Source organism: Lissotriton helveticus, chromosome 1_1, assembly GCF_964261635.1.
Source record: "Lissotriton helveticus chromosome 1_1, aLisHel1.1, whole genome shotgun sequence".
NCBI classification, from domain to species: Eukaryota; Metazoa; Chordata; class Amphibia; order Caudata; family Salamandridae; genus Lissotriton; species Lissotriton helveticus.
Window position 1 is genome coordinate 1,140,645,812 of NC_136057.1, and position 72,089 is coordinate 1,140,717,900.

The window sequence follows — 72,089 nt, forward strand, 5'->3', positions numbered from 1 at the left end:
ACCCATTTCTTGGAGTCTGCAGTGTGGGTCATTTCCATGTAATGTTCCACCAGGGGCGCCCCTATAGTCTGGCATCGAATTCTGCTGCAGTGTTGAAAGATCCTGTTTTTGATCTTTTGTCTCGTTTGACCTATATACATAAGGTCACAAGGGCAGATGATGGCATATATAACTCCACTTGAGTTACAGTTGGTAAAGGATTTGAGGTCTACCGTTAAGTTGTTGCTAATAACTTGATTGGTCTCCCAGCATGTCGGACAAGCCTTGCATGTTGTACACCGAAAGTGGCCTAACACTGCCGGTAAATTCCAGAGTCCTTGGATTGTTGGTGTCTGTGGTGAGTCCAGCAAGGAACACATGACGTGGTCTCTTATGCTTTTGGCCTTTTTAAAGGCATGCATCGGTAATTCTGGGCTCCGGTGATTAGATCGCCCATAAAAAGATCATTTTCTGGGTTACTCATTCCGAGAAACTCAATAATGTTGTCAATGTTAATAAAAACATCATCATCCCCTTTTCACACAAACTTGCCTTTAAAGCAATCTTCTGAAAACCAGCGGATAAAGTGCATTTCTTTCAATGTTAAATTGAAAAAATTGTCCACAAATTCCCACTGGATGAGATCTCCAAATTCTCTGCTTTCGTAGGCTATCAGTTTGTACAAAGAATGGGCCTGAACTCGGACATCTGTCTGTCCTAATGAAAACACTAGTTTTATGTGCTGGCCATTGATTTTTCTGTACTTTCCCCATGTGTTCCTTATGGTGATGGACGGTCAATCTTAACTGGTGAGGATTTAATAGCCAATAACAAAAGTGTGTCTTCTTCACATTTTTGGGGCTTCCAGAGAACTGAAAAGTTTCTGCAGTGGCTGTAAGTAAGGAAGAGGCAGTGGGGCTCTGGTAGGCCCAAAGAGGAATTTGAGGCTGTTGTATTTGGAAAGCATCTTAGTTTTTTTTTGGGTGAGTTCCTCAAAATGTTACAGTGTGTCTTTGCCTTGCTTGTGACCGTGAGACTAAGGGTGTAATGGCTTAGCTTCTTTTCTTACAAATACAACGCAGGCGAAGAGAGAAATAAACAAAACATACAGCAACCGTCCTCTTCTCCAAGGAATAATTTCTGCTGCAGATAGAAGGAGGGTTTTCAGACCTTGCCGTGCGCGGGGCTCAGGTGTGGAAAACATTTCTAATTGGAAAGAACAAGGCTTACTAGAAGAAGACGGATTAAAATATCTAAAATGTGACTTTACAGGTATCTCAGTTATTTACCACTTACCTAAAGTACTAAAAGACACCTATGATCTGCCCGGCAGACCGAGTGTATCATCGATTGGGAGACTCCTTGAGAACAGCTATAAATGTGTATTTCATTGCATCAGACACTTTTTGACAGGTTTACCATCTTACATAAGAGACATGTAAGATTTCTTAATGTAAATAATTGATATAACTTGGGAACATTGTTACCCACTCCTGACACCGCCGCCCGCAACCTCAGACAGTGGATCAACGACTGCGCCAACACCCTCATCCTGATCAAGAAACCCTCCAACAATCATACCAACAAGAAAGCCAGCTTGTTCACTGAAGACCTCTGGGCCTCCAAGCAAACCTGCCGAAAGCTGGAGAAGATCAGGCTCCGTGAATGAACACCGGACAGCCACGACGCCCACAAGAATGTCACCCGCAGGCAATATCCCCTCATCAGATCCGCCAAAAGGGCCTCCTTCAAAGACCGCCTAGACAACAACGCGCACAAAAGCAAAGAGCTCTTCAACATCGTGAAGGAACTCTCCAACCCCAGCTCCAGCACCAACGACGTCCCACCCTCGCAAGACCTGTGCGACTCGCTGGCCACCTTCTTCCACCGCAAGATCACAGACATCCACAACAGTTTCAATGTCATGACCGCCCCGACAACTACTGAGACCTCCACCACCACGACCACCATCCGCTCCAACCACCTGCTCTACTGGACCAACATCAACGATGATGACACCATCAAGATCATGAACACCATCCACTCCGAATCTCCATCAGATCCATGCCCACACCACATCTTCACCAAAGCCAGCACATCCGTCGCACCCCATCTCCAGAAAGTCATCAACACCTCCTTCGAGACAGTAACCTTCCCGGAGAGCTGGAAGCACGCTGAGATCAACGCCTTACTCAAGAAACCCAAGGCGGATCCCAAGGACCTCAAGAACTTCCGGCCCATCTCCCTGCTCCCGTTCACGGCAAAGGTCATCGAGAAGACCGTCAACTAACAACTGACCCGGTACCTCGAGGAGGACAACATCCTGGACCCTTCCCTGTCCGGGTTTCGCAGCAGCCACAGCACAGAGACTGCCCTCATCGCCGCCACCGATGACATCAAGTCCCTGCTGGACAACGGAGAAATGGTGGCCCTCATCGTCCTGGACCTGTCAAACGCCTTCGACGCGGTCTGTCACCACACACTATGAACACGCCTCCACAACGCTGAGATCCAAGAGAAGGCCCTGGACTGGACCACCTCCTTTCTCTCTGGCAGAACACAGAGCGTCTGCCTTCCCCCCTTCCGCTCTGAAGCCACCGGGATCATGTGCGGCGTACCCCAGGGCTCATCCCTCAGCCCAACTCTGTTTAACATCTACATGGCACAGCTCGCTCAAGTCGCCCATCGTCACGACCTCAACATACTCTCCTATGCCGATGACACCCAGCTGATACGCTCCCTCCCCAAGGACCCTCACACCGCCAAAACCAACCTTCACGAAGGAATGAAGGCCGTTGCTGAATGGATGAGGAACAGCCGACTGAAGCTGAACTCGGACAAGACGGAGGTCCTCAGCCTCAGATTCAACCCTTCGGCCTGGGGCGACTCCTGGTGGCCGACCGCGATGGGAACCGCTCCAACACCCACCGACCACGCACGCAACCTAGGGGTCATCTTCGACTCCACACTCTCCATGACTAAACAGGTCAATGCCGTCTCCTCCTCCTGCTTCAACACCCTCCGCATGCTCCGTACGATCTACAAGTGGATCCCCACTGAATAGAGAAGAACAGTCACCAAGGCCCTTGTCAGCAGCAGGTTGGACTATTGAAATGCCCTCTATGCAGCAGCCTCGGCCAAACTCCTGAGACGGCTCCAACGCATCCAGAACGCCTCTGCATGCCTGATCCTCTGTAGTGTGTTTATCTAGGAACCTGAATCAATATTCCTATTTTATGCCCTTGTCCGGCTATAATCAATAATATCCATACAACGGCATGATAATCATATCCAGAATTCAGTCGTAGCACATGCTGTCACATTAAGCAAGCCTACTCCTCCAGTCCCTAGAGAGCACACCGAGTTCTCTAAACAAAACCAAGCCTCCAGCAACCTGGGAAATCCCCCTTGCCTTTGTTTTGATTTCGTCCGAGAACTCCTGTAAAGCACTGTAAGAACGATCAGTTCTTAGTGACATCTTTATTGACGTCTTATGTCCAGCCTTACGTCAAACCCGGCACCTTTCAGGTATAAATATACCAACGCTGCCTTAAGCAAACACACGGTGGTGGTGAATCTGGAGCAGCTATCTACTTGCCCGAGAGCCCAGCTGATGCGAGAGCCCACGGACGCTGCCCCTCCCTTTTGACGCGCTGAGAAAGACGCTGTCTTTTCTCCTGCAGAGAAAATCCAGCTCCGGCGTTTCCAGCCCACCCTTGCGGGTGACTGGGATATCGAGTCCTGAGAGAGAGATACCAGCCCTCCTGCCTTCTAATACCCAGGTACTGAACTGACTAAACCCTTACAGAGAATTCTTGAATTCAATAAATTACACCTTTTATTGAAAACGCCCGTCTCTCTTTTCTCTGCAATCTGGTGAAACTAAGTACGCACCTTTGACTGAGTGAAATAGCTGTCTTTTGTTTTCACATGACTCTAGAGATATACTCTTAATCAGGGAGAGCAAAGTTGTCATGTTTTATGGTTGTCAGAAACTAAATCCCTTCTTGTCTATCCAGGGAGGTTAAACTCCTCCTCGCTTATTCGAGAAAGTTTCTAGTGACCTCTGAGCTAGCTGGCAAAAACTTAAGTCTAATATAGTCAGTAGAGACCTAGTTAACCTCAGTCCTACGTCTATACTGCTGAATATATTATTCCAATGCGCAGAGCCTATTGGGACTATAGGAACTACACTACATGGCGCCCAACGTTTGGTAAGGCGATAAATCTAACGCAAGACGTTAGAGTAACTCAGTCGTGCTTTTTCACACAGACCCTTTTTTCCCGTAAATACTCCAAAAGACGTCTAGAGTGGGTAAAAGGTTAAAAATCCGCCGGAACTTAGTAGGAAGAGATTTCTATGTATAGTTTTTGGTTTATTCAACGTTGAAGGATACAGTGTTACAAAAATATTGTGCACCTAATCTTTGTTTCCTTGAAAACCTGATCTGCAACAAAAACCTTTCTGTCAGTAAAAATGTCAGAAACTGAAGAAGAAAGGGAGACAACTAGAATAGCAGCTCGTCTCCTAGAGGATGACAATAGTCTCCTACAGACCGACCCGGATGCAATACTCATTCCGGTCAACATAAGAAAAACTATAACCCTTAAACTTATAGAAAATGGACTGACATCGAGAGGTGGTACAGTCATATTCGTAATTGAGGCACATGAATATCGGCAGACAGAGGTATTCTATTCATGGATAAACTTTCCAGCAGCAAACGCTGTCACACATGAATTCCACTATTACAAAATAGAGGAACCTCCGGATGAATACACTCCTTTCGAGGAGGTGGAAATCCCATTAAAATACCAAGAGCACCTGCTCTGGTTTAAAGGCGCCCTAAAACATAATAATCACATCACCAGGCTCGGTCCACTAGGTAGACAAGGAGCAACGTGGCCGGTTCTAGCCAGCTACACACCACATCCAGACATTGAAAAAATGTCAATACCAGAACGTTTAGCACAGCTAAAACAACTGATTAAAATACATAGGCAATTAGTCCAATATGTAATGCGGACTTCAACAGTCCAACCAGCTATTAACATTCCACAGCTGACCCCTCATCAGGGGAACACAAATAAAATTACACCCCAGAACATACAGTAATGTCTGGGTAAAGTACCCATAAAACGGGAACAAATTCCATTTTGGTTAGCACAAAAAATCACTCAAATAGAGGCAGTATTTCCGGATACTACCCCTACGGAGAAACACAGAATTCTGACTATCTGCCTTCCAATGGGGATCGCACCACATGTGGAGGACTGTGACACTTGGGGCACAGTCTTTGCCTCCATTTACACAAAAACACATGGTGTTCCGTCCATGGCGGTAATACCTGATGTGCTAAGACAGATTCAAAATGAATACGGTCCAGAACCTGCTTTAACTCTGGGTATGAAGTTACTAAAAGACTTCAAACAGGTCTCGACTATATTATTAGCCAACATAAAAGGGGAAGCAGCATCTGTGGCGATCCTCCAGAAATTGAAAGAAACAGATATAGCAGAACAACCATTTGAACTTGCCAGAATCATAGAAAAATCCTATGAAGAACTAGGAAGAGATAGTTTGGGTGGGAAACCAGTAAAACCCCAACTAACTGAAAATCCTGAAAAGATATTTATTAAAAATATCTAAACACTCCAAAAAAGAGCTGGGATGGAAATAAACAATCCACTCCCAAAGAAATAAAGATTCCAGTCCAGAGGAAGGTCTCCTCGGCGGAGAGAAAAATCTCTGGATCAAGGACACAAGTCTCCCCAGAGGGAGCCCTCTGAGAAAAGATACAACTTTAGAAATAGGGATAATCTAAAGAAACCTGATAGATATCAAGATATTGATACACGCCCCTCTCAATCTTTTCAGACTTCCTCGCAGAAATCGGAAAGAAGAGGACGGTCAGAACAAAGGGAAGAGCACGTCAAGTCCAAAGACAGAGAACCTGCTCATCAAAGTAAAAAATTACAATTTCCAAGAAAGAAGGTAGCCAGTATAAAAGTAATCAAACATGCCGAGGATCCTGAGGACACAGCTGAAAAACGGAGAGTGGGCTCAGACAATGCTAGACAGCGCAGCAGAAGTGAGCATAGCTCGCAAGATCCTGATGAAACATCTGGAGACAGTGGACACGAATGAATATATTCAGGTGGAAACTGCAGATACCAGAGTTAGCAAACCTCATAAAATATACGAAATAACATTACGTATAGAGGGAGATAAGACTAGGAAAATAAGGGGTCTATTTTGGGATAACCTCTCCAAAGGCTATGACATCCTTTTAGCTGAGAAAGACTGGCCACCAGAGTTTGTCAGGGAGTGCCCTCATGGCGAAGAAATGATTATGCCTGCCTTCTCAAATCATATTCCAATTCATAAAAAATATACACTTGCAAGAAGCTCCTGCATTATATAAAAACCATGTAGGATGGGATGAGGACTCTCCTCCTCACAAAATCCAGTTAAAATGTCAACCAACTGCACAGAGGCAGTACCCAATTCAGCAAGAAGCTAAAAAACAGGTCAGGGAGATCTTAGATCAACTTGAATACCAGGGGGTGTTTGAAACTTGCACCTCACAAATGAACAATCCTTTGTTTCCTGTCTCCAAGCCAGACGATTCATATCGACTAATTTTGGACTACAGACACCTAAACTCATGTTGTAAAACTTTTGCAGTACAAAACTCACACAGTGCAGCACTAATGAATAACATTGTGCGCAAAAAATACAAAACAACATTAGACATCTCTAATGGATTCTTTTGTCAAAACATTGCACCTGAAAGTAGGTATTTGACCGCTTTCTCAATAATGGGCTCGCAGAAAAAAATTCTGTCGACTCCCACAGGGGTTCAAGAACAGCCCAGGATTATTCTCAGCAAGAGTAACAGAGTTACTACAAATATATGATGATGAGGCATTATCTTATGTCGATGACATCTATCTAACAGATGATGACTTGGATACTCACTTGAAAAGAGTGAACACCATAATACTTGGGTTCGCAGCAGAGGGTTACAAATTCAACTTTAAAAAATCACGAATTGCCCATCTAACTGTCCTGTTTTTAGGATATGAATTATCAAGTGAAGGCAAAAGTCTGGCGGACAATTTCTTAGAGAAATGCGCTGTGATCCAAGCACCAAAAACGCTGAAAAACTTACAATCGATACTAGCTTTCCTGAATTTCGGAAGAACTTACATTCTAAATTATGCAGAGAGGGTTAAACCTCTCTATGAATTAATAAAACCAGATTTTAAACCAATCAATTGGACTCAAAAACACACAGAAATTTTGAGATCATTGCAAACAGACATGTTAGCAAAAACAAAATTGCAAGCTCGCGATAATACACGCAACCTTGTAATCCGAGTCATCCCAGGAAGATGCGGATTCACGTACCTGACCTCTAATGAGGGAGAAACGGTACCAATAGCATACAAATCACATTTGTACACAAAAGCTGAAATGAAATTTAGTTCAACTGAAGAAATTCTAACCGCGGTTCAGACTGCTGTAGCAAAAGAAAGAGCCCTAGCGCAAGGTAAACGAATAATAATCGTTACACCAGTACCGGCTCTAGAAGCGGTAACAAAGGCAAGCATTCCGAATGCTAAAGCACTGCATCCGAGATGGATACAATGGGTTAATTCTCTTGCTGCAACAGACGTGGTATACGAATTTGATCCTAATTTGAAAACACAGGAATTCCTACAATATGAATATGAATGTCCTCTGCCGACTGAGATCCTGCCTCTGGAACATTACGGCTGTATAATATATACAGATGGACCAGAACAAACCCGCAGTTGGGGGTAAACAAGCTTACAGTGCTGCGTGCGCGATTGTTAAAGGTCGTTGGCACGAAGGGAAATTTAGACCACTGGTCTCTAAAACGCAATCTCTAGGAGATTGTACAGCTCAGCGAGCTGAACTACTAGCATTTAAGATGGCGCTTGAAAATACCGATCGCGAATTCCCCACACTCATAGTGTGCGATTCATATTACTGGGTACAGTCCTATAATGAATACTTGCAGAACTGGGTTGAAAACGGTTTCAAAGACGCAAAAGGTGGCACAATCAAACATAAAACGCTTTGGGAACAAGTAGTTATTTTACAGAAAGAACTACAAAAAACTCACATGATACATACACTGAGTCATGAACGTGATGGCGTTCACGTTGCGGGGAATTCATTGGCCGATGAAGCCGCGAAGGCAGCTGTGCAAACGGCTTCCGTAGCTGCTATCACCCGGTCAAAAACAAAAATAGACAGCGAGATATTGCAAGCTGTCAGTGCTACAGTGTAGAATGAGATAAAATCACTCCCGAAAGGCTTTCCAGTAAAGTATTCATACATAACTGATGCGAATAACGTTCCATTTGCTCGAATCCCTGGAGTGGGGGATAGGGCAATTCCAAACATGGAACATAGGTTAGGACTAATTACAGCGGCACACGAAGGGCTAGCTTCTGCACATGCTGGTGTTTCCGCAACAGTATCATTATTAAAGCAGAGATACTGGTGGCCGCGCATGAGAAAACAAACCAGGAACTATGTTCTAGAATGCGCGATATGTCAAAGGATGAAAGTTTCAACAGTGAAACAACCAGCACAGACGCCCCTTCTAATCTCGCATAAACCATTAGCGTGTATTTACCTGGACCACTGTGGTCCCTTACAAAGGGACGGTAACTATAAATACATCATGGTCGCAGTGGATTCATGCACGAGATTCATTTGGATGTGGCCCCAGCGCTGGGCTGACGCCAGAACTGTTATAAAAGATTTGCGAGTCTATATCGGCACATACGCAATTGGCATGCTACATTCTGACCAGGGTCCTGCTTTTAGCTCTCGAGCTTATAAGGAGGCCATGACCAGCATGGGCATTGCATTGCGGTATTCTTGTCCCTTCCATCCTGAGGAAAACGGGATTGTGGAAAGAAAAAAACGAGACATAAAGCAATCTATAACGGCAAAGGTATTAGGTTCGGGTGATGGGTGGGTCAAACATTTAACAAGTGTCCAACATAGTCTTAACAATCTGCCAAGAAATTCTTTAAAAGGTTTCAGTCCGTATGAACTATTGTTCGGGACTAGAATGCATATTCAGGACCTTGATAGTCAAACTTCAGTGGTAGAAGGAAAATGCTTTGATATCAAAGATCGTTTGGATATTTTACAGGACTTAAATGAAACAAGAAAAGACCTGAGCAACATAAAGTTAAAACAGCAGCCAACAGCCACTGAAGAGAAACCACCTGTCCCAGCAAGGCCTGTCTGGATTCCTAAGATTGGGGATCTGGTCAGAGAGAAGATCGCGGTGAAGAAGGAATTTGGGCCTTCTTACAGAAAAGCAGTACCTGTCTTAGCTGTCAACGGAACAAGATCAGTTGTACTACCGCCCTTTGCTGGTAAAAAGGAGAACCAAGTTGTATCCATCGACCTGGTTAAACCACAATCATGTGGCCAATAATAAGTAGTAGGCCAAGTGGACTCCCAAGAAATAGCAGAACACCAAAGTTTGCTACAATACAAGAGGTTCAAACTGAGAGACTAATCACATTTGATAAATCTACAGTGAATCAACAAGGACTATGCAACAAAGCCATGGAACTTATGCCTCTAAAACCCAAATTACAACAGTTCATCAAGAAACACCTGTCTACAACGATGTAGCCACAGACTATGCTAATGAAACAAAGAAAATTCCAAAAGCAAATAAAAATCCGGAAGCGATTCCAACAATTGACAGAACTGCATCAGGCTACTTCATCAATTTCGATGACTTTACTGAGGATCCAAGCGAACCTGAGGAACAGCCAACAGAAATAAAGACTTTTAAAGACAAAGCAAAAGAACTCTTTCATCAACTCAAAGAAACCTATCTGATCTCTCCATGGATTGAATTTTGGTTTGTGCTAGGTGTACTTTTCATTCTGCTTTGGCTCATCATGGTACTGTGCATGGGACATTTCATTGAGGGAAAATATAGTACAATGGACACAGCAAGTCAGAACATCAACTTGGTCCTAAAGCCACACAAGTCATCCCACATTGAGAAAAGAGAACTATCATCAGTAAATTTCACAGCCAATCCAATACCCGGTGGGGTAGCTTGGGACAAAACAGATTATGAAATTTATGGCCCGGTCGAGCTTTTGAAGTATCCACATCAATTCAAGGTTTCATTAAGTGACTTTGTAAAACCGAGCACATTCTCTGATGATTGGGACTTTGACAGTATTAATGATATGATGTCAGATTTGGTTATGTCAGCAAAATTTACAGAACATGATTATTTACAGGGTTCATCAAATTATGAACAGATGTACTGCTACAATCACTATGCTAACCATTTTTTACATAAATCTGCTCAACCTAGAAATGTTTTTAATTATAATCAATGGGAACATTGTGCAACTCCACCAAAAGGCAGTTCAAAAACATTTTATGATAAATTGCCATACTTCTCAGGGTTTAACACAAGTGATGCAGAAACGTTTTATTTCAAACTATTAAATAAGACAGGAATGAAAACCATGCTGACAAACACTAAATTAATCTATTCAGAAACATTTTTTGAAAAAATGACTACATTTGGTTTTGATTTCTGGAAAAATAACATTGAAACAAAAACAGTGTGGGGTACCAAAGATTGGCAGGTCCAAGGTATAGAATCATTTTTTAGAGCCTGCATGATCCCAGAACAAATTATATTCTTGAATGATACCATTCAACAGACAACCTGTCTTGGCCTAGCCAAAATTAAAGACTTAAACAAACCGTCTATTCCAAAGCCAACACCTGACAGTAATAGCACTACAGATGTTGAGATAGACGTATCCCATATTTTTGACCAAAACAGAACACATCCTGATTGGAAGAAATGGTTGATCTGGCCCACAGACACAAATAACTGTCAAGATAGATTCCTGAACAAAATACAGGGTTCAAATTGACCAGGTCAGACCCTAGATACTCCCAGAGACAACATCCAGGGATAGTTACAACATACAGTGTAGGAAAACTCTGCCTCGAATGGCTACAGACATCCACACTGGCAGAAATTAAGCAACAATTGACTTTACTTAAAGACGGTGCGTGATTTCATAATGGGACCACGCAACCAGCGTCAAAAACGTTTCATAGCGGCCAGTATATGTGCGGCATACAACGAAGCTTGGAAAGAAACACAAATTCAAACAGCAGAAAAAAAACGAGAAATAGAACGTATTAATTTGGAAAAATCACTTTCTGTTGTGGACAATGGGTTAATGACTCTGTCTTCCAGAATATATTCACTGGACAGTATTGTATCATCTGCAATTGATATAATAGAGCAGAACTTACTAATGTTACAACACGGTCAGTCCCAACTACGTTCTATTGTACAGCTTGGCTGGACGTCACAAAATCTGCGTTCAGGCTACGTGCCTTGGCATTTAATCAACACAACGTCATTATTCTCTATCTTTAACCTTACTGATACACAAATCAGCTTGGCACAAAAAGGAGCGGAATATACAATTCTGAGCATTGAAACACTTGAGAGATTACCATTGACAATGTCAGAACGACCTGTCATTGAATGGATAATACAAGGATAATACACGGAATCATAACTATTCCAATAACTACTTTCCAATTTAAATACTGCCAAGAGTATATACAAGCAGGCCAGTATGAAAGGTTGGGTAAAGAATACATTAAGTCATCATGGAAATTACCTTACACACACACATGTTATAGTGAAAAAGGACAGAATGTATTTCTTAGTGGTGATAATTGTAAAAGGTCACTAAGTGGTATACTTCTGTGTGAGGGTATAAACCTACATGGGGCCTGTGAGGGGACTTCAAATAACCTTTCATGCCACCAGCAAGGCACACCTGCAACTCGAATAGAGCCATTTTTTAGACGGCTTTCTAATGGGAGCTACATTCTAATAGTGGACCACAGATGTTGTGGCTTGGTGCCAGGAAAAGCTTATCTAGTAAGCGTTTCTTCCATGGTCACTTGCTGTATGCAAGTATTGTTTCCAAACAGCACTCCAGATAGGGAGGAAAACATTTGGCCATTTTTGAATATCTCTTCTATTCGAATTGATACTTTAAGCAGAATAAAGTCTGTCCTTTTGCAGACGACTGTGCACTTGACGTCATCAAAAGAAACGTATGATCTTCAAGTCGCAAGGACAACGGCAGAGATACATAGCCTTTTATCAGCAAATTGCCCCCTACATTTCGCAGAAATGTTAAGCCAAATCCTAAACATGTCCGATACAAATGGTATCCCGCATGTATTTAAGACAATTTTTTCGGGACTGTTAACACCCTTCAAAGCAGTCCTGGGCATCTTTCCTAATTTTGTCCATTCGGTCTTTGCGGCCTACCCCTCCTGTTGGGACTCGTAGGCATTTTATTTTTGATTCTCCTGCTTCGTTATGGCAAGCCATGTCACAGACAAGACTCCAGCAACAATGGAAGAAACGATCCTAGCTATACGCTATCGGGACCGCATAACTAAAGTCCTTGGATTAGCCCGGCTAAGAGATCTGAATATGACCTGGTTTCTTTCATTCAGACCCATCTGGCAGAATTGTATCTTACCTGTGTTAAGATGTATGCTTTGCGGAGAAGAATGCGTGTTAGACGTCTGTCTTACACTACAATCAGAAGTACCATTGGATACAGATACTTTGCTAAGTCCTGTAACGACTCATGCATCGTGTTGTCCCCAGCGGTTACCTATCCTGATGACGGCATTCGTGGAGACTTCACCACTGCGATTAAACGGTAGTGAAGTGCAAGTTGAGAGCAGCATCAACCAGGTACGACCTTCTGTGAGCAATGCTGATCAATACATCGATGATAGCAATCGTTCTCACGACTGCACAGTTGCGGCATTTTCCAACCTGGTCGAACTTTCACCTGAAGCGGTAAACTGCTTTTTTGAAAGTCTGTCTGAAATGATGTTCTCCCCTGAACAGAAAGAATAACTTTAAAGCAAACAAGCACACAGCGTTCCCTGAACTCTGAATTCGGTCTTCAGCTTTGAAAAACAAAAGCTACTGAAAATATTTGGAACTATTTTTTTTTCACTTCTGCTGAAAAACGAAATTATTATTTTTCCCGATTCCAAAATATTTACTTTTTATGGCACTTGTACTCTGCTTAAAGTAGAACTATTCTTAGAGAACAGAGCTTCTATTTTTAGGAGCTGTGGAGACAATATATTTCCTCAGCAACTAGCATATTTACAAAAACGGTATTTATATGTGATGGGATGGTCTCGCACCTCTTTTCTGTATTATGAGCCATTTCATGTGTAATTTTCGCAAAATCATTCAGCTGAACTATATATGCATTCCTTTTTAATGAATGATTACACTGCTTGAAGAGCGTACAGTACCTATAATCATTTTCATGTATTTCGCTTACACCATTTCAAATGCAAAAATGTATTTTGGGGTGGATCGGTATACACGTGCACCTTTAGATATGTTTACTATTGCTTAGTTTTTAGTAATGATGGACATTAATTCGTGGAGTCTGTGTAGTGTGTTTATCTAGGAACCTGAATCAATATTCCTATTTTATGCCCTTGTCCGGCTATAATCAATAATATCCATACAACGGCATAATAATCATATCCAGAATTCAGTCGTAGCACATGCTGTCACATTAAGCAAGCCTAATCCTCCAGCCCCCTAGAGAGCACACCGAGTTCTCTAAACAAAACCAAGCCTCCAGCAACCTGGGAAATCCCCCTTGCCTTTGTTTTGATTTCGTCCGAGAACTCCTGTAAAGCACTGTAAGAACGACCAGTTCTTAGTGACATCTTTATTGACGTCTTATGTCCAGCCTTACGTCAAACCCGGCACCTTTCAGGTATAAATATACCAACGCTGCCTTAAGCAAACACACAGTGGTGGTGAATCTGGAGCAGCTATCTACTTGCCCGAGAGCCCAGCTGATGCGAGAGCCCACGGACGCTGCCCCTCCCTTTTGACGCGCTGAGAAAGACGCTGTCTTTTCTCCTGCCGAGAAAATCCTGCTCCGGCGTGTCCTGCCCACCCTTGCGGGTGACTGGGATATCGAGTCCTGAGAGAGAGATACCAGCCCTCCTGCTTTCTATTACCCAGGTACTGAACTGCCTAAACCCTTAAAGAGAATTCTTGAGTCAGATTCTTGGCAAAACAAACTTAACTTAAACTGCTACTTACTTACTCCTTCCCATGTATTAGGCTTAGGTCAGGTACACCGGGGTAGGCGTATTTAGAAGCACCAGTTGAGTACGATTAGTCAATGTATATATGTATGTATATATTTTATCTATTTTAAAGTATCATATGGCTAAGAAACCATATCAATGCTTTTACAGTATTATTTTATAATCTTGCTTTCACTGTACGCACTTTACTTTACTATAAGTATTGCAATTGTAGCAATTCATTTCTCTTGTATGAGGAAGAAGACTGCTCAATAAATTACACCTTTTATTGAAAACGCCCGTCTCTCTTTTCTCTGCAATCTGGTGAAACTAAGTACACACCTTTGACTGAGTGAAATACCTGTCTATTGTTTTCACACGACTCTAGAGATATACTCTTAATCAGGGAGAGCAAAGTTGTCATGTTTTATGGTTGTCAGAAACTAAATCCCTTCTTGTCTATCCAGGGAGGTTAAACTCCTCCTCGCTTATTCGAGAAAGTGACCTCTGAGCTAGCTGGCAAAATCTTAAGTCTAATATAGTCAGTAGAGACCTAGTTAACCTCAGTCCTACGTCTATACTGCTGAATATATTATTCCAATGCACAGAGCCTATTGGGACTATAGGAACTACACTACACCCCGACATCCCTTGCCGCAGCCACATCACACCCTACCTGAGAGACCTGCACTGGCTCCCGGTCAACAAGAGGATAACCTTCAAGCTCCTCACCCACGCACACTAGGAACTCCACAACACCGGACCAACGTACCTCAACAGACGACTCAGCTGCTACACCCCAACCCACCAGCTCTGCTCCGCCGACCTCGCTACAGTCCCCCGCTTCCGAAGAGCGACCTCAGGCGGCAGATCGTTCTCCCACCTCGCCGCCAAGACCTGGAACACCCTCCCCATCCACCTACGGCAGACCCAAGACCTGCTGACCTGCGGAGAACTTCTCAAGACCTGACTTTTCAAGCAGTAGCAGCATTCCCCCCCCCAGCGCCTTGAGACCCTCACGGGTGAGTAGTGCCCTTTACAAATGATATGATTGATTGATTGATTGATTGATAGTAGCCAGAAACTATTCTTTCCTTGGTAAGGTTAGGGGGCTTATAGTGGCACTGTGAGCTAGCTGGTCTAAAGGCTAACATCCTTTGGGGGTGTCTTGAATCAATCTGATCACCAATCCCTTAGTTTATGTTGTTTAAATGTGCTAATCCTATATAGATTTGTAGGAACTACATGACAAGGCATTGCTAGAGATACGTGTTTGCGGTCACCGCAGGCTGCCAATGCTGTAGCATGAATTGCAATCTTGCGTGGTTGGTCATCACTTGTGGTCACTGCAGCTCAAAGCGTCTGGTTCACCAGAGCTTTGTGTTGATGGTTAGTGTGGGTGGCAAGATCTTGACAAACTTTAGGATTTCTCCTTTTCTTTGAGGAAGAGCTAAACTGGTGCCACGCCAAGGGTCCAGGACCTAGGGGGACCCCTTGGGGATCAGGAACTTACTCCAGGAGAGGCCACCAGGGCTCAAACAGGTCTAGTTTTACGTCCAGGCAGCATGTCAGCTGGACCTATGCAGAGAGGCATCTGAAGCTTAGTATGTCCCTGTAGCTTTAGCAAGAGGTCAGTCAGCTGACCATTGGAGTTATTTCAGCCTGGAGTGAAGGGTTCAGGTCCAATCTTTCCTCTTAGCAAACAGAGCAGTCCTCAAGCAGCAAAGCAGCAGGGTGCCCTTCTTCTGTAGTATCCAGAGGTCCTGGAGTGTACTGAAGAGTTGGGTTTGAGGGTTCAATATTTATACCTGGAGCTACTTTGAAATGGAAGAAGCTTCCAGACTTCTTCACCAAAGAGGTGATTGAAATATATTGCATCTCTGCCCTCAGCCCAGCTTTTCTGGGTGCAAAAAATGCTGTGTGAAACCCTTGCTGTGAAAGTATAGTGGATGACAGCTCCTCCCCCTCATCTTAACCGAGATGGCCCATCCCTACAGCAGGCATTGCCCTTTTGTCTCACTGTCTGGGATTAATACACAAGGCCAACTGAAAGCTACAACTAGTTATGTGACTCAGGATACAGGCTGTAGGCACCAAATATTTAGGACAAGAAAATGCCAGTTTTCTAAAAGTGGCATTTTCAGAACTGTGACTTACAATCCAAATTTACCATTCAAAAGGGTTTTAAATTACAAGTCTTTAGAGACCAAACTTGACTTTTCTACCTGCTCCTTCTTTAAAGGTATCACTCATTAAATATAATACTGTAACCCAATGTTATCCTGTGGGAGAGGCAGGTATAGTAGCAGTGAAAAACTGATTTAAGATTTTTTCACTACAAGGAAATGTAACGGTTAAAAGGACATGCCAAACTTTTTAAATACAATGCGCCCTGCTGCCCTCTGAACTGTGTAGGGCCAATGTAGGAGTGACTTGCATGTATTAACCCCTTCGCTGCGGGGGTTATTCCCCCGCAGCGCTGGGGGTGAGGGGGGCACACACAGCGCCCGCAAGCTCATGACGAGCTGAGCTTGTCATGAGGCACGGCGCTCCTGTGGTCATGACGAGCTCAGCTCATCACAGGTGCATTACCTGCCGTGGAACACTCGCACAGCAGGGGAATTATCCCCGCATGCGAGCGTTCCATGGCTCATGACGAGCTGAGCTCGTCATGAGCACCGGAGCGCCGTGGCTCATGACGAGCTCAGCTCGTCACAAGCATGGGAGGGGTTAAAAAAGGAAGGTTTAGGCCTGGCAAAAGGCTTATTTTGCCAGGTAGACATGGCAGGGTGTCCCTGCACACAGTCTGTGATGGCAGGCCTGGGATATGTTTAAAATGACCTACTTGGGTGGTTGGCACAATTAGTGGTACAGGCCCACTAGTAGTGTTTACTTTACAAGCCCTGGGTATATGGTATACCACTTTACTAGGGACATATGTGTAAAATAATTATGCCATTCAGCTATAAGCTAATTTTACCATATGTTAGAGAGCGAGCACATTAGCATTGGAAAGCAATGGTAAAGTAGGCAGCAAAACAAAGTCAGTAAAACAGGAGGATTGAAAGCAAAAAGTTGTGAAAAACCAAGCTAAGGATGTCAGGTCCAACAGAGACTATGTCGACCAACAAACACATTGCACCTACAGCATCAACCTAACCAATATATAACAGTATGTAAATTTGCTACTCTTAAGTACAATTCTGCTTACCTAGACTTACCTTGTGATACATTGGTTGAGTCAATGTTCTGGATATGATATTATCTGATATCTGATATAACCCATCCGATTTAGTGGTGGTATGCCATCCCTCGTATTAATGGTTGTCACAAATGTTATCCTTATTTGCTGATATAGTTGTTTCATTGTTGGAGTTCACCGAGGCTATCACAATAAGACCTATTTTGACCGTTAGGATGGGTGCTAACAAAAGACTGTTTAAACATCAAGCTGAAAGCTTCCTGTTTTCAAAGTAAAATTTTTCACTGTCAACTCAGTGTCCCTCAAAAATAAGGCAACAAAACCAAATTGGTATCTTACACTTCCTTTTATAAACAATTTAGGAACCAATTGTAAGTTTGGTGGTGTAGGTGAGATACAACTCTACCCAATTATAACCAATCGGTGTTTCCTCATGTGCATTTCATGGGTGTGGGAACACTTAATCTGAATTTACTGGCTAGAAAATCAGTCCTATAATATTACATGATGCTTAGACTGAAAACACAGCCCAGTATCGGTCCCAGTTACTTTCCTGAGTCCTTCTGAAGGCATGAGGAGCATGGAAACCTCCCCCTGCCAGCCCACATCCTCTGCTGTGCCCTGATGACTTTCCCACTACTAGCCTTCCACCACTCGCACCACACTCAGAGCAGGTGGTAAATGGAAGCCCATTTGTTCCCAGAAAGGTCACACAGCTTGGAGATTTGGACCAAGTAAATCTGGCTTTGCATGTCATTCCTCCATCCGGAGGCAAATACCCATGATAGTCAGATTTATGTACGGTGATAAAAACTGGAAATGCTATTTCTGGCTACATGGTACACCCATACAGAAATCCAGCCACCTTGTAATCAGGGATTGTTAGAAATTGGGTTATAGGTTGACTGGGGTAGGAGCCCCAGTCAAGTCTCAACCACATTCCTACTCACGGTAAGAAGCAGGCAATCCTTAAATTAACGTTGGCTCACTCTCTCGTAGCTTGGCACAGAGCAGTGAGGCTTAACGTAGAGGTAACATGTAAAGTGTTTGTGCAACACTTCAAATAGTTAAGAAGTAAAAACACCACACAAAAGAGTCCACACCAGGTTAGAAAAATAACTCTAATAAATATAACAAGACCAAAACGACAGATATCCAACAAGTAGAACTTTAGATATGAAATTTTAAAGAATAAACTGTAGCATAGTGTTTAGAAGAAATAAGTACTTTCTTGGGATATCTACTCACACCGGACAGGTCAAGAGTTCAGGACGACCAAGATGAAGTGTGGACCGGATACAGGGACTCAGTGAGGTCCGCTAAACAAAAGTACCTTAATCCTGGTTGTGTCAATGAAGATGTGGGGTGCAGCCGAACAATGCGTCAGTGTTTCCTATGCAGTAGGTAGTGATGTGTTGATTTTCTCCACGCAGCAGGGGCAGTGGTCAGTGCCGAAGGTGATGCACCGGTTCTGAGATGCAATGGTTCTGAAGGTGAGGCACCGGGTTTCTCTACACAGTAGAGGTGATCCTTTGCTCTTCTTCACGCAGTTGTGGTGATGCATTGGTTCCAAAGTAATTTCAAGTGCGATGTATCGATTCTGCTCTCACAGCAGAGGGTGCATCGGTTCCGCTAGTGCTAACACCCTAGATCCACATCCAAGGGTCCAGGACTGGGATTGCACCACTTGGCTGGACAGACTTTCAGGTCTAACAGAGCTTAAATCTTATCTTAGCATTGATACCAGATTTGGCACACATCTGGTCATACTGACTAACTTACTGGGAAACTCATTACGAATCATCCAGAGTGGTATCACTAAATGGGATATCACTAGTGCAAATGTGAGGTGCCCAGTTCCCCATACCCTTTAGTAATGGGTGCAATTTTACAGTACTCTGCATTCTGAGGAGCAGGAAACCCAGGCTCAGTTTCACTGATGTCAGATTGGCCCAAGTCAAAATTGCAGCTAGAAATGTGCCCATCTGCAAGTCCTAGTCCTCTAGAAATCCCTACAACACCACGGGACAGTAGAGCTTGGAGTGCTGCTCTAGCCAGGCCACTGTCTCCCCTTGTCCTGAACAAGTCCCCACCCTCCAGTCACATCCCCACAACCGATATTGGATTCCAGATTCACTTTACCATCTGCTCAGGTGCAATATTACATTGGATTGGAAAAAGGAGAGTTTTGGAGCCGGTTATGAGGATCAACAAACAGTTTTTGATCTAGTAAAACCATGTGCACATATTCCCCTTCCGGGTCGGAACATTTGGAATGACAGGACGTTGTTGTTGAAACGGAAATTCCATCCACCCATCCATCCGTAGATGTGGAGAAGACAGGATGAAGATGTCACATGATCATTGTAGTGGGCGCGTCCCATCTGGATCTACCTGCGACTTACAGCAGCCATCCACAAAAGACAATCCAGGCTGTTACTGTAAAGCCTCATTACTTCCATTTCTTTCTTCCTACAGCACAGAAGAGGGTGCTCACTATCGATTCCCGTGGCACGAATGAATATGTTATTCCTCCTGTTTAAATAAAAGCACATACATGATTATGGGTGAAACATATAGTCATATCTATGCATTTTTAGGGTTCTTGTCATTCTGCTAAAGTACATTATTTTAACCTTATTATGGTCATTTGTAATTTGCATGCTTCTCTCTCTTTAATTTTCTAGATTGTGTTTGTGTATTCAAAACTAACACAAAGTTGAGAAAGCAAACTTCAGGGAGATTTTTGCTACTTTAAACTATCTCCTGGAATGAAACTTCCCTGAATTCATTCTAATTACGGGTAGTTTTCCATAACCACTTATTCTAATTGCAAGCAGAGTAATCCTTGAAAATAAACGCTATTACAGAGAAAAGAGAAACTAAACAGGCAGACATTTATGAAATAGATTTGATTGTTGTTTCTATAACTTCATAATGAGGAGAGAAATCCGCGAACGACCCGTGGAGAGTGAAATAACTGTGTTCTGGCTGAAAGGGCGAGCCACGGGTGAGCTACACTAATGGTATAATTAAACTGCATGGTTTCTGTTCTGACCTGTTGCTACATTATCAATTTACTTCTTGTTTGGAGGCGAGGACATTAAAATTACCTTCTCTTGATCTCAGCAAGAGCGTGCTATCATGCGCAGCTGAGTTTTAAAATAGAGGTCCTTCAAGGCGCTGAAGTAGCAAGCTTACAGTAACAGAACTCCTTCAAAATCAGAAGTCAGAGAGTTCTTATTCAAGGAGACAACAGTGGATCAACACTCTTCAGGCTGTACTGTTCACATTGAATGCCGAGATTTATCCAACAAAAAATATTAAATTATTCTAGGTTTTTTTCTTTTATATGTATAATGATATTCATGTTTCTACATTAAACTGAGAAAAACATCCTGACACGAACACTATAAAAACTAAAAACCGTAATAGGATGACCATATGCAGCTGCAGCATGACTGACATAGTTAGATCAGGCTCACCCCAACTCCTGGTTGGGTCATTACTCAACAGAAGGACTGAACCGGAAGCATTAATAACCTGCTGTATGAAATATATAATTATCTGAGGAGAATAAGTAACTAGTGGAGTTAATTAAGTAAGGTTGGTGGCCTACAGGTATGGCAGAGGCCCTTCCTTGCCTTCGCCGGACAGAGTCGGACCACACGAGGCATTTGGAGGTAATCACCAGCTTGTTGGCAACTGTTTCGGCGAATGTGCTTCTAGTGACATAGCATGAGCAATTCCACCAGAACTGCTATGCTGGCAGACCAACATCTGCTGATGGCTAGTGTGCATAGTTGTTTGTGTCTCATAATCCCCTTTGCTTATGAAATGCATGAAAGCAGTGGTCCTCAAGCCCAGGAAGATTTTTTCATTTAAGAGAGACTGTTGATAAAGGCAGGCAAAATATGTGTCAGGAATCTTGCCCTAAATAAGGTGGACAGTCCAATACATTGGCTTGGAGGCCTTGTGGCAAATGGGCTGTCGGGTGGTCGTAGGTTTCCAATGGAATAGTCAGCTGAGGCTCTGGCATCACACATCTTGAATTTCCAACACCTCTGAATGAGGTGAGTATGCCTCAGTTTTTGTGAGGTAGGACCCCAGCCAATTTATGGCAGGTCTTACATTTCGCTAAATCCTAAATGGCCCAGTAAGTTTCAGATCAGGTATCTGAAATCTTTGTCACAAAAGCAGTACCGCATGATAAGATTCAGGGCCAGATTTACATACATTTGCACTGGGGGTGTATCACAAAAGTGACGCAAACCTGTACAAAAAGTTTTTTGTTGGACTTATTTTCCAGCGCAAAACTTGTTTTGTTTAGAAAAGGTGCCCTAAGTACCCCAAAAGAGCAAAAGCGCTCCTTTGGCTACTCTGCATCACAGGGTGTTACATGTGTGTTTCCATGGGTTTTGCTTAAAAAAATAACGCCACCTTGAAGTAGCCATTAAAAGGAGAAATACACTTATTTCTCCTTTCTTTTCTGACTTTGCATGTGTGCGACACTGTACACAACACATACAAATTAGGAAAGGTTTTACAGTTTGTCTAGCCATAGAATGTTGTACTGGAAGGGTGCCCTTCAGTACAAAACCTATGCTAGACTCAAGCAGACAACCTTGCACTGTAATGGTATGTGCATGGCGCCCAGCAGGGAGAGGGAAGGAGAGTGTCATATCTCTGTAGATATGGGCTTTCCTCCTCTCTCCCTGTCAAGCAGTGTGCTGTTCTGCGTTGTGTGACAGGATCATGAATCTGGCCATCAGAATATTATTTCCTCAAGCAACTCAGCTAGAGATCTGAAATTGTGTCGAAAATGTTTTGGGGGCATCGGTGTTTGCCAGCAGCAATCCATCCGCTGTTTCTGCTTCTTTCCCGGTAAAGTGCAATGCCCACGCTTGTTACAGCAACAAGGGTTTAGGTGTGTAGATGTCTGTTACAACTATGATGCATATTTCAGCACCTAACAAATGACTGTGCATTTTTTTTTACAGCTTTGCTGAAAGTTTTTCATGGTATAAGATCATAACAACCGAATGACTGGCAGTCCTCAAACACAACAGTACAGGTGTAATAAAATTACACATAATCATTTTTTCAGTCGCTCATTTGACATATGTATAGAATGGCTACCAAATTTGATCAAACTTGTCAACCCATATTGCCTTTTACAGCTGTGAGATTTTTCATCTCATAAATGCTCCAAATGTCGGTGTACCAAGTAACATCTTGAGGGGATCTTGGCCCTCTGATTTTGTTCTATTACCTAGCTGGCAGCTAAAAGCAGTTGGGTAATCAATTTACCAGTGATGGATGTAATAGAGAATGCAGTATCACTACAACTCCTCATGAAACTACTAACATATGTCTGCAATGCCCCTTAGGATAGGTTAAGACTTTATCCCAGATAGCAGAAGTATGGCATTTTTCGAAGGCTCTATGAATGTATTTTAAATAGTGTAGTTGAGTGAGGGACATTTTGACCCATCCTGCACTTGCTTTTATGCATGTCTTCAATTTAAGGTTGTAATGTGGTGCAAATTCCAGACCTTCCTGGACTAAATGGGTGGGAGGAGCTGACACTTGCACTTTAATAGAGCTGTGCATGTCCTCAGACAAAGAGCTGCATACCCCTCTGTAGTGGGTCTGGAGTCAGGGCAGGATGGGTAGGGACCTTGTGGACTTCAAAGGCCTCCCCCACTTTAAAGGCACATCTGGGTATAAGTATTGGACCCCCTGACACCACGAAATCAGTACACTCTGGACCTTAGGACACTCTGTAAGGAAGAGGACCGCTGTGCTGCTGAAAGGACTGACAATCTGCTGGCTTTGCTGAACTCCGGCTCTGTTGTTTGTGCCATGGTGCCTGCTGACCCTTGCTTGGTGTGAGGAGGACTGGAACTGAATCTTCACATCCCCAGAACCAAGTGACTCCAAGAACATGCTGGCTTGCCTCCTGTTCTGACATCTCAAGGACATCAAAGACTTTATTCAACCCTTCTGCAGTCTACAGACTATTACGCCTGTGAGTCCTGCCCTGCCAAATGATACCAATCCAGTCCTGGAACCTTGGAAGTGAGGTTTCTGGCTGCTTCTGCAAAAATCCATGTATTGCCTGTTTTGGTCCGGTTGGATTCAAATAATTCACCTTCCGTGCCAACGCATCACCGCTTCGAGGACCCCACAGCATTGACAGCAGGGCTTGAAGACAATGCATTGCCTTCGTCACCCAGAGCTTGACGACAACTTGTGACCTGACTGCACAACTCCAAACCGATGCATCGCCTACAATCCTTTGGATTGACGATGACGCATCACCTCTTCCTCGATGCTTTTCTTCGAGAAGATGCCTTTTCAGCAGTGCCTCCGAGGCTTCTGTATACGACCCATTCTCCATCATTATTGGTTTGGCTTTTCAGGTTTGACCTGGTCCAGCACGACCAGCTAGCCCCGGTTGACGGTTTATGACTCTTACACTATATTTCAAGATATTCTTTAAAATCTCGTAATTCTGGTTGAACATATTGGATGTTTATCGTTTTGGTCTTGTTGTGTTCAATACATTAAGCTCTATTTTTCTAAGTGTGGATTATTATTGTTTGGGTTTTCACTGTTTTACTGTGATAAGTGATCCACAAATACTTTACACATTGCCTCTTAGTTTAAGCCTGACTGCTCTGTGCCAAGCTACTAGTGGGTTAGCACACATTAGTTTAGGGTATGTATCTGACTTACCAAGGCAGGGACTATGGTCACTACTTGGACAGGGTGCAAACCTCTGCCAACTAGAGATCCAAATTCTAAAACAAGCGTAACGCAGAGTGGCCAAAAGTCCAGAAAGGTACCCTCTACAGGAAGAAAGCGAAAGGGGGTTATTTATATTTCCATGCAGAAACACAAATGGAAAGAAAAAGATTTTTCTTTTTATGAAACCCTCACCCACCCGGGTTTCCCCTTGGTGGCATGCTTCATCATTGGGTCCATCCGTGCCCACTATGGACAGGGGCATGCTACTACCAATGAATGTGCGGCATACTAAACTTTATTTTCTACCATGTTCCCTGAGCCTGCTGGGATTATAGGGTGTAATAATTCCATCAACCCATCTTGGCCTAAGAGAACAGGTAGCCTTACAATAGTGAAAAACGAAATTGGCTGTAATTCACTATTAGGACATGCCACACACATCAGGGCTTGTCCTACCTTGCACTTATAATGCTCCCTGCCCTAGGGCCTATCATAGGGGTGACTAACATGAAGCAAAGGGAAGGTTTAGAGGCTGGCAAGTGTGTGCACTTGCCCCGCCAGCATGACAGTACCACACTGCACACAGGTTCTGCAATGGCAGACCTAGACACATTTTAAAAGGCTGCTTCTGTGGGTGGCGCAACCAGCGCTGCAGGCCCACTAGCAGTATTGGCATTCACAAGCCCTGGCACTCCTGGTGCACTTTACTGGGGACTGACAGTAAATCCAATGAGCCAAATCATGGAAATCAATTATAGGTACACTTTACATTGGGAGCACTTGCACTACGGCACAGATTGGCCGTGGTGCATGCCCTGAGCAGCGAACACCAGCAAAAACATCTGAGGCACATCAGCAAAAAGTGGTAGGGAGACTCACGCCAAGGTGCCAGGTCTAACAGTGCCCATCCTGTGCACCCCCATGCACAGCAACAAGCAACAAGCACAGCAACAAGCAAGCTCAATCCACACCCTGCACCACACAACAAACAACCAGGGCGACAGATTCTGCAGGAGTGGCTGCACAGGAACACACAACACACAACACCAGTGCCACACAACCTGAAGGCTGCCAATACTTGCCAGTACATACACACACAAGCAAACACACACCCTGGGTGTAGCCACAAACATAACACTCACACAGGGATGCCTGAACAGATATCTGCCTAAAAACAACACAAAAACACAAAACACTACAGAAAAACACACAGAACCCCATCAGAAACAGACATACCCTGTCAGCAAAACTGCTGAAAGACAATGGGAGCACAGACACAACAGGAATGCACTACTTCATCACTCAGGACCAAAACTCACACAACATACCACAAATCACACAAGAAGTGCACCATCACAGAGCTACACTGCCACATGAAACCAACTACAGATGCACATGAAATCAAAAATGAACAAACACTACCGGACATCAGGGGATGCACATCAGGCAATGCTAAGGCCACATACACACAGCACTGAATGCACAACAAGCAGTATGTTCACACCAAGCAGAACAGTCACATACAGACATGACTGACACAACCTCAACACACACAACACAAATGAGCACAGCACAAACACAAATGAACACCCAGGAAGTGAAGTAATACTACAGCCAAGACACATAAATCCAACACAATAACAACAGATGCACCACTCTGGGATACAAGAGCAGAACCATCTTGACCAGAGCACTGGGTAGCACACACAGCTGAAGTGCACTCAGCAATTCTCACTGATTAATAGCACAAGAACATCACACATAAACCATGGGGGCAATATCCATAGTGGAACATTACACTTGGCCCAAGAACTGCACCACAAAGCACAGTGTCACAAATGAAGTGATGGGGAGGCACACACACATGTAAACCAAGGGGACAGCTGACATCAAAGTGAACTGTCTTGCATGTCAGTAGTCGACATGTAAGGGGTATACCATACTCAAATAGAGGGAGTGCAGACTCACAATGGGCAGGCATAAGTGGCACACATAGGGGATGGCATTACACCACACACACCATGCCATACAGGCGGACAAAAGGCACCATGTGCCTGCAATGCATGAGAAACACAACCACAATGGCAGTGTGGAGCAGCAGGGCTGCACAGTCTACACAAACACTATCAGGACACATGGATGATCATCAAACACAACATTGATGTGCAAGTTACACACTCTGCACACTCATAAATTACAAAAACAACAAGTAGGAGTCAGACAGAACAGAACGGACTCACCAACAAATTGCACAGTGCACAATAGACAAATCACACATGTGCATACAAACATATCCACAGGGCAGAACAATACAAACAACAGGCACACAACTCCTCGGTGACACATATGTGTCTTTCACAATCCAGGGGCCCCCACACATCCACACCCCCTACAAAGTCACAGCCTTCACACTGCACACCTCTTGACTACCTAGGAGCACACATCTCATGTAGACCATGGGACCAGGATTAAGGGCCAACACAAGATGACCATACACATACACAGCTGGGCACACATAAAGGAACAACACACATACATGATGACATTGCCCAGCCTACATGCAAACCTGTGAACAGCATCACACCCTGTGCTGGCAGTGTACCCCAACCTAACATCTGAACAATGTAGCCAACAAAAGAGAACTGCATGACAGGTAAAATAGGTATCACAAATAACACAAGTATCAGTGTCTGAATGGACTGAAGACCCTGTCACCCCTGTTAAAAAATGTGATGCCGGCAAAGAGCTTGGTAATGTTGAAGTGACATATAGAGCATGGGGCACAGTCAACCAAATGCACACACCAAAATAACTTTAATCAGCAAGAATACTGACAAAACAGACAACAGGAGTAACTGTCTTTATTCATATATTGCACAGATATGACAGTAGAACAACAGTAGACGAGAGCAAGGCACAAAATGCTGATAATATGCAAGATATCTGCAAAGGTAAACTCCAAACAGGAAGGCCAGTGTCCATGGCAGGGGGCACAGCAAGTACATGAAAGGCTGCACAAGGGAGAGTCAAACACAGCAGAGCAACAGGGCCAGTGTCCATGGTAAGTGGCACAGCAAGTACATGAGAGGCTACACAGGGGAGACTCCAACACAGCAGAGCAACAGGGCCAGGGTCCATGGCAGGGGGTACAGCAAGTACATGAGAGGCTGCACAGGCAAAGGCAGAGCAGCAGTGAATGACAATGCCAGTGGGCATGGCAAAGTGCACAGTCAGGACATGAGAAGCTGCACAGGCAAGGGCAGAATAACAGTAAATGACAAGGCCAGTGGGCATGGCAAAGTGCAGAGTCAGGACACGAGAAGCTGCACAGGCAAGAGCAGAACAGCAGTGAATGACAAGGCAAGTGGGCATGGCAACATGCAGAGTCAGGACATGAGAAGCTGCACAGTGAGTGTGTTTGACTGTACCCTTCCATGGCCAGCAACACACCCAGGTGGCAAACAATGGGCAGGACTAGCACACCTGTATGAGAGACAGGTGTATGAGGGGGACTGCCACTCACCTTTGGGGCTGTCAGGCGGACTTGGAGCTGGCTGTGTGTCAGGGACAGCAGGAACACTTGAGTGGGGAGACAGAGGCACAGGTGATGTAGGGCTATCAGTCATTTGGCAAGTTGGAGGGCTGTTTGGACCAGGTGATATAGTGGCACGTGGAGGTGGAGTCATGCAGACCTGTGACACAGTGCGGGTGGGAGAGGTTGGAGGGGTGCCCTTCTACTTTTTGGGAATACGAAATGGCTTCCCTTGCTTGGGGTTAATGGGAACTTTTGATAACACAACAGGCAAACACACCAACTGTCCTGCATCAGGTGCACACACTGGCACTCCCTCTGGTGACGTGCTGGATCCTGCGGAACACTTTGTCTGGCTACGCCTCTGGACCACCTTCCCCTGTTTGCCAGGTGTCCCCCTACAGTGCCCTCCTTCGCCTGTTTGCCAGGGGTTGCCTCTACAGTGCCCTCCTTCGCCTGTTTGCCAAGGGTAGCCCCTACAGTGCCCTCCTACACCTGCTTCACTGGGCTTAGAATTGGAGTTGAAGTGGCAGGAGAATGTGGCCCTTAGCCCTTCCTAGGTGTACCCTTGCCATACAACACCTCCACAATGGGCATAGCCACTGCACGCCTAGCTCTGCGTGAAGTTTAAGGGACAGGAGAGTCCTTCGCTGGTGATGCCTCTGAGGCATGTGAGCCTGATGTCTGCTTCATGGCTTTTTGGCCTTGCTCTTCCCTGATGGGCTCTTTGCATTCTGGGGTGGCACTGCTCTTCTGTGGGGATGGGGTCTGCGGGCGGGCCCACTTGGGTTGTTTCTGCTGGGTGCTTCTTGTGTTGTATCGTGACTGTAACGCATGGGAACTGTGGTCACTATCATCCAATGAGGCCACTGACCCGGGGCTGGACAAAGGCACTGGAGCAGGAATAGGAGTATGTGCCTGTTGAAGTGCAGATGTCACTGTGGATGACAAAGGCTGGACAGTACGGTGTAGCCCACCCACGTCAGAGTGTATGCCTTCCATGTAGGCAACCACCTGACCTAATTTTTCCTCATGGTCACTGTAGGCATTGAGCAGGGCTGCCTGGCCCACACAAAGCTGGCACAGGAGCTCAACAGACTCAGCACTGAGGGCAGCAGGGGGGACAGGTGCAGGCTCAGCGGTGCCAGGTATGAATGTAACTCGTCCCCTCTTACTGACATGGCTGGCCGCTGTGTGGTAGAAGATGATGCAGAGTCCCCATTCCCTGTGCCTGCCAACATGGAAGCATCCCCGCTGGCATCAGATGATGTTGTACTTTGTGTCTCATGCAGGGATTCCGCCTGCATACTACAGTCCCCCTCTGATGCGCTGGTGACCTCTGGGTCACTGGGCTCCTGTGCAGCTGTAGTGCTATTCTTGCCACCACTGGTTTCTGGCCCCTGTCCCTCTGTGTCCACTGGCGAATCAGCATGAGAGAGAGATGCAGGGTTGGGTTAGTGTCTTCAACAGGACAAAGCAATTAAATCAATGCAGTACAGACGATGACTAAATCTACATGTTGACCACCACACTCTGCAATCACATTGCAGCAACTCACTACATAGACCACAACAGTGCCTGTAACCCTGAATTTCTGCCATGACTGAGCCATGTTAAGGCCACACAGCACAACACCCTGCCCGTGTATGAAGTCTACCAGACACACAACTTGCTCTGCCCACACCTAGGGAAATGATGTGGGCACACCTCTTATTGCCACTGACAGACATTGAGGAAACACGAGGGGACAACACAGACACCTATTAGGACATGACAGTCCACAATGGCAAGTAGCCCATGCCAAACACCATGTTGTACTCTGGGGCACATTGTTGTCAGATGTGTGGGCCTCAACGATTAAGGTGCATGCAAAGTATGCATACATGAAGTCACACTCAAATAGTGGACACTGCTGTTCACCCCCAAATAGATTCCCCACACTATCCCAATGCTGAATGACCATGTAGATCCTAACACATCCGGCTATGGGAATGCACAGCAGGGAGGATCACCTTTGTAAGGCCAGTTTGGGCCAATGCATGACACTGGCACCCATCCCAGCAGCCACTCACATGACACAGCACAGCACCACCCCACGAACCTCACAAAGGCCACCGCTGCCACAGGCCCTGTACACATGCATCTGCTCCCTGCCAAAGTTTCCCTCCCCAAATACTCACCCCTGCCTTGCTGCTGATGCGCCTTCAGACGTGCGTCCAGCTCAGGATGAGTCACTGTCAAGATGCGGCCCATCAGAGGTGTCATGCTGTGCCGTGCCAAACGCCCAGTGCATGGTAGCAGCCCCAAGGTCATCTCTGCCACATTCTTTGCCAGACGGCTGATGTCGTCCCACCTCTTGTGGCAGTGGGTACATCATCGGTTAGATACCCCCAGGGCTCGCACCTTTGCTGCAATGGCCCTCCACACGGACTTACGCTGGTGTACCTTGAGCTGGAGGCATGGGAGAAAAGAGGGGGACATGATCAGTGACACAGTGTCATGTACTAACATCTATCTGTACAGTAGCAAGACACAGACTCATTACCAAATGTAATCTCTGTCCATCCTACCCTGGGGTACACCTCACATGGGCACTCTGCATGGGCCAAGCAGATGTGATTGCATGCATTTATCAGGGCGTACAGGGTCCCTGTTAATCTCACACACATGCAGGTTGACTGCACTGAACCCCCTCTGTGGCTTGCACACATCTCCAGTCCTATGCATGTCGGGCCACTACATATATCACATATCCACCTGTGTCTGTGTGTAGACTCACTGTGTGCATGACTGGGCAGCATTCAATGAGCATGTCCTGTGAACATATTTGTATGTCATATATATGGCATTGGGGTACATGGACTCACCAACAAAATATACATCAACACTAGTGTGGTCGTGTGCAATTATACAGGGCTGAGATGGTGCATATTTGGATTTCAGTGTGAATGAACAAAAGTAAGGACACAGTAAGTGCATTGATGTCATCTCGTCTTGGTGGGCGTGCACTGTGCAGAGCATCTGGGTTCACACTGAGTCGGACAGTAGGGGCACAGAGAACAATCAGCCAAGCAATTACTGTCCTGGCACCTGCATGTACAACATCCGGTATCACTGTATGGCTGACAATGTAACACACTCCACTCAGACATACAACTGCAGGCAGGGAAAACCGTGACATTGGGACACACACTCCTTCCCCATGGAGACAGCATGTTTGTCAGTGTTTGACACAACCCCACACCCTCAGGCATATACTACAGAAGTACTACTACATGTCTGCCCCCCTACCCTACACCTACCTTTACGATGACTAACCACGGCATTTGGGGCACCATACAGCCTTGGGTACTGTGCGAGAAGCTCATCCACCAGGACCTCCAGCTCCTCGCTTGTGAATGGACTGGCATGGATCTTCTCTGTCTTTGCCATCCCTGTGAACATGGAACACCTGTGGTAGAATTGGATGGTTAGGGGTCCCAGGCAGCAGGCTCTGGAGGCAGCAGCAGCCAATGAGGGTCTCAGGCAGCAAGCTCTGGAGGCAACAGCAGATGAGGGTCTCTGGCAGCAGGCTCTGGAGGCAGCAGCCAATGAGGGTCCCAGGCAGCAGGCTCTGGAGGCAACAGCAGGTGAGGGTCCCAGGCAGCAGGCTCTGGAGGCAGCAGCAGCCAATGAGGGTCCCAGGCAGCAGGCTCTGGAGGCAACAGCAGATGAGGGTCTCTGGCAGCAGGCTCTGGAGGCAGCAGCCAATAAGGGTCCCAGGCAGCAGGCTCTGGAGGCAACAGCAGATGAGGGTCTCTGGCAGCAGGCTCTGGAGGCAGCAGCAGGTGAGGGTCCCAGGCAGCAGGCTCTGGAGGCAGCAGCAGATGAGGGTCCAAGGCAGAAGGCTCTGGAGGCAGCTGCAGATGAGGGTCCAAGGCAGCAGGCTCTGGAGGCAGCAGCAGACGAGGGTCTCTGGCAGCAGGCTCTGGAGGCAGCAGCAGGTGAGGGTCCCAGGCAGCAGGCTTTGGATGCAACAGCAGGTGAGGGTCCCAGGCAGCAGGCTCTGGAGGCAGCAGCAGATGAGGGTCTCTGACAGCAGGCTCTGGAGGCAGCAGCAGTGAGGGTCCCAGGCAGCAGGCTTTATAGGCAGCAGCAGGTGAGGGTCCCAGGCAGCAGGCTCTGGAGGCAGCAGCAGATGAGGGTCCCAGGCAGCAGGCTCTGGAGGCAGCAGCAGATGAGGGTCCCAGGCAGCAGGCTCTGGAGGCAGCAGCAAATGAGGGTCTCTGGCAGCAGGCTCTGGAGGTAGCAGAAGGTAAGGGTCCCAGGCAGCAGGCTCTGGAGGCAGCAGCAGATAAGGGGCCCAGGCAGCAGGCTCTGGAGGCAGCAGCAGATGAGGGTCTCTGGCAGCAGGCTCTGGAGACAGCAGCAGTGAGGGTCCCAGGCAGCAGGCTTTATAGGCAGCAGCAGGTGAGGGTCCCAGGCAGCAGGCTCTGGAGGCAGCAGCAGATGAGGGTCTCTGGCAGCAGTCTCTGGAGGCAGCAGCAGATGAGGGTCTCAGGCAGCAGTCCCTGGAGGCATCAGCAGATGAGGGTCCCAGGCAGCAGGCTCTGTGAGCAGTGGAAATGTGAGGCTCACTCCAACACATTTGTAGCCCCCTGGGGTCGTTTCTAAGGTAAACAATATCAACAACAAAAGAGTGTTCGAAGCTCATTAGAAATGGCAGGATTAAGAGCACAGGTAGTATAGGGGAAAAAACACCGACTTGGTGTTTATAGAAAGCCCTCACTCACCGACCTGGTCGGTGACAAGCTTCATCATCGGGCCCCACTGGGTGTGGCCGAGTGCCACCCCAGTGTGCTTCAACGCCAGATTTACTGCGTAGCGGGTGATGTGAAGTGGTGAGTGGCTATGTGGATGTGAAGGAGACTTATAATAAGTGTAGGTGGTGAGAATTAATAATGCCTTAATTGTATCAAAAATAGTTTAATGACTGATCAATAAGACATGTTAAAAAGATATGTGTGGGGAAACTTAAGTAATGTAATGAATGGTTAGTTGCCTCTAAGTGTACGTGTCGGTCAACATGTTTCTGCCAATGTCGGTGTAAATTAACCTGGCATTCGTCAGGACCTTTAGTGTGCTATACCCAGGTGGTATGGACGCGCTAAGGCCCACCCTACCAAGGGACGTGAAAGTAAAAAGTACTGTCGTGAAAAAGTGCAAAAATTGATCAGTACTCACAGTTCTGGAGACCAAACAAAAATAAAATTAAATTGCACTTGACAGGTGTAAAAGTTATACACCATAGACCTCGGGAGGGGGGTGGTGATGCATTTGGCACACCGCCCTCGGCATCAGACACCCGTTCGATACCTGCGTCAGCCCTCTGAAACCGGGTCTCTTTCAAAAGCATCCAATGACTACCTTCTGCGATCTTCAAAATTGCATCATGCCACCGCAATCATCGCTCCCATTGGCTGTAGGCAATGCCCCATGGCAGTGACACACCGCCGGGGCCAGGCGGTAACTACCGCGAGTAGGGTAGCACAGCATGCCAACCGCCATCTTCCCATGTCTCCATGGCAATGACAACCGCACTCATGTAAGGGGTGGTGCTGGTGACACCGCCGGGGCCAGGAGGTAGCTACCGTGAGTAGGGTGGTGGAGCATGCCAACCGCCATTTGGGTATGTCTCTATGGCTAGCACTACCACACTCATATAAGAGGTGGTGCTGGTGACACACCTACGGGGCCAGGCGGTAGCTACCGCGAGTAGGGTGGCGGAGCATGCCACTCACCATTTGGGCATGTCTCCATGCCAATGACAATCACACTTGTGTAAGGGGTGGTGCTGGTGACACACCGCCGGGGACAGGCGGCAGCTACCGCAGGTACGGTGGGGGAGCATACCAACCGCCATCTTCCCATGTCTCCCTGCCAATGACTACTGCACTTGTGTGAAGGGGGTAGCGACCGCAATTTACAGCACATACAGTGTCAATGTCCATCAGGAACACTTCAACAGTGCACAGTGGCCACATGGTGAAGTGGACATTATCTTGCACACAATGTCAATGTTCCATTGATTCCACAGGTGCCTACATGGGCCATGGTTGTGTATATGTGACGTACATTGGTCTGTAGTCCCTAACATGCCACAAATGCATTAGATGGTTGGTGAGGTAGGACAGTGCTGTAGAGGACTCTACGATATATACACATATGAATGTGTTGTGGGGCAGTGATGAACTCAGCAAGGCTTGTCTCACTGCATGATGTTGTTACTTACTTGTGGAGAAGTGTGGCTCAGTGGTTAGAGGCGGCAGACCCGGAAGCTGAGATCGGCCGTGGACCAGGGTTCGATTCCCCGTCTCGGCGGGTCTTGGGCTAAAAAGTTCCACGGACTCGACAATTCTCGCTCCGGTGCCTACTCGACTCACGGGGTCACACTCTGCGACTCTGGGCAATAGCTTGCTTAATCTCCACTACGGCCCCTCATGGTGGGATGCCTGGCTTTCACCTTGTGGATACCCTGCTGGCGTTATCTCACAGGGGAATACCAGGACGGGTTCCCTAAGCAAGCGCTTAGATACCGGGTCGGTGATTTGTGCTATATAAATACATGTACATTTACATTTATCTGTGTGCTCATACACGCAATTGTCAATTCACCGCTAACTGTGATCATTGTATTGTGGATGTGTGCCAAGTTTGAATGATGCATTGAGGTGTGACAGGTACAGCAGATGAGTATGAGACAGTTGTATTGATTTGTTGCACAATGTCTGGATGACACGCTCCCAGGCGTGCACATGTGGAATGTGGCCGTGAAAATATGTGCATTCACATTGACCTATGTGGTGTTTTACGTACTGGTGTATTGTAAATGGAGAGGTGTCCCCTCTGTGTGGCTCAAACGTACACCCATGTAACATGGTGTGTCACAGATCCCTCAAGTCAGTGTTTGTTCATTCTGTTTCAATCTGATCGTGTTACGCTGTGGCCATCTCATGATGGATGTCATTGACATGTGTCCAATTTCATCTCAACTAGGAGGAGGCCGAACCTGATACGTCGCTTGACACTGCTGGAGGACATAGAGTATATAGCAATCATTTGCAAGTTCCGTCTCGACAGAGCCACCCTGAAGACCCTTTGTGATCTGTTGGAGCCCCACCTGCAGCTTTGTCACCACTACCCAACAGCTTTCACACCAACTTACAAGGTGATGGCATGCATCCATTTTTTGGTCACTGGATCCTTCCAAGAGACCGTGGCCAGCATGTCGGTCTTGTGCCACCACAGGCGAGTGAGCACATTTTCCGTAATAGAAAACATTATCACTCGATCAATGTGCAGGTGGTGTGCCTGGCCAATAAGACCATCTCGCATGTGTGTGCCAGATTCCCCGGCTCAGCCCATGATTCCTACATCCTGAGGAACAGCATTGTGCCCAGGCTAATGGCTAATCTGCTTCCCAAGCGTGCTTGGATTGTGGGTGAGTATGCTTAGTCGTATGGCGTGCTGGGTGTGTGACTTGCTGCCCTCTGCCTGTGCAACATTGCAATGTGTGTTTGTCATTCCTAGGTGACTCAGCATATCCCAGCCGTCCATGGCTGCTGCGCCCACTGCGTAATCCCTGGACCCCAGCTGATATCAGATACAATGAGGCCCATAGCAGGACACTTTGTGTGGTTGAGCATACTTTTGGCCTGCTCAAGTCACGTTTCCTCTGCCTTGACAAAACTGGAGGTGCACTGTCATACTCGCCTGGGAAGGTGTGTAAGATTCTAGTGGCATGCTGCATGCTCCACAACCTGGCCATTCACAAGCAGATTCCCCTGCTACTGGATGATGATGAGGACCCAAGGCCGCCACCTGCACAAGAACCTGAGTCCAGTGATGAGGACAGTGGAGAGGAGGAAGGAGGTGACATGTGTCAATAGCTCATCACCCGCTACTTCACTTGAAGGTGGGTGACAAAGTACAACATGTACATTGTCTGGGTGTGATTGATGTTGTCGTGAAGACCTATGTGTGGATGTGTGACAGTGACATGTAATCTGTGAACGTATACGGGACATGTTTGTTGACACTTGTTGCCCATTGTGTCATCTTCATGTTGGGTTATGTAGATGGTTTATCTAGTGTAATGTCTGTGATGCCACACTCACACCAGTGAATGTTGTTCTGTTGTAGTTCCCTCGGTGCCTCAAATGTATCCATTCCTACATACAGTACGTCTTTCTGATACATGTAAGGTATTTTATTTACAAAGTTGACATGTGAGGGGGTGGGCAGATAAACATGAAGGTGGTGATGGAGCAGTGAGGTGACAGTCATGGTAAATGAGATGAATGAGTGGACACCACATCGATGTGGTGACCCAGTCCAACAGACAGGTGCCATTCCCAAGGCAGTATGAGGAAGGACAGTCAAAAAGGTCAATGCAGTGGGGAAGAGGGTTGGCATCATGGCTGGCTCTGTGACTGGTGTTTGGCTGGTGCTTTGCCTCCAGAGACTTCCAGGCTCTTCTTTGGACGGCCCCTTGGTTGTTTCACTGAGGTGGGTCCTGCTGTGGTGCCAGCGGCGTCTGAGGACTCACCCCTCTCAGTGGCCGCAGGGGAGGATGGTGAACTGTCATCCTGCAGCACACCAGAGGGGGCTGGAGGTGTTGGTTGAGATGCAGGCCTGTCCCTCAGTAACGCCACTTGCTGGCCCATGAGGTCCGCCATTTGACCGATGCGGGTGTCGATGGACCTCATCAGCAGGATGAGCACGTGTAAGAGTTTGTCACACCGGCCACTTTATCCCTGGACCCGTTCGTAGGCCCCGATGACTCTGGTGAAGTGGTCCAGGGATGGGGTCCCAACCTCCTGATGTCTGGGGGTGACCCTGGCCCTCCCACCTGCCCTGCTGCCACAGAACTGTTGCCTCGCCACTGTGGTTCCACGCACACTCTCCCTGCGGTCCACAGTTGTTGGTGTGGGCTGGTCATCCCCTGGGACAGGGAGGGTGTTGCAGGTGGCACTGATGGTGGTGATGGTGGCAGTGGACGCACAAGCCGTAACAGCATGGCTCTCTGGTGGTGGGGAGGATGGGTTCCTGGGACCTGATGCTCCCTGACACACCAGATGGACCAGTTTCAAGCTAATCGTCGTGAAAATCCTAGGAGTCTACATTCGAGAGTCCATGTGCCGGGGGTGGAGACTCGCTCTGCTCGTCATTGATGTTGTCCTCAGCAGTGAGTTCTTAGTCACCTGTGGATTAGATGGGGAATGGTCAGCAAGAATTCTGTTAGCTGTTTGTCATCCAGTGTATGTACACTACACAATTGACTGATCTTCACATCTTTTGCTATGTGCAATACTGTGCCTCATGACGTGATGCAGAGGTACATACATTACTCGAACATGTAGTCAGATGTCGATGCATTGCATGCAAATCGTGCTGGGATCATGTTCACAGGGACCAGTTGCCATGAAGGGACCCGCACAAATGAGTTTAATGGTTCTCTCAATGTTGATTCGTATGCCCTGGCTGACGTCACAGCTGGCCATGGAGTGGCCATTGTATTGTACTGCATGACTTTGATCTGTAATGTACATATTTGTATTTATGAGCCCACACATGCTTTCTGTGACTTTACATGCTCCTTGCTGATTGGGCCACATGGCAATGCACTCATCAGTGTGTGCTGTGCATGGTTGTGCATGGTCTTCCTTGTGCATGTCCATTGGTGTGTGACTCTTTGTTATCTGTGACTGTTCCCTTTGCTTACCGGTGTACACACTGTGTATGTCAAGCGGGGTTGGTGTGCATATTTGTACATTGAGAGGGCTGGTGTTGGCACAAGGCACCATTTCATTGGTGACAGATGTGTGGCTGCATGCTACCAACCTGGTGGGTGAAGCAGAACAATGCAATGACTGCCCCATGGTTGTGGGTGGGAGGGAGTGATCCATCCTGCTGGGGTATGGGATAGGGGGCATGGTGGGAGTAGTGGTACAGGCCGCCCTCTCCGACACAGACCTCCCAGGCAAGATGGCTACCTACCTGTTAGGTGAAGGTGAACAATATAATGGTTGCAAACTGCTTCTGGGTTGGTGTGGTGTGCTACATCCTGCTTAGGGGTGGGACAGGGGGCATGGTGGGAGTAGTGGTACAGGCCTCGCTCCCCCAATCTGGCCTCCCAGGTAAGATGGCTACCTGGTGAAGGTGACCAATGCAATGGCTTCCAAGTGTTTCTGGGTGAGAGAGTGATCGATCCTGCTGGGGTGTGGGACAGGGTGCATGGTGGGAGTAGTGGTACAGGCCTCCCTCCCCCACACAGACCTCCCAGATGGCTACCTACCTGTTAGGTGAAGGTGAACAATGCAATGGTGTTTGGGTTGTGCAAGAAAGTACATATCAGTGTGTTGTTAAAACATTTGTTTGTACTTACCAGCCTCCACTCCCCCGGATACTCCTGTGAGACTCTCAGGATGTAGTATGGCAAGCACCTTCTCCTCCCATGGTGTGAATGGTTTTGGTGGAATGGGAGGGTGTTAGAAATGGCAACATTGGCATGAGTCTCTCCTCCATTTTTTCTGTTTGCCTCCTCTGTTTACGATGTTTTTGCTGGTATATTGCTTTGGGCACTGTGCCACTGCTGATCAGTGCCACAGTGCAAGTGCTCCCTATGTGAAATTGCTGTATTGATTGAATTCCATGTTTGGCTTATTTGGTTTACTGTCAGTCCCTAGTAGCGTGCACCATGAGTGCCAAGGCTTGTAAATACAAATGCTGCTAGTGGGCTTGCAGCACGTGATGTGCCACCCACAAGAGCGGCCTAGTAAAAGTATGTCTAAAGGTCTGCCATTGCCAGATCTACGTGCAGTCTGGTACTGTCACGCAGACTGCGCAAGTACACCTACTTGCCAGTCCCTAAACCTTCCCTTAACTTCATGCTAGTCACCCCTATGGTAGGCCCAAGGGCAGGGTGCATTGTAAGCATAAGGTAGGACAAGCCTGACAAGGTTGGCATGTCCTAATAGTGAATTACAGCCATATTCGTTTTTCACTATTGTAAGGTTACCTGCTCTCCATCAGTTAGAATGGGCTGCCAGGGTTATTAATGCTATAATCCTAGCAGGCTCGGGGAGCATGGTGCAATGTCGAGTTTGGTATCCCTGAACTCAGGGTTTAATAACGCATCCGTTTGGGTGGATGGTTTTTGGACTCTGTGTTTGAAAATAGCACTTTTAGAAAGTAGCTATTTTCTTGTCTAACTGTCTACCGGTCTCTGCTGGTTCTGGTGTGCGTGTGACAGGAGCTGGGTGGCTCCAGAGGTCTGAATGAGTCAGTGTGGGATGAGTGGGGCATTTGCATTGAGAGTAGGGGAAGAGTAGCTCCTGATAGCCTGCCCTGCCTGATACAATGCTGGCTCCGCCCCCCTGCCAGGCGACTGATGACTCTGTGCCTGCCAGGGACTTTCCTGGCCCCACCTCCTGCCGGGCAACTGATGGCCCTGCCCCTGCCAGTGACAATGCTGGCTCCGCTCCTGCTGGGCGGCTGAAGACTCTGCCCTGCACAGTGAATAGGCCAGGTGCCTCGGCCAGGCAACACCCACAACAAACCCAAGATGGGGGGAATTCCCCTGCATGGACAAAGGGATCAAAGCCAAAAAGGGGTATAAGAGAAGGCCCCCTGAGCCAAGAGATCAGATCACTTCTGACAAGGAAACCTGAACCAAGGACAAGAAGCCTGCTGATCCAAGGACTGCCTACCCCTTCTGCCAGAGTGCTGTTGGGGGAATCCTGCAGTTGCTTCTTCATTTTTGCCAAGGGACCAGGAGAGAGGAACTGTGTGTGTACTCTCAAACTTGCTAAAGAAAGTCTCCAAGGGTTGGAAGAGTGCCAGCCTCCTGTTGAAGTCACAGGGTCAAAGGACTTCATTTATTTGCTAAAATTGCTTGTTGCTGGAACCTGAAATCCAGCACCTCTGAAGAATCCAGCAATCTCGACGCCGACGGACGTCGCCGAATCCAGCTCGACATCGTGAGTAACGGCTCCAGTGTCCCGCACCTTCGACGCCGGCCGCCGGGCCCGATCGACGCCAGTAGCGACGCCAGTGAGTAGCAAGTTCGGCTCCAGCTCCAAGTGACCCTGTGTCGACGCCGCCGCTGATCGCATCGACCTCGAGCCCTCTCGACGCCGTGAGCGCTGCTCACCCTTGCAACATCATCATCGACATCGACGATGACGCCGTATCCTGCTTCGCCTCGTGAGCGCTGCTCCTGCCTGACTTCGGTCGACGCCGCTGCAGATCGCCCCGACTCTGAGGCCCGATCGACGCCGAAGACGCGACGCCGGACATCTCGACGCCGCTGATCATCGAGTGCTTCACTTTTCCAAGGTACTGTGTTGTTGGGGTCTGTGCGACTCCGGGATCGACGTAGCGCTCTTCGCGGTCGACGCCGAACCTTTGGATTAACTTTGCCTCGACGTCGTGTGACTCCCGTGTGGGTTACATTGTTGCCAAGAACTGTGTTTTTAAAGAAGAAGAGTTGCTTTTGATACGAAAGACTTTGTGCTAAGAAGAAACTACACTTGAACTATTATTTTTCCTTCCAAGAGTATTTATTAAGATTGTGGTATATTTTTGTCGTTATTTGGTCTTGTGCTAAGCCTTATATAAAAATCCTTATTTTTATAATACTACTGTGTCGTGTCCATTTGTAGTGTATTCACTTTATTACTGTATGTGGTCATAAATGCTTAACGCACTGCCTCTGAGATAAGCCTGTCTGCTTTGCCAAGCTACCAAGGGGGTGAGCAGGGGTTATCTAAGTGTGTGATCCCCTTGCCCTGACTAGAAAAGGTGTGTCCCTATTTGTCAGAAGTGTATACCTCTGCCAACTAGAGACAGCCGCTTCTAACAGAGGGCCACCGCCAGTCCTGTCAGCCAGCTCTCGGTTCTTGCTTCTCCTATCTTTGACAACCCTCTTGAGATCATACCACCGCTTCATGATCCCCTTCTTGGATCACTGGGTGTTCCCTACTGCATTGACCCTTTGGATTATCCTTTGCCACATTTGTGTCCTTGTGGCTAATTGTGTCTGTTGGACTAGGCTACCAAACAGTTGTGGTTCCACTCTGACTATCTCATTTACCATGATTGTCAACTCACTCTCTGTGAATTTGGGCATTTTCTGTGATGCCATGGGGTGTAGTGGGCAAAGTGTTTGTGGGTGAAAGGGTGTGGGTGGTGGGTGTGGTGTTTGTGTGTGAGTTGTGTTATGTGCTGGGGGATTGTTGGTACTGGTGTGATGGTGGTGGTGGTGTGTGTGCTGTGTTCTCTTGTCTCTCCTGTAATGTCTGGTGTATGCCCTTCTCTTCTGGAGTGTTTCAAAGGATTGTGGTCAGTGAAGGGGCTGGTTTTATACTCAGCTATGTGGGTGTGTCCCAATGGAGTTTGCTGTCAGGTGTGTTGTGGGAGTTGTCCTGGAAATTGTATGTTCCTGTTTGGCATTTATTTGTTTCATTGGGATGTGTTTGGTGTATTGGGTGAGCATGGCTACTTTTTTTGTGCAATGTTTGCCTTTGTTGTGCTGTTTTTGCATTGTCCGCCATGTTTTGTGAGGATCGTCCGCCGCAGTGGCTATGCTGCAGTTCTCTGCTGGCTCTCCAATTTACTCCAGTGTGCGACCGCGGCGGTCTGAAACAGTGGATCGTACCGCGGGACCATCGGGTATTTCCTAATGTCCCGTGCGGTGTCTCCGCTATGCTTGTGGCGGGTTGTTGCTTTTCCGCTGCGTTTCAGACCGCCGCGTTTTTTGATCGTCACCGGCCACGTCGGGCGGTTTTAATTCACCCACTACCGCCGCGGTCAGTCTTTTTCGGCGGGTGATCCTAATTTGACCGCTGGTTTATCCACGGTCCCGGTGGATGGTTGTTTCCCATGTCCATGGCGGTCGGGGTGGTTTTCCGCCCGCCATCCTAATGGGGCCCCTAGTGTCTTTATCCAGGCCCGCGCTCCAAAGGCTTGCCTTGAACTTGTGACTTTGTTCTGATTGTGCACAACCAAATAACCACAGTTGGCGCTTTGTGCATTTAAATTGGACTCAATACAATATATGAATCTTCCTAGTGTTTAGGCAATTGGGGTAGGAATAGTAGATCAGACCCTCTATAATATATGCACTTTCCTGAATGTGTGTGGGTTTTGGCCTAAAATAGTAAATGTGACCTCATCTAGTATATGCGCTTTTCCTCTATGCTTGTGGCTTTGGAGATAGAGTAGTACATCAGAGCCTCAATAATATATGTGTGTTTCCCATATGTTTGTGGAGTTGGAATAAGATTAGTAAATCTGACCCTCTCTAAAGATTGTTCTAGTTTCTCCAATGTTTGTTTGATCGGATTACCACTAGTAATTCTCATTTTTCATAAAATGGACGGGGCTATCATTAGGCTAATAACTCAGCCCTTATATGCTCTAACCTATGGGCGTGGATTTTGACTTAAGTAGGTCAGTCACAAAGTTCTTGTTTTCTGACCATGTGATAAACATATGCATGTTGTCACTTATGATTATAAGTCCCCGCAGACATTAGGCAGAGGGGCAAAGCATGCATTCAATTAAGCAGGTGACAGTGGCGAACCATGATGTATAACACAACACACCATTGAAGGGCTTGATAAAAAGAAAAGGGCCTAATTAAACAATCCGAACATGTGGCAATCAGCTTAAGCCAAATAACACGGTCTCCTCAACAAGACCAGGGGGCGAAGTATTATCGCAGATAGATCAGGCATTACTAATGAGCAGCCAATACCTTCAAAAGTGTACCTCCACCCTTAATTCCAGAAATGAAAAAACCACTAAGGGCATCTACATGATTCTGTTGAGAAACAACACCTTTTCAGTGCACATTGGTGAGGAGCAGCAAGTTGGTGAAGCGTGTATAATTAACCAAGGAGTTCGTTTTTGTAGCAAAGGGAGGGCTATACATTTTGAGGTGGTTGTTATAAACTCTTGCTAAATGGAAATGTTGGAAATGTTGAGTAGGTGATTGATGATAGGAGTGATGATTGGCACAAACTTCTTGAGAAGTCATGCTCAGGCAGTGACAAAAGATGAAGGCATGACTTTCAGTGAGCTCAAAATGGATTTGACTTTCTGGGGAGAGGTGAGCTCCAATGAAAATGAAAACAAAGAATCACAAGAGAAGCCAGGCAAAGAGGGGACTGCTTGAATATCACGTAAGCCATTCCTTTGTTTTATTAATCTTTTGGAGAAAGAGATGAGATGCTCTCAAAGTTAGAAAGTTGGCTTGATTCTCAAGTAACAGTGCTATGGGATTTAGTGGGAATCATTTCGGAGTATTTCATAAAGGATGTGTTTATTGTCTCTGAACAACTACATGGGTCTCTTGTTAGCACTGAAAGTCACTTCACAAGTGCTTGGATTTATTACAAGGGCTAATGTTCTGGAAGAGTGTGCCTGAGATTTTTTTTGAAGCAGCTTCCAGAATATGACCTTTGCAGTGAAAGGGGTTTTCACCAATTGATTGGGAAAGTGCAGCTTAACTGAAGAGGCATTGAAAACCCAAATGAATTAGCTAGAAAAAAGATAAAGAGGAAAGATACTATGTGACCATTTGATCACTAAGGGCCAGATGTAGGTAAAACTGAAATACTAAGTCCTTAATAGCGAATTTTACCGATTCGTAATTAAGAACTCAGTATTTCAGAGGTAGATAAAAAATCAGTAAAAATTAGCGATTCTGTAAAAATCGCTAAAACAATTACTGAATCCCCATTAATGAATCAGTATCACCGATTCCTTAATACCGATTCAGTAATTAGCGAATTGGGTATTTTGAAAAATCACAAATTGTTAAATCAGCCAATCCTGTGCTTTCTCATGACCTCACAACCAGGAAGTGTCCACACCCATGCAGCTGCACTGATCCTGAAGCTGTTGGAGAGGCAGGGAGCACAGCAAACAACCCAGGAGCAACTTTTCCACGTTTTTGCCGACATCCCAGAACAGAAATGGACAACCAGGGGAAGAAAAAGGAGGCAGGAGAGCGCAAAAGGAATCACAAATTCAGTGAGAGGGAGCTGGAGGTCCTGATTGAGGAGGTGACAAAGGTCCATGATAAACTGTTTTGCAAAAATTCCCTGCAAGTCCTTGAATCACAGAAGAGGCAGATATGACTGGTTATTCAGGAAAGGATTAATGCCATTAGTGTAACCCAGCACTCTATTGAAGAACTTAAAACATGCTGGTATGACCTCAGGAAGCGTGCAAAGGAGAGGTTGGCAAAGAGACTGAAGCAAGCCAAGCAGACAGGTGGCGGGAGATCCGCAGCACCTGCGCCAACTGCCCTGGATTTCCTGGTGGAGTCTACCCCCCAGCTGGAGAGCGTGAGTGGGATTGGGGATGCAAACAGCTTCAGCCAGAGCTGGCAACAGGCAAGGTAAGATGCATGCACAGCATGCTGTGCCCCCCACTGCCTAACCCCAATCCCCATTGAGGCAGTATGATTCCCACTCCAGTACTACATCTCCCATAATGAATTGCTGGCTGTTAGTAAAACATGTACTAAATGCTGCCAGACAAGTGAGCAAATGTACATTCTGTCACCACAGGCGAGCCATCGTGCAGGGCTGCAGAAAGGGACACAGGAAAGGCACCCAGGAGAGGGAAAACACAGGAGGAGGAAGTCTTGTCACCTGCAGAGCATACCACACCACCACCACCACCACCATCACCACGAGCACCACCACCATCACCATCACCACCCCCACCATCACCGCCACCACCACCAAGAGCCAGGAGGCATACAGTGGCTGACCTCCAGCAGATGGAGGTGTCCGAGGAGGACAGCATGGGAGACCAACATTCCACGCTGGCAGAGGATGACAACAGTGCAGGCACACAGTCCCCCACCAAGCACGCCCATACAGGTGTCAGACGCCCCAGAGCAAGGGCAGCCAGTCCTGTTGCACAGGGCGAGGATCCAAGCGTATTCGCCGGTCTTGAGGGGAAGATGCTTAAGGTGCAGCGCCTGCAAGGCAAGACAATCAGATCAGTGCAACGGCAGATGGTCCGCATGAACAGACACATGCTGGAAATCAAGGAGGGTATTAGCAGCATGATCAATACTGTGGCTGAGGGCATGAGGAAAAAGGCAGTGAGGCTACTGTGCAGCAAAATGGAGGAGGATCGTTTGGCGAGGCGCAGGGAGTGGCAGAAATTGGACAACTACACTAAGGTTCTGAACCGCCTCTCCACTGCTACCTCTGTGCTCTGCAGGTGCTCGGTGGCCATGCAGGAGGAGATGGCCCACTGCAGTCGTGACGTGGCAAGGCGGCTGGTCACAGTGACGAGTGCACTGGAAGTGCTAGAAACAAACCAAATAGCTACTACAGGTGCAGGGGATTGGGGGGATAGTGAAGAGGCAACGAACCGCAGTAGCAACACGCCCCCGATAACCGAGTCCAAGAGGCGCAGAGAATGGCACAGTGCTGCCACAGGACAGACCACCAGTGAGGTCAGTGTGCCTAGGGAATGCAGCAGTGCTGCGCGTGGGCGCAGGAAATGATGCAAGTTATCACCTGGCATTGTGAAATGGGTGATGTAACCCATTTCACCTTTGGGATGTCTATAGCATATGGCCTGGCATGTTGAGGCCTTCATGTTGTGGCGGTGTGCTATGCTATTGCCTGACTTAAGGTTAATAAAACACTGTCACTCAATTACAGTTACTGGCTTTGTCTCCTTACTTGGTGATGCTGCCACACCTGCTGCGCTGTGCTCTCACTGTGGACAATCCTCACCCTCGTCCTCGGAGTCAGTTAGATCAATTGCTGTTCTTTCCTTTGTGGCAAGGTTATGCAGCATGGCACATGTTATTATTTTACAGTAGATGATGGGGCGGTACTGACGTGCACCTCCACTTTTGTGGAGGCAGCGGAACCTGCATTTTAAGAGTCCGAATGTGCGCTCCACAACATTGCGCGTAGATCTATGTGCCACATTGTATCTTCTCTCACTTGGGGTAGATGGGTTGAGATAAGGAGTCAGGATAAATGTCCGCACGGCATATGTACTATCACCTGAGTGAGAAAGGAAGTACCATTCATCCAAGGTATTCATCAGGGTGTGTCACATTGATTTACCTAGCAGGCATTCTTCTCCAAATTTGCCCCCAGCTAGACGTGTGTAGATCCCACTGTTCTTGAATATGTAGGAGTCATGGGTGCTCCCTGGAAATTTGGCTACAATGTCAGTAATGATGTGGTCTGCATCGCATATTACCTGCACGTTGATAGAATGTGTAGATTTGCGGTTCCGATATATGTACTCTGTAGCTGCAGGTGGGCAGATTGGTATGTGTGTCCCATCAATGCACCCTATTACATGTGGGAACTGTGCCTTTTGATAAAAATCCATCTTGGTTTTCTGCAGCTCCGCCTATGTGCTGGGGAAGCGCATGTAGTGAGGCATTCTTTGCATCATGGCATCCAGGAAAGTGTTGAAAAAACGGGACAGGCAACTCTGTGACACACTACCTGCCACAGCTATCACCCCCTGGTAACTACCGGATGCAAATAGGTGCAGGCTACAGAGCACCTGAACATGTGTTGGTATAGCATGTGCCCTTGGTGTCTGATGCTCCAGGAGTGGGTGCAGGTCCCGTATTAGGTCTAGGATGGTTTGGGGGTCTAGTCTGTACCTCTCATGGATTTCAGCCTCAGTCAGTTGGAACAATGTAATGCGCAGTCTGTACATGCGTTCCTCCCGTCTCCAGCTCCTCAGTCCTGCTGCTTGCATACGAAGCCGCCTTGCAATAAATAGAGGGCCGCCATTGTGTTCATAATGTTGCATTTTGGGGCTGTTTAAATGCAGTGCACCTGATTACCACCTGCTTTGAGTCAGTGGTAACTAGCGACTTCTAAATACATAAAAATTGAAAAATCGGTATCAGCAAATTTTGGTACATCCATTTACGAGTTTTTAAGGATTTCTTATTTAGCGATTCAGTATTTGGGGTTTCGGTGTCTGCTAATCGCAAATTAATTAATTACTAACTGGTTTCCCTTATTTTTAGTGATTCCTTATTTGCGATGGCATTTGGTGTTACCTACATTGTACATGGCTAAATACCGGTGTGTAACGCAGAAATTCTGTGAATTTCTGCATTACCGCTCAGTATTTAGCCACCTACATCTGGCCTTTAATCTTTTTGAAATACCATTATCGTCTTATGCGCTATATTCATGGATAATATTTATATTTCATGAAGATTCAGATGCTCAAATACAGCGCTGGCCAGGGAATCGAAAGCAGCCCTAGCGAAAATGTTCAAACCAGTCTTGCTCTCTTCTCCCTCACTCATCTTACTCTACATCCTAATCTTTCCTCTGTATCTCTCCTGAAGCCCCAGTATTAGTAAAGTGCTGATTTGACAATTCCAAGACAAACTTGGAGTTCTGAGAGAGGAGCATACTTTTTTCTTAGTTTCACTCAGGCAGACTGGACACGTCTTTGGCGGGTGCTGGAGGTATGAACCTTACTGAGGTTGACCTACTGGTGCAATGTTGTCCCGCGATGCTACCCTCCATGGGGTGCCAAGCTATCAGGAAAGCAACAGCATCTCCATCTTGCTTCTACTCCCTGCCTTTCTCTTAGCGTCAATAAGTTTGGGAAAACATAAACTCCCCATTCAAAGATCACCGCCATAAAAGTCTGTTCAATGGTGTAAGAAATTGGGGTTTTGGTTGAGGAGAGTCTGAGCCCTCCTCAAGCAGCAACCACGATCCCTGTCAGGGTGAACCACAAAAAAAAATAACTAAATTAATGTTCTCTTAACCCTCTGATAGTTTGGCACAAAAGCAGTCAGGCTTAACTTACAGGCAATGTGTAAGGTATGCATGTAGCATACAAACGGTAATGATTTAAAAACACAACACAAGAAAAATAGAGAAACATTTAATAAATTGTGTAACACCATAACAACAAAAATCCAATCAATAGAAATAGAGTGAGGATTTTTTAAAAGTTTTTAGTATAAAAACAATTACCTTATTGCTCAAAGTACCAACTGCTATAACCTAGTAGCTAGGTCTGGGAGGAGTTTGTGAAGTTCCGCATAGCGTAACACTGAGAAGTGACCAAAAACTCTGCCATGCTATGCATAGTTCCGCAAGTGGTGGAGTGCATTTGGTCATGCTGTTTTGTTGAATTTCAGTGCCAGCTATTTATTTTGTGTTGTAAAATCAACATGAATGGCACTGAGTACAGCGCAGCTCAGAACACGAGTGCGCTGCTTCTTTTCTACCAGAGTGGCAGCCTTCTCAATGCTATCGGAAGGTTTCTCAAGGTGAGTGATCATGACTATCTGCGACCACACGTGTTACGAAATCTCACCCTATGCGTAAGGTAATCTCACCAGGAGGTGGACTTTCATTGCTCACGCTCGCAAACTTCACGTTGGTGAGCACAAGCAAGGAAAGCACTTTTCAGAACTTTGTGTGCTCCGTGTAGCATGGAGTGCACAAAACTCAGCTAACTCTACGAATGGAGCAGAGTTCCCCGCCCAGGCCTACTAGTGACATGAGACTGGGGCAAAGCCAAAAGTAATGGCTGACCGAGATGGAGTGCAGTTCAGATACATATAGTGGATTGAGCCCAGTCTTGGCCTACTTTTGCACTTAGAAGAAAATGTGCAGAAAAATGTCTGAGAAGTGGAAGTTCAGTTGGGCAAGGCAGCCGGTGATGTCCAAGGAGGAGGCGTCGTCATCAGGGAATCCGTGAACAAATTTGCAGTGAAGATTTCTATGTTTGAACTTTCTCACTATTTTGAAGGTTGAAAATCTCTACCAGGACGAGGCTGCAGCCTGTAGCCAATGAAGGCTCCACAAGGCTGGGTAACCCTCCTGTGAGCAGCTGCTGAACAGGATTTACTATTGGAGCTACTGTGAAGACAGGTCAACCCTGTGATGCACGTGGGGTGGATCAGCGAGCAGCGAGGTCCAGGTCTGCTGTTGGTTCTCAGAACACTCTTATTATTTCACAGCCTTCGCCAGTTCTATGTCCTGATGAGACCCTTTGATGAAGTGGGTTGAATTGCGTCACCATCCATAACCATTGAGTTGAATTAATTAATTCACATGAGGAGCCAACACTTGAAAATTTGGACTGCTTCTTATTTGAAGTTCTTGTTTCAACCCCTGTGTTTTTTTGTAACGTAACGGAGTATGGATAGGACAAATAAGACGCTCACTCTGTACCATGGTTCTGTTTAATGAGTTAAACTGGATAATAGTCATGTAAATGTGGTTCGATTTCTTTGTATTTAATGGTGTAGGTTCTGCACAAATGTTTGGTTCAGTGGGACAAAATGCAATGGAAATGATTAATCATGTTTTGTTTTGGTGCATATGATATGCAAAACATCCTTTGAGATAAAAAAAAGTGATAAATAGGATGACAGTTAATGTTGATTAATTAATCTGATCATATAAATGAATTTTTTTACTGTGTTAAACCTAGTAGCTTCAAACTGCTTCTGGCAATGAATTGTCTTCACTGTATAACTTTGTAAATGTAAATGTATTGCGACTTATATAGCGCACGTATCACCCGAAGGTATCAAGGCGCTTGCTTAGGGAACCCGTCCTGGTATTCCCCTGTGAGATACCCCAGCAGGGTATCCGCAAGGTGAAAGCCAGGCATCCCGCCGCGAGGGGCCGTAGTGGAGATTAAGCAAGCTATTGCCCAGAGTCGCAGAGTGTGACCCCATGAGTCGAGTAGGCACCGGAGCGAGAATTGTCGAGTCCGTGGAATTTTTGAGCCCGAGACCCGCCGAGGCGGGGAATCGAACCCTGGTCCACGGCCGATCTCAGCTTCCAGGTCTGCCGCCTCTAACTACTGAGCCACGCTTCTCCACTTTCTAAATGTGACATTTTCAGAACTGTAATGTAAAATGCTGTTGGAAAGTGGTTTATTGGTAGTTATACCTAAGGATTTACCACTAGTAATAAGGCCACAAGCACAATAAAAAGGTTCAGTCAAGGTCTCAATAAATTGTTCCCTTGCCCAACTCTTGGGAATTGACAACGAGCGGGCAGGTGTAACTTTAAAAAAAAGTTTTATTTATTTATTTATGTTTTATTCTGCGAACAAACTTGTCAAACATATGGTTGCAGCATATGTACAATCACTGAAGCACAGCCACACATGACGCAAAAAGGAAATGTATACATTATCTGCAATATACTTTGATTCTTTTCTACTTGGCATCATATGTCCATCAGAGGGCGTCATAACGTAAATGCCCTTTTTTATACAGGAAGATATAGCTAAGGCCTAAAAAAGGAGCCCACAAGAATAGCAATGGGGAACAAACAGGCTGTGCAGTTGGCAAATCTTATGTAATACATAGAGTACATGCACCCAGTTGTATGTGGTCTAGAGCACATATTCTATCTCGGCAATGAATTTGTGTCAGCATCCGGTGGAAGTGGGTGTTCAATGAGGTACATGATCAGGGGAGCCCTTATATCTCGAGGTCTGGAAGGAGCAGGGATCAACTCAGCATAAGTATTCAGCTGCTCTTGCTACAGAATCAGATCACCTAGGGCCAGATGTAGGTAGCCAAATACCGGTCGGTAATGGCCGAATTCGGCCGTTACCGACCGGTATTTGGCTATTGAGATGTAGGGGCACGGAAACAGGGCAAATCGGTAATTTTACCGATTCGGTAAATATACCGGTCGGTAAATTTACCGACCGGTATATTTACCGACCGGTATATTTACCGATTCGGTAAAATTGATATGTAGGTGGGACTCTTCTGAGTCCCACAAGGCCTACAAAATCGGTATTTTACCATCAAATTCAATTTGATGGTAAAATACCGATTCCGGTGTGCATGCACATGTGTGCATGCACACCTGTGCCATATGACAGGCAGACCTGCCCTTAGGGCAGGTATGCCTGCCACATGGCCCCCGAACCTTTTTTGGGGGTGCTAGATGGTGTCAAAGTGACACCCCCTGCACCCTTGTCAAAATCGGTATTTACCGAATCGGTAAATACCGACCGGTAATGCCCCATTCATTCCTATGGGCTTCAAAGCCCCTAGGAATGAATGGGGCATTACCGGTCGATATTTACCGATTCGGTAAATACAGATATTTACCGAATCGGTAAAAAACACATCTGGATGGACCTACATGTCCACCCTTCATATTTACCGATTCTTAATTACCGAATCGGTAAAATTCAGTAATTAAGAATCGGTAAATATTTTTTACCTACATCTGGCCCCTAGCCATTCCTTTAATTTCGGCGCCCTTCTCCTACCCCATCTACAGGCCACTAGTATGCTAAAAGTGACAAATTTACGCTGGAGAGCTGGAATCGCCACGGTGTACCGCAACAACGACAGCAGTGGGGACATCTGTTTTTCCAATAGAGTCATGTCTGTCGAAGCTTCGAATAACTGTTGCCAATATAAATGTATTGCCTCGCAGAACCATGACAAATGGAAAAAATCTGCATTATCTGATTTGCATCTATCGCAGCGTGCATTCTCCCGCAGGCCATAACGGTGCAGCCTGGCAGGAGTCTAGTATGTAGGTTGTAAAAATTTGTAGTGTGTGATACGGAACTTGGATTTACTCTTGGACAATATTCTCTCTAGGAGCAGCTGCACTTTCGGGTGGTATGTGAGTGGAAATAGCGGAAAGTAAAGCATTAGCACCTTAAGTATATGAAGGAGGCGCTGCCAAGCTTTAATAGTGCAGTCAACTGAAGACAGTGACTCAGGCCTACTTTCAGGCACTGACAGGATGATCGCGTCCAGAGGGATGGGATGCGCTAACCAGTGCTCTGTGGTAACCTGGGGTGTGTATCTGGGGGGGTGAAACCAATGGTGCGCGAAATGCACCAGGGCGCACAGATAGTACGATTCAAAATTGGGCACGTCAAAACCTCCTTACGAGTATGGATGAGTGAGTATATTCCACTGTAGATGTGGTTGTTTGCCACCCCAGACCAATCGTATGAGCTCCGAACGAAGCATATTAAAAAAGGGTCATCCAGTGGAGAGCGGGATGTTTAAGAATAAATATAAATTTGGGAAGAATGATCATTTTAATAACTATATACGTCCTGCCATGGTGAGAGGGAGGGCTATCCATCTAGTGATGCAATTTGTAATGTGCTCTAGCACATACCCGTAATTACAGCGTAGGAGTTCTTCCCGATCATTAGTGACCTGTATTCCGAAGTTTGTCCCGAAGGACAGCTCTCCGTTTGCCCAAAGGATCACACCACATGTCTGCTTCCAAAAGTTTGAGTTCGCCCTCCAGTCGACGCAAACTGCGTTGAATGTCACGAAGCACCCTGAAGCTTTTTTGCCATACAGAATCCACGGATCATGACTTTAAAAGCTTCCCAAAGAGTGATCATGCTAGCTACTGAACCTTTGTTACGGCAAAAAAAAATCTGAAATCTCTTCTCCCAGTTCAGCCTGAAAAACCATGCCCAAGAGTGCTTCAGGCACCGGCCTCCAGTTGAATGGGGGGGCAGTGGAGCATGGGAGGGTCAACTGTAGAAGCACGGGTGAATGATCGGAGTATGTTCTGGCCATATGGGTTACAGTGGCAATCCAAGGGACCACACTACGAGTGACAATCCAATAATCTAGGCGAGAAAAAGCGGCACAGGCAGTAGTGTGGTATGTGCCCTCTCTCTGCCCCAGGTAAGCACACCTCCATGCATCTACTAGTCTGTGTGCCTGGAGGAGCTGTGAAAGAGTCTCCTGTGTTTTTGTGTAGTGATGTGGTTGAGGGTGAAAACGGTCTAGTGTAGGGCACAGTGTTGTATTAGTGATGGACTTAGTGTCCCAAAGGGGAGAGAAACAGCAGGTGGGAGGAGAGGGTTACTTGCCTCATCATAGAGTGTTACCATCTGCCATGCTAAAGCATAATTACAAACAAACAAAGTTTACAAAGGGGATGAACATCGTGCCTGCAGCGTTAAGAGTCACTTATCTGGATACAGCTGATAGTCATCCTCTCATCCCCTCCAGGCTAGTAGGCCGACGCCGACAGGCCCCAAGATCAGATAACAGGGGTTATATGTGGTGAAACCTGTCGAGAAGCGCTAGTCCCATGAGAGGTCTTGTACTTTGCTTCACAGTTTGTCCTCTGGAGAAAGTCATCAATCCGTTTGAGGAGAAAGCGACCAAGAAGCACGCTCCTCTGAAGTAACCCCAGAAGAGCACAGATGGATCGATTTTAAGAATTCTTCCACCTGGTGCGGATTTGTGAAGATGGTGCTATTCCCCCGATGGGACACCCGCAGGCGGGCTGGATACAGAAGGGTGTACTCAATCTGGGCTTTCCGTAGCTTTTGTTTATCACCCATGAACTTGCTTCGCGCCTGCTGCACAACCACAGTGAAATCGGGAAGGATGGTGAATTCCACACCTTCCTATTGCAAGTTCTTATGCTCTCTTGCCAGCATCAGAGCGGCATCTCGATCTCGATAATTGAGAAGTCATGCCACAATTGGTCTGGGCGGCCCACCAGGAGGGAGCTGAGGTCCCAGGGAGCGGTGTGCACGATCCACTATGAACTGGGAGGAGAAAGGATCTTCTTCACTGGCACCACGTAACAATCTCTCAATGTACTCCTCCCTATGACCCGTGTTGGTGCTTTCTGGAATTCCCTTGATCCTGATGTTGTTTTGGTTGCTGCGGGCTTCTAGACCTTCATTTTTTGCTCAGATTACTTTAAGCAGCTTATCCATGTGCGACACCTGTTGCTGTTTCGAGATGGTATCCTCATTGTCCGATATAGGCCTCTTCGCTTCTTTCAACTGCCCCTCGTGCTTGTCCACCTTCTGGACTGGGAAATCCAGGCAGGTATTCATGGTATCCATATTCCCATACAGATCAGACATGCTGTGTTGCAAGGCCAGAAACAATGATTTGACTTCATCTCCCTGCACTGGGGGTGGTGCATGCGCAATCTCACCAGTTGCTGGATTCGAGATTTCTGAGTTTGTGCGCATGGCCACCCTCTTGGCATCAAACACCAGCTTCGACTTTCGACCATCCGGCTTGCACATGACAGACGCGGGGACTGTATGTTCTGCCCCAGGCATGTGCGAGTGGAACTGTGCACTGTAGGCACAAAGATTACAAATGGGGACTTCTGCCACTGAACTCTGCCACGGACCTCTCTGTCCTTCAGGGTCTTCCCCCTCTCCACGAGTTTTCAGCACAGGTGGGGCAGGACGGGGCGGCTCACTAGCGAGGGATGCGCAGATTTGCACCAAGCAATCCCTATGTGGGGGAAGTTGTTGTAGCAGCAAGCAGGTCGGATGGACGCGCAGTCAGTACTGTATTTATTGCGCCTCCGGGGGGGGGCAACATAGTCTGGTCTCCAGCCACCATCCAAACAAGGGCCGTCAGCGCAGTATACAGGTATTGTCCCGAGTGCACCACCAAGGGGAAGGCATATGAGTACTGTCCGTCAAAGCCGCAGGCCTCCGCATGCACATAAGATCCAGTCAGAGCCGGGCAATGAGGCTCCCAGTGGCTTTGTGCCAGGCGGAAAGAATTGAGCACGCAAATAATATTGCTCAAGGTCCAAAAAGGTTCACAGTCAGTCCCAGCGCGCTGATTCTGCACCCCGTAGTACGTATTCACCATGCCTGTGTGGAGTGAAGGGCTTTCATGCATGGAGATACTCCGTCTGCTCCTCGCCGAGCGCCGTGATTGATCAAAGCCTGTCAGGTATGAGGGCCGATATGATGCAGTCTGCACTGCCAAGCAGGGCCGCAGGAGTCTATCCAAGTCAGCCGCGGCAGGGACAGAGACACAGGACTGCAACACTCACCGCCAATATCCCCTCTCGTCAGTGTACAAATCCTTATGCTGGCGGGCCCAATGCTCATAGCGGTCACAGTTTTCCCCAGTCCGCGCCCGGGCGTGATGAGGCCCACCAACCGCGGGCACTCGAGTAGGTGCCACTGCCGAACAGGGCACTGAGCTGGTCACAAGTGCCTCTCGCCGCTTGCCGTACATGGCTACGATCACCACACGGAGCGGAGCTCCCAGCTGAAAGAGTCACCAGAGATAGCAGATGCTTTGTTTTACCCGGTCCTGGTGTGCATCGTCGGATTCCGCAACAGAGGCAAAGGATAAATGAAATATTAGGGAGCCAAGCTGTCAGATCCTCAGAGGCATGCAGCCACCTTGGTTGTGCACCACATAGCACCCCCGGGCAGGTGTAACTTAGGAGACCGGTGTGTAAAGCATTTTAAAAAAAACAATACATTATATAAGTAGGAAACAACACACAATAAAAATTCAAAACCAATTTATAAAAATAGGTTATATTTTCATGAACAAAAAGACACCAAAATGACAAAAACCCAATGTATGGAACCAGAGATATGAATACATTTTTGTTTTAAATAAAACAACGCTTAGAAGCAAATAGCACTCAAAGTGCTGGACCGGGACAAAGCCAAGAGTTCTTTACACCTACTTCCAGTGTTTCTTGATGCAGGAAAGTAGTACACAACACCAGCCAAGTGTTCAGATGGTGTAGTTTACCTCTTGGTGTCTGGGACAACAACAATGAACCTGGTAAATGTATGGAGCTTTTGCAATAGTTGATCCAGACTTCTGGATCTTCTTCTAGAAGATCTCCTTGAGGGTTCAAAGTGTCCATAACACCAATCCAGGGGTCTAGAATCTCTAAATTGGTCCATGGGATGTTGAGACTAAAACTCTCACAATGCACCTGGCCAAAGCCTTAAATGTCCACTGGACACATTCCAGAATGGGAACTACTTGGTGGATATGATGCAGGTGGGCTCTGTTACCCGTAGCTAGTAGAGAGTTCACTTCTTAATCCTTCTTGAAGCAAGGCAAAGTCATTAGGGCTGTAGTTCCAGAATATGCAGCAGATGCATTCCTTCAGACTGCAGACCTTAGGGGTGCAGATCAGGTTTCCAGAAGGGCAGTCCTTTTCCTCACTGTAGTTTCAGGCAAGCAGATCTGAGTTGCTTGACAACTCTTCCATGAGTATGCTGTGTTCCTGGACATCAAGAAGGGAGGCACCCCTGACCAATGAGATAGAGGGCACCACCCAAGTGTAAGACCACTTCCTCTATAGTGTGCCATATTTTTGTCCCAGGAAGCTCTATTCTTTCAAAATCAAACATGGAGAAATTCTCTCCTTAATGGTTAGATCAGGCTAAGCCAACCCATCGGTGTGGCTTAGAGTCCTTAAGACTCCTCTTTCCCCCTTTCCCTAATTGAATTACAAGGGCTCCTGTGTGGCTGAGATTTCAGGATGTGGGGGTGAGACTGTGCAGTCCGAAAGTGTCATTCTGCCTTTGAAGACCAGTTTTCCCACCCCTCCCTCATCCTGCCTTTTGTTTCTGTAGTTGCAGTTCTCCACCCTCAGGACATCCTTTGTCTCTCCAGCAGGCCACTCCACACCTCATTAAAACAGCTTGGCTCAACCTGGCAGAGGGTTGTCTATCAGGAGTGGGCAGCTGAAAGGCTGGATTTTAAATTACGGAAAATAAAGTTTAATAACTTTTTTTACTGAGACACTTATTATAAATCTAACAGTGGCAAGTTGTTGGATATATCATTGCTATCATTTTAAGTCCTTGAATGACAATTTCAACTAGCTCCTGCCAATATTTATACTTACATAAAATATTCCAATGTTAGGCTATGGAGCTAATTATCTACGATAGGGGAAAAACTAATTTGGCAGTTTTTCCCTCACCAGGACTTATCAATCATCTTTTATAATGTCCCTTCTTATTGTTACATGGCACCCTACCATTGGAGCACCTAGGTGAGACTTTTGGAGAGACATGTAAAAATAAGGTAGATTATCAATGTGGAAGTAACTTTAATTCCAAAATCGAATGTGCATATCATTAAAATTTAAAGACAGTCTGCAAGCAGGGCTGCCTTTCATATGACAGAGGAAACACAGGAGTCCACACGACAGTGCAGGGAATCTTCTGGGCCTTTAAACCTCCATGCCCTATTAAATACTAGTGACTTATGAGTAGTTTAAATCCTGCTTGCCTTACTATATACCAGTGACTTACAGGGGTCTGTCAGTACCAATGGTAACTATAACTAATTGCTATGTACTTTTAATCATCAGAGCACAGGCACTGGGTCTAGTTAGAAGAGCCCAGGTCACAATCAGAGTCAGAAAATCAACACATAGTAGGTCAAAATGGGGGCAAAACTGTGGAAGGGGGCACTGCATACAGGCCCTAATTTCCCTCAAATCCAAATTTTCCATTAAAGACGATATTACATTATAATTATTTACACATCAAACATGACTTTTCTACCTGTTCCCAAACAAAAAGTATCAATTGTTAAATGTGATAAAGTAACCCAACATTACCTTATGGGAGAGGTAGGCCTCACAGTGGTGAAAAAAGAATTTAGGAGTTTTCTCTGCCAGGACATGTAAAAGGTAAACGCCCATGCCCCAATTTTTTAACACAGTGCATACTGCTCTATGTGCTGTTCAGATCCTACCTGAGCAGTGCCTAATTTGTAAAAATGTAAGTGCCACTGCCCTCTTCAGGAGGCCACTACAGCTTGCACCACCCATTGCTCCTACCAGTGCAGTCCGCGACCCTACCAACACAACTACTAACCACGACATGCCTACAAGTTTGAGGAATCAGACTATTCCAGGCCCCAACACTATAAGAACTTGGTCGGCAGGTATTATCAATGAATATTGACTTAATAAACAACTGATATTGTGCTCATCTCTAAATGAGATAAACAGCACACCCATGTGGCAAGCTGTAATTCGTACTATTGTTGACTATTAATTGCTGGTGCCTGGCAAAAGGATTATTTTGCTCGGTTGAATTGGCAGTGTAAAACTGCACACAGACTGTAATGGCAGGCCGGAGACATGTTTTCAAGGGCTACTTAAGTGGAGGGGAAACAAGTGCTGTAGACTCACTAGTAGCATTTAATTTATGGTCCCTTGGATTATGTTGTTCCACTTTGCTAGGGCTTATAAGTAAATTAAATGTGCCAATCAGGTGTAGGCCAATTTTACCAAGGAGTAAGCACAATCACTTTAGCACTCATTTGCACATTCAGAAAATAGAAGGGGTGAAGGGAAAAAGTTTGGAGATGACTCAGCAGATAATGTCAGATCCAACAAATGGCCTTTTTCCCAATCCAAAAAGGTGGCACAGGTTTTTGATGTAACTTCCTGTCTGTTTTTCTATAAAAGGGATGACATTCTTCTGCTTCTTGCATCACAGTGCTTCGAGTGGTAGATTTCATTGTGTTCCTCACGCCAGGCTCTATTTGGGAGTTTTCCTTCTCCTGATTGGTGCCAGTCTTCTCCCCGTTTACCTCCTTGCTCTGTCTCATCTTGCCTGCTCTCCTTGCCCTGTAGACCTGCTTCCTCCTTCAGTACTTCAAGTCCTCGATCCAATCTTTCACCTCTGAAGGTGCAATCTGTGGCCAGGTAATGATGATGCAAAACTCCAGAACCTGTCTCTATGGACTACAGGTTTTTTATGTCTCCGTGGCTTTTCCTCTTTGGGGCTCTTTCCAGCCTGCTTGATGTGCAAGTGTCAGCGGCAGGGTGGCTACTGGAAGGATCTCCCGTCCATAACTGAAGGCAGTGACGAGAAGCCATCTACATGAAGGCCTGTGCCTGCTGTAATTACCCGGGGAAGCAGGAGAAAGTGAGCGAGGTACCGGCAGCAGGACCCTGCCCTAAAGACCTACTTGCAAATGCTCCAGCCCACCAGGGAAATGCCGGGTGGAAAAAACTGACTGTCTGCTCAAATGAAGCCTTCCAGCTATTGGTGACACTACCGTTGATGTAACAGAGACCGATGTGTTAAAGAAATGCTCCTGACAATAGTTATGACTACATTATCTCTACGCTAATTTAATAAAATGTACATTTCACATTAAGTCTAAGGACTTGCATTATAACTTACTAAAGTATCAGAAAATATCTATGTAGCATTTAGGTATGTATGCAGACTTCTTGAGAGTTGAGGCAGAAATCATATATCTGTATCATACCTCATGAAGACATAACTGCACGTACTCCGGTAATACTTCAACTTTTCAAATTAATTAGTGCAATTTGTCTTATATTAAGACACTTAATGGATTTCTGGAATCTAATCGATTGAAGAAGAACAGGCTGTGATGTTAATTTGAATGCCACCCTCCCTGATTAATTATACAGTTGAAGCGCAGTACACATTAAATAATGATTTCTATTTTTGTTCCTCTTGGTGAATGCTCTTGCATAGTTTGGTCTGGGGAAACAGCAGGACCCCCTCCCCCCGCTCCTTTCCATGCAGCATATGTTTTAATTCTTTAGCTTCATTGGTATCAAATGGCTAGAAAATCTTCATCTTGCAGAATCAATGTTTCTGAACATGACCCATACTTTGAGGGAATTAAAGGTACAGAATACCCATGTGAGCCCAGTGAAGTTTGGAAGCTTTATAAATAATATAAATAGACAATATTTAAAACAATTACGTGTCGACACTCTTCTCAATGAGACCTCTTCCCGAAAGTAAAGTTGGTCCTAAACATATATTTACAACTGACTACCATTGTTAGACTTGCCAGGAATTTACAGAGTGATTCCTTCTAGGCCTAAACCATTCACAATGGCAGAGATGTCGACCACAAGGGCGGAGATCTCTGCAGTCATAAATGCCACTCATGATGTTCAAGTTGGCATTCCAAGATATTGTTTGCCTTAGAAGTTGAGGAATGTCCACAAAGATGTACATTTGTGGGCATTATCAAACTCTGATTCAACTCCTTCCCATCCTGGAAATTGTCAGGTCATAACCAGAGTTGACGAGAGAGTAGATGAACAGTTTTGTCCTCAATAAGCATTTAATGTATAGGAAAGTGAAATTATTTTCCCACACAAAAAAAGAGAAATTGTTCATTTACAAAGTGGACCCTGTTCCATCTATCTATGTGTAGTTATCTACCATTCGGAACACGCATGTTGTGAATATGAGCCAACTGGAAAAGTCACTTGACTGTTTCAGTATACCTTAAAACTAGTGCCTAGAGCAGCTTTTCAGGCATTATTCTAGGAATGTTAACAAATAGCAAAAAGTAGAAAACACATACAGATGGAGGCAGGTATCCCTGGCCAAAGGTGTCCTCCTTTATGAATAGTCATGTGAAGCACACCAGCAGCACAATGCAGCAACAATGAGCTGAAATCAGCATGTCAATGTTTTTTCCTAAAGAATGTCATACTCTCTGATTTACTTAGTGTAAGCCCCACCGCAACCCAAGCCTAATACCTTCCACCCCCACCAGCCAGATCCTGCCACAACTGCATGTGGAATATCATCTCAACAATAGGGGCAACCAGGTAATGGTGTGAGAAAGGCAGACCGACGGCAGATATCAGCACCACTCTACCAATGGCAGCACCTGTAGCTTTAGATATGAGGGCCCTTGGAAACCCCCTGGATATACACTGCGCTAGCAGCGGTGCAAGAGGGGTACCTCAGGGTGTCTCCTTTACGCTTTGAAAGTCACTTACTCTATTTCACCACTCTGCTCAGAGCATTCAAGCAGATCTCACTGCTGGACAGTACTCTTCATGTTTTTACACTGCTGCAAGTGTCCCACTCTGAGAGGTCTGTGATGGTGACATACTGTTAGACCATTCTGCTCATAGAAACAGACAGATAATTTGGGAGCAGAAAACTAGATGCCATTGATATTGTACTCAACACAAGGGCAGCCAATGTTCATTTTAAACTATCATTGCTTGTCACTGTTTTCAGAAGCTCAGAAATTTTAGAGCAGGGGACCTAGGTCCATATTATCAAGAAAGGTTTTAAAATGCACATTTGCTGATGAGGCCCATACAAAGAGTGTCATGGAGCGAATCATTAGCAGAGCACTTTATATGTATATATATTTTTTTATGTTTTAGTAATTCCCTGCAGGTTTTTGCTGTAGCAGAATACAATAGTTTGCATGGTACCTAAAATAAATATATGTTGTTTTATACCCCTTCACTTTTCCTTCCTCAAACCAGGTTAACTCCAGAACCTGGGCTTCTATGGGAATTCACAAGAGCATATTATCAAGCCCATTATCGCCGTTTTACCGGCAGTTTCCTGCCGATAAAAGCGGTGATAATGTATTGCCCGTTCTTGATAGTATGGCCCCTAGTTTCGTTAATGAAATTGTGAGCCAAATGGAACTACCACTGAAGATGCTGGTTAGTGGTCCAGCACACAATGGCTGCCAAGGTTTTCGAAAAGGCATATATATTTTTTCTAATTCCTTTGGTACTGTTTGGCAAATCTGCACAAAATTGTACTCATATTTAGCACATTCAGGTAAGTTACAGTATGCTGTGCTTCATGCAGACGGTTTGAGGAAGGAAAAGTGAAGGGGTATAAAACAACATATATTTATTTTAGGTACCATGCAAACTATTGTATTCTGCTACAGCAAAAACCTGCAGGGAATTACTAAAACATAAATTATATATATATAAAGTTCTCTGCTAATGATTCGCTCCATGACACTCTTTGTATGGGCCTCATCACCAAATGTGCGTTTTAAAACCTTTCCCGAAAGTGGTGATTTGTTATTTGTTTAATTTTCAGAGGGAATTTGCTCCATAGAATAGAACAGGACCAAGGCCTCTTAAGGAGTGACTCCTTGCCCTTTCCTTCCTGAAATATGGAAGACTAGGGGTGGATGCAGAGCATAATGCTCCTGAAGGGATGTATACATCATTCTCATATTCGGAAGAGGGTTTGTGCCCAGGCCATAGAGTGCTTTAAGTAGCAAACACCTCACTTCGAAAGTTTACGTCTCTCAATGAAAAAGAGCGTCGAACTTGTAATGCTTCTAAAACTTGACCTCAACTGTCCTTTAATTTAACCAGCTTGACTTTGAAGTTCTTTATTCTCCGCAGTCTACTGAATTCTTTAGGCATGAAGCCAGAAAGAGAGAACAGCAATCAACCTCACTGTTTTGAGTTGTACTTTCTAAAAAGCATGGACTAACTTTGAGAAATTCGAAGTTAAATGTATGTGCTTTAGACACCGTAGGGCATATTTACAGAGAAATGACGCAGCGCTGTAAGAAATTCAGCAGCACTGCATCATTTAAAAAACACAGGTATGTGCCAAATGTACAAGAATGAGGTGCCCCCGTGTTTTCCCTTGATCAGGCACTAAAAATGATGCCTAGTGCCAACGCTGACATCCTTTCGCCATCGTGCAAGGGTTTCTGCATTGCAGAGATGAGTGTTTATGTGCAGGAAAAGAAACCTTCCTGCACATAAGCAATTATTAAAGGTGATTTGCTCCTTAAGAGCAACAAATGAGGAGAAATAAAAGTTCAAGCAGCCTCATTGCACCACTCTAATGGATGCTTTCCAATCCTTGTAAATCTGGGGCAGCGTCAAATAGCAATGGGTGTTGCGGTGTAATGCCCACATCAACACCCATTGCATGCTCCTTCCACACAGAAAACAGCATGAAAGGGTACGATATTTGCATTGCAGCTTTAAGCCACATAAAGTGGCTTAGGGCCGCATTGTAAATATGGAGCACGGCATTGCTCCACTATAGCATAAAAAAAAGTGATGCTCTGTTGGTGCATTTCCCTTGTAAATATGCCTCTGTAAATGTAAACACAGGTGCTTGGCGCTGCACAGAGCCAATACATTTGTTCAATGGTTAATCCCCTTGACTCATAATAAGTAAGTCCTGACAAAACGTGTAATTTCCTCTGAGGAAAATACACAAAATGCCCCAAAATGTGAAATTATGTATTATTAGGCGAAATGCTATATTATTGTAGCAACTCGCTTCCAATATGAAAGCCAGGAACATTTTGTTCTGAAAAGAATAACACAAAATCGCACATGGCGAAAACAGAACCCCTTGCATTTGGTGTGTTTGTTTTGTACCCATGCTCTGATGATAGGATTTTTACCTAAACAAAATCTCATTTATGCAACATGGCATAATGGCCTAATCTCAGGCATTAAGCACAGCAATCATAACACAAAATGCCAGAAATTACGAAAGAATATACTGGAATAAATGGCATTTTATCCGGATTTATAAATGAGATAAATCGTGTGTACCTATGAGTTGTGTATGTTGCAAAGCAAACGACAATAACTAGAAAAGATGACAAGCAATACTTTTCTTTTTTTTTTGCACATCCGATGACCTCCTTCTCCATGAATTCCCTCACTACCACCCTCCAACAGTGCCCCTGATTGCTTCATATCCCTCTCTGAAATACATTCCATTTTTGGTAGTACCACATATAGTTCACTTACACTCGGTTCTGTGAGCTACATGGTAAATGTCTTTGAACCAGGTACTTTAAGCCTCTTTGCTACTTTTAAATAGTGCCACTAGACAAAACTCCAATCTCTTTCCACCAGGAACATTAGTTCCTGGAGCTATCTTGACATTTTTATTGTTGTATAAAAACTGATGGATACACAAGAAAATCTGCAGCAAGTGCTTTTAAACTCAAATAATTTCAAAAACAGTGCCCAGCAGCCCGAGGCCAGCGCCAGGTGCAGCTGCACCAGTTGCACTGTCCTGAAGATGGCTCAGACTATTATTTGTTCAGATATCACAAAGAAATTCTTTTGCCAGCATTAACACCAAGGTATTGGAATTGCCTATCTTTTCTAAAATATTTATATTTTTATCAGTGTTGAAACATTTGCTATTCTCTTTCTAGAGTTATAAAGAAGTCTATGGAAAATGCATAGGGATTTTCAATTTGGAACCTTCCTTTTTTCTTGGCCTCCACTTGACAGATCTACCGAAATCTTGCTATGCACAATCTAAGCACAAAAGAGCATGTTTTTGAAATGCTTTGTGGAGAATCACCAAACGGTGCTAAAGTTATTAGCAATGCAAAAAAGAATGTTCTATGGGAATGCTGACCTACCTATAACTACCCAGTGGTGACCACTACTGGGTAATACACACACACACACATAAATGTAATGTAAATATGAATTTATTGAAACAAGAATACCGTTTTAAAGATTGTTTGTTGATAATTTATTTTAACAAGATAATTCTGGTATACGTCCCATCCAACAACGTTTTGCAAGTGAAGGCGTTCAGAAATATCTAATAGGTACTAATGTGCATGCATAAGCAGCAACCATTAAAAACCCTCCATCTTTTTTGAAAATATATCTGTACTAAGTTCCTAAATTGAGAAGAATAACATTTGACATTAGTGCATTGCTTAAAATGACACTGTGACTTGATGTATTTGTAAGTGAATTCCACACACATTATATACTATCCAACAATGTTTAATTTCTCTGAATTTTCTCAAAACTGCTTTAAAGAAATATGAGCACCGTATAAAACTGCAATCTGTACACCATTTGTTCATAGCACTACCTGACAACTCTTCCATTTCAAGAGGTTCTTAGAAATCTACAGGTGAGAAAATAACTGTAACTTGTTCTTACATATTTTTTAGAACAGACCTCTGATTTAATCTACAATCTGTTTGAAATGTATGTCTGCAACTCACACTACATGTATGCAGTCTTTACCTTGCTAACCTCCAGTAAAGTTTAGATGAAAAATTTTACTTGTATTTAAATTGTGTACCATTTAACTCTTATCACGGGTTATCACACTTGTACTACATTATTACTATTTCATACATGCACACTTCTACATGCGTTTAGTTTATCGTTTTATGATTCTGGGCTATATACTGCTCACTTTCTTATCTAAAATGATGTACTGGTTTAAAGATTAATTAGAACAGCACTACGTTGAATGAAGGCATCATGTAATATGTGAGGTCTTAATAGTGTGTTGTAGCACAAAACGTGTTTGGCCTCATGAACTATTTAATTTAATTTCTTTTCCCCTAACTTTAATTAACCTCAGCTACCATATCAAATCTTCTTAAGTTCTCCGCTGGAACTTGTTCTGTGCTGAAAGTTACCGGAATATGTAGGGGATGAACAATTATCACATGAGTACCTGAATAGGATAATTGTTATCATTCAGGCCTTGGTATGACCTCCAAAGAAATCCCACCTCTAGTTTAGTTAACGACCAAATCAAAATAAACTTTAGCCAAAAACAAATTAATAAGTCAGAATCAGCAGAGTAATTTATCTTTAGTTTCTATTTAGATTCAAATGATTAGAACAGGATCCTGGCATAAAATAAATCAGATTTAATAAAACAATTCTTCAATATTTAAATATGAAGGAAAACCAATATTCCTCAGCTGAGGGAGATTTATCCTAAGGAAACCAGGGAAATAAGTTAACCAACTCTATCAGGAAAATTCAGTAAGTTCCAATTGACCAGTTCCAGTTCATAGACAGAATGGTCTGCCCCTGTCCGCAGTGCAGCGTCATGCCACAGCTGCTCTGACGTGAACCTTATAAGCCAAAAAGGTTTCACTATCTTAGCATACCAGCCGGCAGCAAACCGCAGTATTTCGTCACACTTCGTGCATGTTTTTGGAGGTCCCAATCGTTAGTCTCTGTACCACAAGATGGGTATAGGGGAGACGCCCCTTTGTTCAAAATGTAGGCAAGCATAAGTACACACGTCCTTTAACTTATGAGTTGCACATCTACTTATTAACTGTTATGTGTTATCAGAAAATAATTTCTAACATCCTGCATGCTTTTACTATGCAGTAGCTAAATCAGAACTTCATTTGTGTATTTCTGAAACATGAAGCCTAATTCACAGTTTGTCATTATATTGAAAAAAGTGTCACAAACCATTTCTGTGTAAAATTGTCATACGAGGTAATATCTCTGCTCTATCAAGTGTATGGCAGGGCACAAGTTATGGCTAATTTGTTGAAATATAACTGGCGAATTTCAGGTTTAACATGTTACATTATGTGTGACTTTGCCATTGAACTATAATGACTCTTTAGTCATGTTTTTTTCAATGAATTGGTAAGTTTGTTTCTAACATAAAGATGTTTTTACCATAGTTACCTATAATATCACTTGAAACTTTGGGGTCCATTAGGATGACGGGCGGACTTTGCCCGCCCGCCATCCTATCGTAAATCGGGACCGCCCGCCATAAGGGCGGGGGTCCCAGGGGTGCCATTAGGATGTGCCCGCTGCTTGCAAATGACAATGAAGGGGCGTACCACAGGTACCCCCCATGTGCACCCCCCACCTGTACTTCACTCTGGGGGCCCGCAGAGGGCCCCCAGAGTGAAGACCGCATGCCTTTCCGTGGCGGCAGCGCCGCCGCGGAAAGGCATCTAACAATGCCCATTGTAATATGGCTGGCGATGTCTAATAGACACCGCCACCATATTAAACATTTTCCGCCCCGGCCGCCAGGCGACCGGGACGGAAAAGTAGCGGGCGGTGTTTTAGTCCACTGCGTTCCCCCCGCCATTGTAATATGGCGGTGGGGAATTCAGGGAAGGATGTCGGGCGGATTGCCCCCGCAGGCTGGCGGTAGCCACCGCCAGCCTGGCGGGGGCAATCCGCCCGACATCCTAATGGACCCCTTTGTTTTTTCAATTAGTTGGTACAGTTTTTTTTAACATATATTAATCTCTTTTTTGTATACCTAACTGTAATGTCACATTAACCTCCCATTTATTCAGTGAATTTTCAGTGTCATTGGAAAACCAAATTGCTAATTTAATGTTTAGTTATTTTTTCTAGACCTCCCAGCGGTATCGTGGTACTCCTGTGGGACCCATTGAACCTATGAGAGGGTCCCACTTCAGCCATGTGTGGGTTTTCTTCCTACTCTTGGTCCCCCTCGAGTACGGCGGGTCCCGAAAAACTTTTTTAAAATGTTCTGTTTACTACAAAGGGCTTCATTTTCTTAAGTTTGAGCCTAGAGGTCTTCTTACAGGCACAAGCAAAGAAGATGTGCATTCTTTTTTTATGAGAATTCTGCAGGTTTAGGTGTAATACAAAAAACACATCTGAGTGGCAATTGAGTGTGTTGGTGTTCTCTGCACTCTCTGTTCTGCTTTTTCTTCATTTCCAACTTTTTTGGGCATTCACTTAAAAAACGGGAAGAAATCACATCTAGGGAAGATCATAGAGAAGAAGAGCAGCAGCAAGTACAAGAGCAGCCTACAAGTTCTTCACAATCTATGGTTTGGACCTTGCTTCAATCCGTTCAGGAGAGGAGAATGTTTCTGCAAGGCTGCTTACTTGTAACCTGTGCCAGTGCAAATCCTCCAGAGGGACAAGTAAAATATACCTATTTGAAACCTAAGAAGAGGATATGGTGCATCAGGCAGAGCTGCCAACTCAAGTGCTGGGGATGCGGGTTCGAGTCTCTGCATTTGCGCAACATCCTGTGATTCTGTGCAAATCACTTAAACTCGCCATGCCCATGAACAGCGCCTAGATACCATCACAGCTGATAATCAGTGCTATATAAAAATCTACAACTTAATGTGATAACAACTCGCCTCTTGGCAAACCATTATATAAAATGCTGCCAAGAGTAGTATTGAAGAACAGGAGCATCTGCTTCTCTGCAAAACACCCAGGCTGTTACCTTCTTCCAAAAGAAGGTGTTTGAACCATTGACTATATCACCAATCTGTTATATGCTGATATTGCTTTTGTGGTGCAGAAAGTGTGCTAAAGCTGTGTGTTGGACAACAAGCTACAACAATTTGAAGACAACTTTATAGGAAGCTAGGTTTCTGTTGCAGTAACCCCCTCCCACACTTTTAGTCAGATTTCTGATTCACTTTGACTTGATGTGCCCTGGGTCCCTGCCAATCAGGTTCCCAGGGCCTGTGTTCTTTCCCAATACTGTACCTTTGTACCCTCAATTGGCACATCCCCGGCCAAATGTAAGGCCCTTGTAAAAGGCACCGTGACCAGGGAAGGCCTGCAGCATATATTGCGCTACCCTTAGGGTCCTATACCTTAACACACACACACTGACATTGTAGGCTGCGTGTTTTGGTGCAGAGAAAAGTTAAGACTCAACATGGCACACATACCTGTGTGCCTTGCCTGGAACCCACTGTCTATGATATAGGGAAGACACCTCTCTAGCTGGGTGAACTATACCACTGGTGAGAGTACAGTTGTATGAGCACTGTACCCCCACAGTGTCGAAGTCCATCTTAGACTTTGTAAGTGCAGTTAAGTCATAAAGAGTATATAGTCTGGGAGTATGACATTACTAACGCCACAGCACCATAATGGCTTTACTGAATTCTGGGAAGTTTTGTTGCAAACATCTCAACTTTATAAACCCACACTGATGCCAGTGTGGGATTAATTATACAATGCACTCAGAGGGCACCTTAGAGATGCCCCCTGAAAAATTACCAGCCTCTTTTTGGTTTCCTGACTGGTACACAAGGCTGCCACCAAGAGACATGTTTTGGACCCCTGGGGTGGGAGACCAGAAACAAAGCCTTTCTCTCCCAGGTCAGGAAGAGCCATCTGTGTCAGGGCAGTTTCAAAGGCCTTACCACCTTTGTAACATGATCCCCAGCCTCTCCTGGTAACAGGAGCAGGCTCCCTTCCTGTCTCCCCTCCTTTTCGGCAGGAAGACAGGCGGTAAAAATTAGAACAGCCCAGAAGGTGTGCCCACCTCAGCCAACCCCACCACTCAGGTGGAGAAGGCAAGGTGAAGCCCATTCTTCAGTGCCTGCCAACTTGCAGATCGCAGGCACCCTCCAATCAGGGATAGGGACTGTGCCCACTCCCCCGCGTGGGGTGAGCACACCAAGGGTGTAGTCACCCTAAGATCAGTAGCCCATTGGCTACTGACCTCGAGACCCCCAAAACACCCCCTAAATACAGTATTTAGGGGACAGCTCGGAACCAAGAAGGAAAATACCCTCAACCTACGAATAAGAAGGACAAAAGAGGACGCCCAGCAAAGGAGGCTGCAGAGAAGAACTGAACTGGCCCAAGCCCTACTGGCCCGTCTGCAGTTTCAAGGGATCTTGTGCCAAAAGTCTCCTTGTCGTGCAGGCAGCGACCCCCCGTACCCCTGGGAGGACTGTCTGCCTTACACAAAGACCATATCTCCTGTGAACAACAGCTCTGTTCCAAAGAATCTCAGAAGCAAGACTCGGACCCTGCTGAAGACAAAAAAAACAGAAGCCTGGAACCACCACTGCACCTGTCGCCTACAACCCAATTTAAGGTGACCCACCGATCCCAGCAAGGTCCCTGTTAAGATGAAATCCGAACCTCAAAAGGCATCCTTCCATCCAGCCACCCTGTGCCCTAGAGAAGAGAACCTGAGGTGCACCTACGTCCCAGAGCGCTCCAACTTACCTGCGCAGCTGTTGGTTCCTCCTGGAAGACTTCCTGGACCAAGCCTGCAGCCAAATCCAAAACCGGCAGCTCCCATTGAAAACAACAGGGCACCTGATGAAAAAAGAGCATTCTGCACCGGGCCGCACCTCTACCACTGTGGGTGCAGCTTGTGTGCTAAATTGGATCCCCCGTTGCCCTGAGTTTAAATCCAGGAGCTTTGCTCCCACATATTTCTGGTCTGCTCATGGGGAGACACCAACCAGAGGCTCCCTATCCCCATTAGATAAAATTGAGCCTAAGCACTCTGCACCCAGCCACCCTAGTGCCGTTGAAGGTGCTTTGAGAGTGCATCCTTGACCCAGGGGGAACCCTCGTTCTAACCCCAAAAATCAAATCCCATACCCAAGTACTTACCTGTTTACCGATAACACTGTTTTCTCCATAGGACTGCATTGGCTGCTCTTATGTGTAAAAGTGTGGAGTTGGTTTGTATGAAACCCTAAGAAACTGCAAATGTATAAAAACTGATTTACTTACCTATTCTCTAGGAAATATCCTAGAGTGATATCTAGGCATATCACGCTGAGTAGAAAAAAGTAACTTAAAAAGTAATCTGTAGAGTAACGTACAAAGTAATCACAATTGTAACTGAAAAGTAATTTTGACTGTTGACTTAGCTGTAAACAAATCAATTGCATTCTACTGCATTTCAACTGTATTCAACTGCATTATTGTTGCAAAGTATTGCACTTACCTGTACAAGGCCTGGCTTGGTTCTAGAAAATAAAATACAACTAAATAATATTTTTGTACAAACAAATTGGTCTGAGTTCAGTTTTTGAGTGTGTGACATCATTTCTTGCCTGAGTGTGTACAACAAATGCTTAACAGTACCCTCTGATAAAGTCTTACTGCTCACCCACACTGCCACAAATTGAGTGTAAGGTATTATCTACTTTTACCTCTGCCTACCTTTGGGGTTCCACTGGACTCTGTGCACATTATACCTTACTATGGTATAGTATATACAGAGCCAGCATCCTACAAAATGTGGCTGCTCCCGAATCAGCAAGTATCAAATAATGTTTCTTTTTCATTTATTTCCACCGTGGTTTTGACATCCTGGTTTCAAGATAATTTTTAGTTGAACCATTCAAAAAGTTGAAAATTACAGAAAAGGAAAATAAGAGAAAAAAAGTTCTTATTAAAACCGCCTTTCTAAATTAAAAGTAATTGAAAACTATATTGTTTGTCATGTGTATCTCTTTCTGTTACTATGCCCTTATAGCCTGCTATATCAGGCCAATTTGGTCATTAAAGTCCTATTTTTTATCGGCCCAAGCAAAAGGCATAGGCCTATGCTAAGGGAGTAACAATTATTGACTATAATTGCCTTCTACAGTATACTAGAAACCTATAAGAACATTCTGCTATCTGATGACAGAATGTCCTTGTATAGCCTTATAGTGGCCGTCACAGGCTTACTTCAGGGTTATAACTAGAGAGCTAGCCTTCAGTATCTGGTACAGCTTACTACAATGAATTACAAGACAATTAGACCAATCAGCCCAATGATGGTGAAATGTCTTGATTATAATATGATATAATTATAATTTTTTTCTCCCTCCTACGTGATATGAATATTGCTTTTGTACTTCCTCCGATTATACTGTTAAGCGCTCCGATATCCCTGAGAATCTTGTTCGCGCTATATAAAACTTTATAAATAAAAATAAATAAATAAATAAATAAATAATTAAGACAAAGGCCTTCTAGAAGACAGAGGGATTTGATACTGCACATGAGTACAGAGTGCTTGTTTTAAATGTCTTGTTGTTAATGGACAACAATTATAACCTTGCGCAAGGCCACAAATGTTGAAGCTACACAGCAACAGTTGTAAAAGGATGCTAAAGTGAGACCCTGATTCTCAGTGGGCTTATCCAATGTGATTTTCCTTTTTTCAGCCAAGCAGGGGTGACTCAGGAACTAAACAAAACTCACCCACCCATCCTTCTGATAGTAAATCCCACTACAACACTTTGCATCAGGTTTGTGTTAAAAAGTAACACAACCCCACTACAGTGTGTTAAATTCAGTAAAATAAAGATGATGGGTCCTTGTTGTAATGTTCATGTAGTATATTTATTCTTGAGATTAGACAGAAGGTACAGCATTCAAGTAGGAATGTAATATGGTAAGAAACCCCACCGGGAGAAGATAACTTCCTGCTCAGCCTCCAGGTAACTGATAAATCCCTTGAACAGCAACAGGTAGAATCCTGGATGACATCTCAGAGACATCACATAGACAAGCAGACACTAACACTAAGGAGGGACAAAGAGACAGGAAGAGCACAAAGAGAGAGGAACAGCAGGATATAACACACCTTCCTCCTTTATTTGAAAAAATGGATAAGATGAAACAGAATTGGCGGAAGCAGAAGGGCAGAAGAAAGAAAGAACATATATGCACCTGAAATAAACACCCTCTTCAACAAGATGGAAAGAAGAGGTAATATCAAAGGGGCGCAGGTACAAAGGTTGTACAAGCACCGTAAGCTAATAAAAGAATGTAAGCTTAAATGAAATGAAAACTGAACATCTCAATACAAATGAGCAAAGGTACAGTATGGCTCAGTACTGTAGATAGAAAATGAAATATCAACTCCTCAAATTCGAATATTTTCAATTTCTCCAAAATAAAGCACAATAAAATGAGTCCAACTCCTCAAAGTAAATACAGGAACTCCTCTAAACATAGAGCACAGTAAAAGTGGTTCATGACAAAACGGCTCTTCACAGAAAATGCACAACTTCTCTATCAATAGAATAAAACTGAGACCATGCAGCTCCTCACAGTAAGTAACGGAAAATCAGCAATAAAACTGAGCCCTGCGGCTCCTGACAGTAAATAGATGAACTCCTCTAACCATAGAGCACTATAAGTGGTTCATCTGAAATGACAATACAATTGAGCCCCTATGGCTTCTAATAGCAAGCACAG

The 72,089-nt window shown here is 45.4% G+C and overlaps 1 pseudogene; it reads right to left on the bottom strand.

The window, feature by feature from the left end:
• Nucleotides 1-370: 370 nt before the first annotated feature.
• LOC144763574 (N-acetyllactosaminide beta-1,3-N-acetylglucosaminyltransferase 4 pseudogene) lies at nucleotides 371-29,964 on the bottom strand (annotated as a pseudogene).
• Nucleotides 29,965-72,089: the final 42,125 nt, after the last annotated feature.